The 72089-nt window shown below is 47.5% G+C and overlaps 1 protein-coding gene across 1 annotated transcript; it reads left to right on the top strand.

Annotated features, from left to right (window-relative positions):
• The first annotated feature begins 32339 nt into the window (after nt 1-32339).
• On the top strand, nt 32340-46059 carry LOC146179072 (uncharacterized). Its single transcript, XM_084580104.1, has 22 exons — nt 32340-32655; nt 32715-32920; nt 33264-33472; nt 33534-33550; nt 33711-33841; nt 34526-34585; nt 35114-35200; nt 35394-35410; nt 36048-36064; nt 36165-36517; nt 36618-36697; nt 36798-36856; nt 37551-37798; nt 38835-39023; nt 40107-40229; nt 40306-40361; nt 40585-40631; nt 40714-41087; nt 41297-41428; nt 42738-42914; nt 44539-44823; nt 45154-46059. Exons 1-22 carry the CDS (start codon nt 32340-32342, stop codon nt 46057-46059), a joined length of 4089 nt encoding a protein of 1362 aa, XP_084436230.1.
• The last annotated feature ends 26030 nt before the right edge of the window (nt 46060-72089 follow it).

Below are 72089 nucleotides of genomic sequence, written 5' to 3'. Positions count from 1 at the left end.
TTCTTGTATCAACATATGCGTTCTCGGCAGCCAAAGCATATGACACGCGTGTGTCAGGTAAAAGTAATAAGAAATGATAGCATACGTTTTAGACCAATTTTCTTTCATTAATTGTGTCCACACGGCCCCTATGTTTAGGTATAACGTGTTAACGTATTCTGTTAAACCGTTGTAGGATTTTTTACCTGCGAATTGAAATAAAGACAAATTACTGGCTTATTTTACTGTCCTTGCGGACACGAACTTAACATCCGGGGTATTCCGCAGCTGTCTGATCAAATTATGACGACAGATTTTATAGTTCGATGCACCGCGTTGCTCTCTTCATTGAACACGTGCCCTGGCGCAACAAAGTAGCTCGTGCTACGCGGGCCGTACAAGCAGAAGCAGTGTCTACGCGCATTTCCCGAAATAGCGGCGTGTTGCAAACCCATCGGCTGAAACCTGAAGCGCGACGCATTTTCTGCTGTTATCAAACAAGCTGTGCAAGCTTGTTTGACAACGCCGTTAAATGGTCGAGGGCTGATTTTCCGGCCGTCACTAATGACTACTCGTGCCTAGTAAAAACGTTGCGCGCGTGGTGAGGGGCTTCGGCCGCACGTGTTCACAGTTTGTCTTGCTTGCTGGCACTCTCTCAGCTGAAGCTTAAAGCTTGTCGGTGCCGCGTATATCGGCGGCGTAACTGCTTTTAATGTATGAGGATTACAGGCCCCCATGTCAGAAAACTCTCCGTGGTCTAAGTCCGCAGAAGAGGGATTAAATAAAAGGAGACGAAAGGAATATAAGTAGGCGTACCGCAAGATTAGCACTAACTTCTTTTGTGTTGGGAAGTCAGCTCACGTTGCATTTACCGCTAAGGCAGTACAGAAAATGCCGTTGGAGTAGAACAGAGAGAGAGAGAAAGCACTTTATTTGCACCCGTCAGGAAGTATGGATGATCGGGTGAGACGGAGATATGGTTTAACGTAGTGGCGACGGTGCATGCATAATAACGGCCATGTGGCGCCAGAAAGAATAACCAATATTGGGAAGGGGGGGGTGGCAGCATCGCCATTCTGCGTGCGCGGGACGACAACCAAAAGCATGTAACTACAAATGGCAAAACAAAAATCAAATATTGTGAGAAGATTTATGTGGCGACTATACAGGGACAACGAGTCATACTCGTGCTTTTATCTTTGAATTTACCCATCGCCACAGGCACATTTTTGTGCACGAAAGCTTAGCTTCATGGAGTCGAACAGTAGTCCTCAGTATTGAGTGTTCGTTGACCTTTGAGCTTATGGCGATTTGGCACGGGTTTCCAACTCGGTTTCGCTACTGACAACAGATGGTGAGATTTGAATGAGCCGTGCGAAGAAACTACAGAAAATTTTCTGATGTTACGACAGAATTTCTATGCGATTTTTGACGGCAGACCTGTTGTGACAACAGAACATGCTATAGTAACATCAGAGATTTCTATAGTTACAACAGAAAAGTGCTACAGAACTACAGACAACAGAAATTAACTACAGAAAAACTACAGAACTACAGAAAAGCAGTACAGAACTAAAGAAACCTGATGGTTACGACAGAACTGCAGGATATTTTGTCGTATTTTTGACGCAGTTCTGTAGTTTTTTTCGACTGGACTAGGATCCTTGGACACCCAAGTAGTCTATTGGCCACTTGAAAAGTGTGGCCTGGTATGTATTTCATTGACGAAACAAGGGCAGTCCACGCAAATCAATTATCTTTAAGAAAACGACGAGAAGATTTACCTCGCCAGTAATTTTCTGATGCACCCTGCTCCGTATCATCCTCGTAAGCTCTTATTAAGCCCTTTTAGAGTGTTAGACAGACAAGAGCTCTACTGCGTCCATTTTCGAGAATAATTATTCCAACCAGTGGTAGCTAATAAGTTCCACAGATACGTGGTGTCACTTACTCGTTCGCCTCATGTTGTTTCATCTCGCGCTTTGGTTCAAACGTCTTCGTCTTCATCGTCGAGCCCAGGCACGTCAGCGCAATGTTAACGCTACAGCCGATCCCGCCTCCTATACACCTGTCACAAACGCTCGCGCTGCGCAGTCGTCTTCATCAATTTCCTACTGAAAAACTCTCTGGTGCTGTGCATTGAGCATCGCGGTCGTCATAAAGCTCCACCGCTCCTTCATTTAACCTAGGTGAATACGCCATGAACAATCACCATCTTGCTACATGCATATCAACGACGGGTCTAGACAGCATTTTTAAACAGTTTATGCCAACATGTCATTTATCGGGTCATGAAAGTGCTGCTAAATCAGTTTGCGCCAATATGCAAACCAAGAAATTGTGTCATCAATATGCAAACAGATTGATATCTTTTTTTTTTCAAAATGTTCAGTTGCAGAACCATATTTTTATTCCAGAAAACCTTGTCCGCCAAAATGTGCTTGCTGACCTCAACGAAATGATGTCAAATGCCTCTTTAGAAGCCAAGTGTCGGGATATTTTGACGAGCGTTTCCTGACGGCGAATGACACAGCGATTAACAGTTCCGGCATTTAGCTTCGTTCCCCTCGACGGAAGGCTGCGGTGTATTCTGTGCGTGTGAGTGGTGGCGAAAAGAATAATGTAATGTGTTCTGGTAGACTGCAAATAGCTCTCGTGAAGACACAATATTCCACTCTGTATAAAGGTAGTATTCATATGGTATAAATATTCGATTGCGATAATGAGAAGACTCCCCACACTACCGTCAGCAGTCCGGCCTTGGCCTACGTAGTCAGCGTCACTGGCAGGCGTCGTCATCATTAGCTTAACTACACCGCCGCAGGGCAGGCTTTCCCATATTCCTGTATTTAACCTGGTCCTGTTCTAGCTGTATCCCCGCCACCTCTGTGAACTGCTTTGTCCTTCTGCACTGCCACCTACTGCTCTGTCCTTCCCTTGGAATCCGACTAGTACCGTAACCGACCATCGCCTATCGTTTCTTCGCACTACAGGTCCTACACACGCCATTTTCTTCTTCTTGGACAACAGGCTGTAGAAAATTCCGGATTCCTCCTCTACGACGTCTCTCATCGCCTGAATCACTTTGGGAAGTTAAAACTTACAAACCAACCAAACCAACCATCATAACGTTCTGAGAAGAATGTCATTAACTCTATATATTTCTCGGACTCGCAGAGCGCACTTAATTATTTATTGTTGCAGTTACCATTTTCCGTTCCATACTTCTCTGCGCGCTGTAATCAACTGACGCATATTAGAACGCGCTTATCGACCCATCACTCAGAAGTAAATTGTGCTTTGTATATTCCCATTTAGAGTGTATTGTTCTCAATCATTGCGGTCACGGAACAATCGTTGGATAATTGTCAATCATGTATATAAATGAATGAAATCGGCCGTGTTCACACCTTCGCACTGCTAGATATTATCTCGTCTGTTGTGGTGGGATATGCGAGAAGATTAAATACGTTTTTTTCTTTTGCAGCGAAAAAAAGACACTAGAGGAGACCAACGCATCTGAACCAATTATCGAGCGATAGCGTTGTTTATATAAGATACAACGATGGTTTTAGTGCTTATTTTATTGATTTCCATCACGCTTTAACATATAACGAGCACAGCCTAAACAAAGCTGTAGTAAACTGGCATGGTTCCTACGTTCATTTTTAAAATTGTAGGTTGGTTTAGAAAAAAACGAAATGGTGTAGTATTTGTTAAACATCTGAGTAAAGAGAGAGAGAGAAGTGTTTCTTGTTGGAAATTGGAGGAAAGAGTGATTCGGCGCGTCACATGAACCACTCCGTAAAGAAAGAGAGGAAGTACGAATTATAAGATCGAGGGAAATTCAAATTAGAGGCGTTCAGCGCTGCTGAACTAAATGTCCGGTGAAATCATTCGCAACGGGCGAATGCGTATTCTCTGTCCGGCAATAAAATATTGTATTGGATTCAGGCTGCTAAAATTCCTACAAGGTCATTCTTTCGACTCGTACGTCATCTGATATTGACATGATGAGTTGATGTCAACTGTCCCCGTTTCATAATGTGTGTCTGGCGGATTCGCTGTCGAAAGATAAGGTTAATCTATCGCAAGAGTAGCGGACACCTGCGATACATTAGGGCCAGAGCAGCTAGAAGTAGTACGTCTCATGCACATCTCAGAAAGCGAGGAGGAGTACTTAGGGTCAAACCACCAAGGCTATTTTAGCAGCGTACCTTACTCAAGCCAGGACTTTCGCAGACAGTGCAGAGACAAAAATGGAGTGCACAAACAGAAATGGAGTAGAGCTTTAAAAACTAATTGGGTTTGGGTGCCAAGCAAAACGCTGCTGGTGCAGAAAGCGTGTTCCATGCGAGACTGCTACGAAAATTGCTGTGACGTACACATATGAAGTTTATAGCTCAAACATATGCTTTCTGATGCGTAGAAAACCAGCCTTTCTGCCCGAAGCATCAAGGTAATCTCGTTTGTCTATCCCCGCTTTTCGAAGAACGTTCTTTCCTAAACCATGCGGGAAGCAGAATTTCCTCACAAATCGAATTGTTCCAAGGTGAAGCGATTCGCGGAGCACCACAAATGGATATTTTTTTATTCACTTCTGATGGGCAGAAAATGTGCCCGGAGTTCAATGCGGCTTGGGAAGTAGAGAACGAAAAAAATATTTTTCATCATTCAGGAGTGACGGTGGAGCGACAAGTGCCGGTGCTTAGATTCTTACGTTGGGTTTTCGCTGAGCGGTGTCTTATTATTCAGCAGCCTTTCCACTAACCATAAATCGTACCTCCAGTTGAACACACAGCCTAGAATAACATATGCCAGAAACCGACGTTCTGCTTGGGGTCCGCTGGAAGATTTTTACGATATAATTGCTTTTTATCATGGAGTATGAAAAATGAAGTAATTGGAAAAATCATTTGCTATGTTAAACGAAGACACCTTTGGAGGCGATTTGTTTGCACATTGTAGATGGGTTATCCTTCAGTAAAGCATACTTGGCGGTTATTTTAATCTCTCCGATCCGTGTACACTGAAATCGGTATGCAGTGCCTAATGTCTCGAAGATGCACATGGGCCCCTAAAACATGTATTTGATGGCTGTTGAACATATCAGGCATCTTGCTGTAAAAGGGCAAACTAATTCAATAGATAGCAGTTGAATTCCCAATATGTGGTTTCCCTTTGTGTTCGTGATAGAAACCTCCAAATGCAAGAGATGGGGATAACTTCAAATGATCCCGTCTCATGTCCATGTGCAGTGGTAGGCTTGGAGAAAGTAGAAAACTGGGCTTGGTTACCTACAGACGTGTCTTTCAGCTCTGAATAGAGAGATAATAGAACTTGAATAGAGAGAGAATCAACTCCGCGTGTGTCAGCCTACTTAGAAAATAAGAATAATGTCAATATTTTAAAGCTGAAATATACTGTAAGCGTTAAAAAAAAAACTAAATGAGAACTTCTTGCTGCATTCCCATTAACATGTAACACCAAAGTCACAAGGTCAAAAGACCTTGCGAAACCTCAGAACTGAGAAATAACCTTAAGTCGCTCACTTGGACTTAAGACAAATTTTAAAGGTTTTCATCATCATCATCATCATCATCACCAGCCTAACAATACCCACTGCAGGGCGAAGGCCTCTCCCATATTTCTCCACTTAACCCGGTTCTGTGCTAGCTGCATCCACTTGACCCCTGCGAACTTCTTAATCTCATCCGCCCACCTAACTTTCTGCCGCCCCCTGCTATGCTTTCCTTCCCTTGTAATCCAATTTGTTACCCTCAGCGACCATCGGTTATCCTCTCTTCGCACTACATGTCCTGCCCATGTCCACTTCTTCTTCTTAATTTCTACTAGAATGTCGGTAACTTGAGTTATTTCTCTGACCCACTCTGCACGCTTTCTATCTAATAATGTTACCCCTACCATTTTTCGTTCCATAGCCCTCTGGGTTGTCCTCAACTTAAGTAGCACTCTCTTGGTTAGCCTCCACGTTTCAGCCCCATAGGTGAGTACAGGCAAGATGCAACTGTTGTATACCTTCCGCTTGAGCGATACCGGTAAGCTGCTAGTCATAATCTGCGACTGTTTGCCAAATGCGCTCCATCCCAATCTTATTCTTCTTGTTATTTCCTTTTCATGGTCCGGATCTGCGGTTACTACCTGTCCTAAGTAGACGTATTCGCCTACTATTTCCAGTATTTCGCTACCTAATGTAAAATGCTGTTCCTTCCCGAGGCTGTTGAACATTACCTTAGTCTTCTGCATATTGATTTTCAAGCCTACCTTTCTACTTTTCCTGTCTAGGTCATCAATCATTATTTGCAGTTCATCCCCCGAGTTGCTTAGCAAGGCAATGTCATCAGCAAATCGCAGATTACTGAGGTATTCTCCATCTACACTTATCCCTAACTGCTCCCATTCCAAGTCTCTGAATACTTCCTCTAAACAAGCTGTGAATAGTACTGGGGAGATTGTGTCTCCTTGCCTAACACCTATCTTTATGGGAATTTTGTTACTTGCTTTATGCATAACTATGGTTGCTGTGCAGCCACTATATATATCTTCCAGCACTTTCACGTACGGCTCGTCTACCCCCTGATTTCGCAATGCCTGCATCACCGCCGAGGTTTCAACTGAGTCAAATGCTTTTTCGTAGTCAATGAATGCTATGTATAAGGGCTGGTTATATTCCGAGCATTTTTCTATCACCTGATTGATGGTATGGATATGATCGATAGCAGAGTACCGTTTCCGAAACCCTGCTTGATCCTTTGCTTGATTGCAGTCTAAGGTTGTCCTGATTTTATTAGTGATTACCTTAGTAAATACCTTATACGTAACAGACAGTAAGCTGATTGGTCTGTAATTTTTAAGGTCCTTAGAGTCCCCTTTCTTGTGAATGAGGATAATGTTTGATTTTCCATGGTTCCGGTACCGTCGATGACACCAGGCACTGCGTATACAGGGTGGCCAGTTTTTCTAGCACGATATCACCCCCGTCCTTCAGCAAATCTGTAGTTATCTGATCCTCTCCAGCTGATTTCCCCCTTTTCATAGTTTCTAGTGCTTTCTTGACCTCGTCCTTCGTCACTGGTGGAACGTCTGACTGTTTTTCCCTACCGCCAATCTCATTACGGTCTTGACTACTTTGGCTACTGTAGAGATCTGTATAGAACTCCTCGACTACTTTGACTATATGAAAGGAGCCATCACTTTTTTTAGTGATGACGTTGCCCGCCTTGTCCCTTATCGCATATATCTGGTTTTTGCCGATGCCAATTTCTTCTTTACCGCTTTAAGGCTTCCCCCGTTCTTTACAGCATGCTCAATTTTCGCCATGTTATACTTTCTTATATCGGCCACCTTGCGCTTATTGATTAGCTTTGATATCTCGGCCAATTCGATCTGGTCTGTTGGATTGGAAGCTTTCATACTCTGGCGTTTCTTAATCAAATCTTTCGTCTCCTTAGACAGCTTACCGGTTCCTCTCTAACTATCCTACCGCCTACTTCTACCGCGCACTCAGTAATGATATCTCTGAAATTATTGTTCCTTGCCTCTAGAGTAATGTCGCCATCCTCAGTTAGAGCTGAATACCTATTCTGTAGCGAGATCCTGAAGTCTTCTGCCCTCCCCCTCACCGCTAATTCGTTGATGGGTTTCTTTCTTACTAATCTGTTTCGTTCCTTCTTCAGATTTAGGCTAATGCGGGACCTCACCATCCTGTGGTCCTCTAAGGTTTTACAGCGGGGAATAGAGGCACACTCCCAATAGTTCTACAGTATAGGTACCTCTACGTAAGTGACCAGAAATGCAGTAGTAATATGACGCCACTGAAGTATTCTCGGAAGTTGCGAAGCGGCAACGTGCATGTCGGGCTGCCACGAAAGAAACGTTAAAAGCATGGTGACTTCGAATGCTGACGTAATGGGCTACTCAGGTGTCTTGAGCGTCCAAATAATTTTTGCGTTTTGCCAAGATCAACATGCCTCAATAAATAATCAGCTATGTATTCTCTTGGAAGGATACTGATTCTGCGACAAAGGTATTAGCTGCAACCATAGAATTTCGTACTCTTCCCTAGAAGGAAAGCTGTGCTGCCGTCTAAGGGAGTTTACATGGAGTTTCCAGACGGCCAGTTCAGCCACCATTGGCGCTCAAAGCATCATGGGCCGGAGAGCTACCGAGTGCAGAACTACAACTTTTGGCCAAAACTAATGCAAATATAAGCGTTGTTCTACAGTAAGTAACGTCCTAAGATTGAATATTGTGACTATAAATTGCAAAAAGAGAGAGAAATAGCACGTCAGTGTGAGATTTATCCATTATAAGCAATGGCTCTTTATCCTATTGGCTTAGTTTTGAGCAGCACAAATACCAATATTTCGCACTTAATAGGCAAACTTTGAAAAAAAAAACATTATGAAAATATTTATGGTTGTGCAATTACTAAAGAACGTTTTCAGTGGCATTTCGGGAAACAGAAACCATTTATTGGCGACGTCTGCTTTTGTGCCTTTGCTACTATGGCTTTCGCGGTCTATGTACGCACCTTCAAATGATGATGATGACGAAAAAGAAACATTGCAGTAACGCCACTCCAAGTACCCGAGAAAAACCGACTGTCCCGCAACAAGAGGCACACCGGCCCATGATTCCTAGCGCGCCCATGGTGGCTGAAGTGCAGCGCCCTCAGCTTTCCCTCTAGTTTGTGTAAGGAGCTCTATGGCTGCAAGAATGTCACAGCGTCTAAACTACCCATGACACTTAATTATTTTTGCATGCCCTGAAATAGAATTCATTTTTCTTGTAGCGGTCATGTAACTTCCTGATTCGAGCCAGCTGCGAAATTATAAGTGTTTCGTCCAAATTATTTGCAAGTAAGCAATGTTTGGTTTCTTACCTTCTTCGTTGAGCCCCTTAATTCTTGATGTTGGCGCGGATCAATGCAAAATTTCCATGTATCTTATGTTTACGACGTCGAAAGTTTTAAATGCCTACTTTTTGATCGCATTTTGGGGCATACTGGATTTTTATTGCGGGGATACATGTAATGCTATTAAGTTATAAGAAAAAAAGAACTGCGAACATAGTTCGTGGACCCAAGTTGCGCTACTTTCGATAAATTGACAGCAGATTTGTCATTGCAACGGAGTCGATGGTGGTCTCGGGAAGCGGAAACGAGGCTTCCGCATGCATAAGTCGAGGAAAATGTGCACAGGCGATCGATGGGTCGATCCGATTGCAATTCCTGAGCATGGCTTGTTGCCACTTAATGTGCCGCCACACCAACTCTCTCCTACAGTTTACTTCTGTCCTTTTTTATTACGCGTTTTTTTTTTAAGCGTGTGGGGTGTAGAGCGATGCAAAGCTTGCGTCCCGCGTGGTCCCCGCACATGCATCAGCAGTGGCACAGTTCCATCCAGTCCACTGTCATCTTGGCGGCTTCTGCCGCCCATTCCCATGGAAGGTTTAGCCGTCTCCACGTGAAAGCATTTTTCTCCTGTTGGCTTGTGCGGCTCACTGCAGACCTTGTCTCAGAGAGGTCAAATTTGGCGAACTGAAAATTTTGTTGCCTGACAGTTTACTTTTCTTCTTTAGTTTCTTTCAGTGCACTTCGACAGTCACATTATGCTTGTGAAATATATATTTTTTTAAACGTGGCTTCAAAGTTTGACTCAGTAAAACGGGAAAGAGTATGTAAAGTAAGATGGATAAAACACCGAAATAAATATTTTGTAAATGTTTGTTTCCCGCGCTCCTCTAAATGTTTAGAAGGAAAGGACGACGCACTTTGTGAGGAAGCTGTGGTCCCTGAGATATATTCAGATCTTTTCGTTTTCAAAACAATGCCGCCGAGAAAACAAATCGTTTTACCAGTATTACATATAAAAAAGCGGCAATTAAATAAGAAAGATGCTCAAAACTGCTAAGAGTCTCGCATTTTCCCCACCTGAATCAATTTTCATGAATACATATATTAAAACAGCCAGTAAGGCGCAGGCCTAAACGCAAGCTCTCATCATAAGGTCTTGAATAAGGTTTAGGTGCGACAACAGTTCAATCAGCATTAATTTTTTCTTCACTATATTTCTATCATCACCAAGATGTTGAAGAATTGTATAGGTAATATACGCGATACCTGCATCGCAATGCGTTTTTACTGTGTGTTCGTATCTCCCCTCCTCATTGCCACAGGCAGCGCCCTTTGAACAGCAGCTTATGTTTGCAGAACTGCGAAGCTTTGCTAATAAGGAAGCTTAGCTGTTCCCCATGACTTATACTGTTATGCACTTCCTGTCCTCTCTTTCACGGTTTGTAAAAAGAGAGGCTTATTATACTTACGCACTTACAACTCGCGCTGAAAAGTTTGATCTTTGTTTTTTTTAAGGTCATCTGTTGTATTGCCGCTACTTCCAACATAACTGAGGCGATCATAATTTCTTTTCTCCTTTCAAGGTCAAAGATTGTATTTTTAACGGAAATTACGTGTTTTACTCCGACGCATAAATATTCGCTGAAATATTATGGCACTAACTCGCACAAATATAAACCATGCAACAATGTTCTGCTAGCTCGAGACCTTTAATCAAGTACAGTAATCGTGGCAGACAAAAGGAGCTACCATACTCAAATAACCTCATAATTATGGCAGACAAAGGACGGGAAAATAGCCGCTCGGTATGATACAATATAAAGGAGCAAAGAGTCTACGAGTCCAAGGCAAACATTGAGGATATTTTTTTATGTTTTGTTGTTGATATTGACAAAAATGCGTTTTATGATGATTTTCGGGAGAAAGGATATGAAAATGCAAAGCGAAAGAAAAAACAAAGCGTCGTGTGTGGGAGTCGATCCCAGGACCTACGAATATCGCGTCCAGTGCTCTGTCAACTGAGCTACAACGATGGCTGTCCAAGCTTCCGCTTTCTTAGGTATTCATGTTGACTGTAACCTAAGCCTGTGAGCATTCACCAGCGTCACCCTCATCCATAGTGGCGGATGTGGAACATCCTGTTATACCACGAGCGTCACGTAGCACGAGATCATGAGGGAGGGCGGCAGCAGTGCGAGACTTCTTACGCTACCTTCTTCGACCTGAAGACTGCCAGAATCGAGACCCCCGCAAGATATTAAGCGAAGCAATAAAAGGGAATTGATGGGCTCGTTATGATACAAATTAAAGGAGCGAACAGTCTACGAGTCTAAGGTAGGCTTGGGTTACCTTTTTATGTTTTGTTGCTGATAATGACAAGAGTGAGTTTAGGAAGAAAGAATGGTAACTTCAAAGCGGGAGGAAACAACGCGTCGTTTTCGGGAGTGGAATCCACAACATCGGAATATCGCGTCCAGTGCTTTTGCAATTGAGCTAAAATGACGACGGTCCTGTCTTCCGCTTTCTTGGGTATTTATGTTGACTATAACCGAAGCCTTTGAGCATTCACCTGCGCCATCCTCATGCTCACAGGCTTCGGTGCGAGAGCCATGCGAGGGTCCCAGTTCTTGTAGTCTCGAGGTCGACAAAAGGTTGCGTAAGAGGGCTCTCGCACAACTGCCGCCGTCCCTAATGATCACGTGCTTCGTGACACTCGCGGTATAACAGGATGTTCAACATCCACCACTCTGGATGAGGGTGACGCTGGTGAACGCTCACAGGTTGCGGTTACAGTCAACAGAAATACCCAGAAAAGCGGAAGGTTGGACAGCCGTCGTTGTACCTCAGTTGGGAGAGCACTGGATGCGATATTCGGAGGTTGTGTGTTCGAATCCCACCAACAGCGGGTTGTTTTTTCTTCCGCTTTCAAATAATATTCTTTCTCTCTAAAATCGTTATAAAACTCATTCTTGTCAATTTCAAAAACAAAGCGTAAAACAAATATCCCCACCGTTTGCCTTGGAGTTGTAGACGCAGAATAACTGCTTGAGGGGCGAGTTGGAGCAGCATAGTACCAAGAAATGCGGCTCAACAAACACAATCACGCGAAAAGAAAGCACAACACGGACGCACACTAACTGTAGCATGAAACTGAAAGCGCAATTCCTCTTCACGACTCAGCCACAACAACCTCATTCACACTCGAGTACATCTGACTGCCAAGCAGTCAGCAGCACAATCATCCCAATAAAGCACGACAAAATTCCACAAATTCCACCACATAGACACACACTAGAAAAAACCACCATCTCATCTGCGGCTACCACATATAACATTCACGTTTACTCCTCTTCATGTAGGTCAACCTTCCGAAACATCCTCTGTAAGACAAGTCCATCTAAAAGCACTTGTATTAACCCTTACGTAGCCACAAAATCTCTCTTGCCTGGGCCACTAGACGCCATATCTCCTTTAACTTTATTCCCCAACCAACGCAGGGTGTAATGCGTAACATAAAACAGAAATCACAACTTGCCTCCATAACTCTACGTGACCAACCGACGGCTTGGCAACCACCACTAAGCTCACTCACTTCTTCAGGAACCAGTCTCTACGTAAACAGAAATAAATACACCTTGCTCGTTATGTCGAAGAAGCGATGTGAGCATTGAGAACATGTTCTTTAGCATTGGTATGATCAAAACACATAACAGGGCTTACAGTACAAGAAAGATATCTCAGAATAACAGCTTGAGGGGCGGTAATAAACTAGAATTATTCCATCAACTCAGAAGGATTCCTCAAAAAAAAAAGAAATTTCTTTCTTGCGTAAGGAGAGTGAGGCTTCACTAACATATGTGTTAGCCTTCTTCTGAATTCAAAACGCCTCTAAACATTCGCGGGTAATTTTGTCCTGACTATTCCCTAAAATCCTAAGCCTACTAAACAACTGGCTCACACATTCACTTCTGACAATGTAGGTTTTGACTCTTTCCCATTCTCTATGGACTTCTGATGTTCCCCTATTTTATCAATAATACACCTTCCAGTCTGGCCTGTATATACTTTTTCCACACGTCAGTGGAATCTCATAAACCACAACCACCACACAGCCTATAAAACTCTTCACATGCCTCTTATCACATTGTTCTTTTTTTTTCCTCCCTATCCTTGCACGCAAACCACCCCGTGTTTTGTGCGCAGAAAACACAACCGACACAACTGCCACCTTCTTCAGGCAATGCTACACACTATGACTACAAGGAATTACTTGTGAGCGTTTATTTCCCAACTTAGCTGCAACCCTTCTTTTACATTTGATTTTGTGAAGAAGAGGGTGTGCCACCACACAAATTACCGTACCCGGGATTGCGGCTACTTGAAGCCTTTGTATTTATCTATTAAAGCTATCCTTAAAGAAATGTTCACTTGACTTTAACAGGGCTACTCCAAACAAAGAGAAGCAATCGCTGTTTTAACAGTTTTTAAATGGGCTCACTCATATAAAAGTAGGCATTTTTTAGCCCGGGGAAAATACTTCCAACACACCTCGCAATCACAAATTTTTTTGTTTACATCTAGGAACTGCAGCTTGTTGTTCACAGGTAGCTCATGGGTAAAATGAATTCCTTTCCCTTGTAGCCTAAAAATAGAAAGGACACGTTCCACACTTTGCATCAATGCAGAGCTCTTATCCAAAATCACTAAGAAATCATTAACATACCTAAAAATTTTAATACCTGGACCATTAAGGTGCACAAATTGCTCTGTCAATTGAAGATAAAAAGATGTTGCATAGGACTGAGGACACGCATGACCCAATAAAATTTCCCCTTCTCTTCACATACATAATTGTCCCAAAAGACTCAACTTAAGGTAAAACTCAAGTAGGAAAAGAAAATTGTCAACATTAACCCCAGCAGAGTTCTGAAAAGCAACAATACCATTACATTCAATACATTCCCGCACCGATTCAAACAGTTATATATGCGGCACCGAATAGAACAAATCCTCTACATTAAAAAAGTACCCAATATTAGTTTCTTCTTTTAAAAAAGGAATCACTTCAAATAAATTCTTGGTAGCAAATCTTTCAAATTTTTGAGATGATGCCAGCTGATCTGCTGTTGCCACGAATCACATTAACTCACATCTATTACTTCTATTTTCTATTTCATCTTTCTTTTTTAGGCTACAAGGGCTACGACTTGCTTTTACCCATGAACTACCTGTGGATAACAAGCCGCAGTTCCTAGATGTAAATATAAAAATTGTTGATGGCGAGGTGATTATTCTTTTAAATTCTATAATAACGAGCCAATCGTTTCCCCTTAAATTACCTGCTAAATAGCTTGCGAAGGTCTCGGCTCTGGCAGTCATGAGGTTGAAAAGTGTAAAAAAGTAAGAGGTCCAAGAAGGGTCATTTGTGTTGGGTCATGCGTTGCCCGAATCGTATACAACATCTTTTCATCTTCAGTTGACAGAGCAATTTGTGCATCCCTTGATGGCCCAGGTAAATAAAATTTTTAGGTATGTTGATGACTTCTTAATGATTTTGGATAAAGGCTCTGCCTTGATGCAAACTGTGGGAATTATCCTTTCTATTTTTAGGCTACAAGGGAAAGGATTTGCTTTTACCTATGAGCTACATATGGACAACAAGCTGCAGTTCCTAGATGTAAGTGTAAAACCTTGGGATGGCAAGGCGTGTTGGAAGTATTTTCCCCGGGACAAAAAAGAGTTACTTTCATTTGGGTGAGCCCATTCAAAAACTGTTAAAAGAGCGATTGCTTCTCTTTGTTTGGAGTCAGCTCTGTTAAAGTCAAGTGAATATTTGGTTGAGTATAGCTTTAATAGCCAAATACAAAGAATTCGATAGCCGGACTCCCGGGTATGGTAATTTGTGGGGAGGCAGATACTCTTTAGAAAATGAAAGCCAAAAGAAGTGTTGCTACTAAGTTGTGAAATAAAAGCCCACAAGTAACTCTTTATATTCATAGACTGGTGCATTGCCTGAACAAGGTGGCAGGCAGGTATGATGTGCAGGTTGTGTTTTCCCCTACAAAAAACCTGAGATGGTTTGTGTGCAAAAATAGCCAGGATAAAGAAAGCACATTGTGATAAGAGGCATGTAAAGGCTGTGTTTTGCATGTCTGCCAATCATTCTTCAAGCTTTTGTTATTTTGTTGTGTCGAAGGGATTGTTAGCCTCTCAGGCCCATACCATATAGTGAAAACACTTCTGCCCGCAAACATACATTCATCAGAGAAGGATTCTGGGTGGATATCGTGAAGTTTTAATGCATTGTTAAACGACATGGGTTGTAATTGTCTTAAATTACACTGTTATGCTGGCGGTGGTCGGTCGGTTCCAGGAGGCCGGAGGGGGACCTCGAGGTAGAAAAGGTCGGGCGGCGACCTGTGCACGCTCATTTATCTCTACTTCCTGATTGCCTGGTACCCAGGTAATCTCTTTAGGAATAGCGTATACGCCAGACTGTTTCAGGATCTGGCAGGCTAACGGCGTGATGCTGCCCGCATAAAACTTTGAGACTTATTGCGAGAATCCGTCGTCACATTTTACAATTATAAAGTTTCCCCGCGTCGAACAGTTAATCCATTCAACGTGTGCCTCTGATGCACCGCCGATATTTATAGTAGCTTCAAGGTGGAAAATTCAGCACACTGAGACACCAGACAGAGAAGGAGGAGGAAACGCAGCAAACGCTTCCTCGCAAATGATGTTTTAATGCACCCCACTCCTGAGTAGTAATCTTTGCACGCGGGAGATTGCTTTCACGTGAATGTGATGTGTGCAGGCGGCTATTTTATTTGTTTTCACGTTTTCTTCAGTACGTTTTCATTTACGAGTCCCCGCTTGCGGTGTTTTTTTCTTGTTCTGTCTGGTGTCTCAGTGTGCGCTGTTTTCCACCATATATCTTCACTAAATATCCAAAACATCTTTCCAACTTCAGTGTCTCATGTTCATTTTGGCCCTCGCATTCCTCTTTGCTTGAAGATGTTCTGGGTATACATTTTTAGGGAGCGGCACTGTCCGAAACTTGCCCCTTCCCACCTTCGGAACTTCGAGTCTTGCTTCCGCTTGGCAAAGAGAGCTGATTTTAATGTCTTCCAACGCGTTAGGCCCATTTTTATTCCAAACAATCTGGTATATATGACTAGAAAGGCACCATCGTTACAGAATTTTGGGGGATGAAAATATTGTGTTTAATGCGATATCGTGCCATTTCTTGAGACCAAACATAAGCGGCCTCTTAATTTTTATCATAGCCGGTACAACTATTGTATATACTGCCCAATTAATTAAGCCTACGTATATTTCTAAGGAATAGACAGTTTTCCACACAAGACTGAGAAGGACGTCTGGCTCCATTTAGCAAAGCTAGGATTGTCGTTTTTGAACCCTGCAGTGGGTTTCTGTGTATCTGCGGACTTGTCTAATGGATTAAAGATTACATATGAAGGAGTGACCAAAGAAAATAGTTGCACTAAATGTTTCTTTTGAGAAGCGTGGTAAGGAAACAATGGACAGCGATATAAAATGGACATATGGGACAGAATTTTCTGTCCTATAAGCTAAAAAGAGATCCTATGCTACTCAAAGGCTTTCTAGGAATGATTTTATTATAATGCAGACTGTTTTACGATATGCACTGTTCTTGTTTTTAAAGAGTTATCGTGATTTTTTCTTCTAATTTGCACATGTTAGAAATCGGACATAGGAAGGACATCACATCGGAATGTCATGTCCTTTTTAAGAAATAGTCGCAAATGTTTTAAATACTTGTGTTATCTACTCGGTAAAAATCTTCACGATATATAACCGATGAATACAGTAAGCAATCAGCATACAGTCTCACGTTGAATCTGAGGCCGAGATTATAACTTATGAATCGGAAGATCAAGTATGGTTCGAGCATGTAAAACTATACGGGACTCTAGAAACAAAACACCGACGCAAGCGAAGAATTAAGCCCTATTTATCGCCTAGTTCTGGCACCCTCTTAATGTTACAGCCTGTCAGGTAGGGTATCAGGCACACCCGGATAATGAGTTTTGGAAAAGAAGGTGCTGACAGACAACGTCAAAGGTCTTCTTAAAATGTGTTGAAATGATGTATATTTGAAAATGTATGCTTTTATCGGACGCAACATGATAAAGAACTTTGCGTCCGCGTTATGAATATACACAGTTATTTCCAGAGGAGAACCTTTTTCGACAACCGTGTAGCTCTGAAAGTATAACTGTCTGAAAGATGCACATAAACTTATAAGATATTTGTTATAGTGTTTTGTAACAGACAGTGGTCACATGCAATTCAGCAATTCTAATCTTTCGATCATCGTTTTTGTGAACGGGTTTGAAATAAGCATTTACAATCTATCTGAAGCTTCCCACTGAGCATGTACTGGTTACGTAAAGTGATTAACAAACGACTGAAGAAATCAAAGCAGCGTATCAGTAGGCTGTGACGAATGACCATGAGTCTGGTCAAAATAAAGTGATTAATAAAGGACTGAAATCCTCATATTAGCGCTTAGGTAGACGGTCGGAAATACTCCGGAGTCTGGTTTCCAATGCTCATTTAGATTATGCAGCAGTGGTCTCAAACTTTGTTCAGTTGCAGATATATTGGGCACTGCAAGTATGTTGTTACTGTGAGGCGTGACTCTGTCTGAACTACTTGCCGGTAACTCTAAATTAAAATATGCAAGAAAGAACTCAGCTCGCGCTGTACGACTTGGCAGTAATTTCTGGCTGGTATTGATTTATTTGTAGTTATTCGTATAAACATCATGTTGCCAAGGATGGGGCAGTGGGCCCATCCTGAACCCCTGTCTGCTGGAATTGATACATAGTGATCATGGTGTATATTTTTTCCTAAACTATATGGCGTGTTTTTGGCGCTTTTTAGTTTTCTTCACAAAACACTTTGCAGACGCTTGGTGTTCACCTTTTAGATATGTCTTATAGCATTGACAACTCCCTCTTTGTTTAGCACTGGAAATCGTCTTTCGCGTACGTCCAACTTATCACAAGCTTAATGATTTTTGCCTTGAGCACTGGCTATAATATTTCACGTTCACGCAGAGTCGCTAGTACAGTTTATAAGATACCGTACTCTGCCAGACCAACCGACAGCTTGCTGTAACCAAGCCGCAGGAATGTGTCTCTATAGTCCAAGGGCAGCGGGTCTGGTTCAAATTTCAAGGAGCCAGGTTTAGATTCACATCTTCGAAGAGCTATTCAAAATGAAACATTCTGCCTACTTAGCGACGCTGTATGGTTCTTAATTTCATGAAATTGGCCGATTAATCAATCTCGGCTATGTTACCAAGCAACTACAACCCGCCAGGAGCATTCTCAAGGTTTTTCCTCATGACATGGATGGCGCGAACGCTGTCTTTCATGGGCTATTTTCAGTACCTGAATAGTATTATTGACGAATGCGTACCTTTTAAACTAGCATTCCGTTGACAAAAAACTAGCAGTGGATCCCTTCTACCTTTTAGCTATTTTACTTTAGCAACAAGAAACCTACGCGTCTATACTGCTATCTCTTATGTGTTTCAAATATGAAAGAGACGTCTCACACTTTTGTAGTGCAACAATACGTCTTAAAAAGCCAGACTAGTTGACCATGAGCTCAAAAATGAAGCAGATTTTTGCATATTTCATTGTCCTGGTTCTTCACATTTGCTCATCGTTCTTAGAAGAACACCGTGGCAATTCAGCTGTTTTGTTGCATTTTAGCGTGAATATATTTGGGCAAATGGTTGGTTTAATAGGCGTCGTGCTTCTACGTCCTAAGCACAAAACATGCCTTGAGGTCGCATTTTTAAACGTTTCTGACAGCAAATCATCATCATCATCATCCTCAGCCTGACTATACCCACTGCAGGGCCAAGGCCTCTCCCATATTTCTCCAATTCACCCGGTCCTGTGCTAGCTGTATCCACTTGACCGCTGCGAATTTTTTGGACCTCATCCGCCCACCTATTTTTCTGCCGCCTCCGGCTAGGCTTTCCTTCCCTTGGAATCCAGTTTGTTGCCCTAAGCGACCATCGTTTGTCCTTTCTTCGCGCTACATGTCCTGCCCATGCCAATTTCTTCTTCTTGATTTCCATCAGAATGTCAGTGACGTGTTATTTCTCTGACCAACTCTGCACGTTTCCTATCTCTTAACGTTATCCCTACCACTTTTCTTTCCATAGCCCTCTGCGTTGTCCTCAACTTAAGTAGAAGCCTCTTTGTTGGCTTCTGCGTTTCAGCCCCGTACATAAGTACAGGCAAGATGCAACTGTTGTGTACTTTCCTCTTGAGCGATACCTGTAAGCTGCTAGTCATAATATGGCAGTTCTTGCCAAATGCGCTCCATCCCAGTCCTATTCTCCTTGTTATTTCCCTTTCATGGTCCGATCTGCTGTTACTACCTGTCCGAAATAGATATATTCGCCTACTACGTCTAGTACTTCGCTATACCTAACTTAAACTGCTGTTTCTTCCCTAGGATTTTAAACATTACCTTAGACTTCTGCATATTAATTATCAAGCCTACTTGTTTTACTTTTCTGTCTAAGTCATCAATCATTCCTTGCAATTCATTTCCCGAGTTACTTAGCAATGCAATGTCATCGGCAAATCCGAGATTACTGAGGTATTCTCATTCTACTCTTATCCCTAGCTTCTCCCATTCCAAGTCTCTGAATACTTCCTCTAAGCAAGCAGTGAATAGTACTGGGGAGATCGTGTCTCCTTGCCTAGCACCTTTCCTTATAGGAATTTTGTTACTTTAATTAATTAAGGAACAGCGCAAAGGACGGGACACAGAGACAGAAGAAAGTAGCAACACAAGGCGCTGACTATCAACTCTGAGAGTTGATAGTCAGCGCCTTGTGTTTGTGCTTTCTTGTGTCTCTGTGTTCTGTCCTTTGCGCTGTTCTTAAATTATGCAAAACCAACTAGCCCGCCAACTCGCTCTTATTTGTTGCTTTCTTTATGCAGAACTACGGTAGCTGTGCACCCCCTATACATATCTTCCAGCACTTTTAAGTTTCAAGTACGGCTCGTCTACACCCTGATTTCGCAATGCCTGTATGACCGCCGAGGTTTCTACTGAGTCATATGCTTTTTCGTAATCAATGAATGCTATGTAGAAGGTTTGGTTATATTCCGAGAAGGTTTCTATCACCTGGTTGATGGTATGGATATCACCCAGGTGATAGAAAAATGCTCATTTTCATTTTTATTTTTTTGCAAATATACCTCATATCTTTGGGCAGGCTAATACGAATGCTTGTACTGAAAACAGCTTTTTACCGACTGGTATTAAGTAGAATTAGAATTAGGTATTGAATTGGCAGAATTAGGTATTGAATGGCAGTATTTACCCTAATATTGCGTTTAAACAAGTACACGACTGGCTGCAAACGATGCACAATGGCAATGTATGAAAGCCAATGAAACGAAAATGGTGAAAGCTAAAGCGCCCATGCATGCATGGCTGCATGGCTGCAAGCGATGCACAATGGCAATGTATGAAAGCCAATGAAACGAAAATGGTGAACGAAGTGTGCTGATTCTGTGTATGTACAAACAAGCGTCATTTCCTTTGCGCGAAAGAATAATTTCCTCGAGATTGCAAAGGTTGCAAAGCATAGTCGAGACGCAAAGTAAGAATTTAATGGGCAATATATAATCGCAGCCTTATATTGTGAGATATGAAAAGAGCTGTCGATCCAGAAGCAGAATGTAGTTAACCTGACTGAGAGTGAAACATATAAGGTATAAGCCGAGAGTCAAGCCTTATCCAATCATCGTTCCAGTTTTCAATTCTCACTTAAGGCGCATATTTCGAAGCATATACCAAGGAGCGAGGCACCGATCTTACTGTGGTCTCTATGCGGCAACACGGGACCAATTTAGGTTTAAACATCACTGACCAGAGTGACAATTTGGTATTATCTTTGTGTTTTGACGCATGAATCCATTGAAATTGTTGACCGATGGCATGAACATTCGAGCATCACAAACAAGCGCAGTTTCCTGTTGCTGCACCAACAGCAAAAGGAGATTGGGATATGCAGCGTGTTTCATCTGAAAGCACAGATCAGAATTAGGTATTGAATGGCAGTATTTACACAAATATTGCGTTTAAACAAGTAACAATGCCAGCAATTATACATTCATTATAACTGCGGCGGAATGAAGCAAATTTGTGTTCCTGTAACGAACGTCTTTTAGCAACAAAATAAAAACACTTCCAAACACGACGCGTGCACGTGTTTCCCACCAGTGTCTCTCATAGCCTGGGTCGCTTTAGGACTCAAAACCCCTCCAACAAACAAACAAAAACGTGATCCCCTACACTCTGGTTTATATGTATAATGCACTTTTGCTTCTCTGGAGCTGCATTTGTTTAGATCCTTCACTTTATTGATTTTTTTTAACTTGTTATTCTTCTGTGCGGAAAGTAGCCAGAACTAGGCCTACAGCGACGTTTTCTAGTACAGTGAAAGCTGCAAGCAAAATGCAAATGTTGAGAGCTTCCACAAGTTCTATATTCTCTTAACCTTGAGAGTACAAAACATAAGTTCGAAAGCCATCTCGAAGGCTCGTGTTTGTCACTAATTAAAGTGGTAGAATATGCACTTTGAGCAAGGATGAGTCAAGCGCACAACATGTTGAAGATACTCAGTACAGATTTTTCTTTCAATACCCAGGAAAATTCTTCGGTCCAGTGTGCGCACACTGTTTATATGGCACGGTGGAAATATTTATAATAAACAATAGAACAAACTCGAATAAATGAATAAAATATTTATTCAATCTTTTCACTCTTCACGTGAGTGCACATAAATACGTAGTGAACGTGAAGGCTGCGAAACCCAAGGGCCGACTTTGCATTTTTTTTCCTTTCGTACGCTGCATTATAACTATAAATGGAATCGTCTGAATTAAATTGTGCGGCAGCTTCTGTTCTTCATGACGTGGAAGACGTTTGCATGATTATTGTAATAATTGCATGCGCAATGGTGTCAATCAGGAAGAAGAAGAAGGCATATAACTCGGCAGTTGGTAGAGGCGAAAGACAACAGAGAGTTGCTAGAACAGAAGGTTCGTTCGAACGTTGTGACGGCGGCACATTAAATCCAGGTGTCCGCAGAAAACTTCGCTGCAATACTCATAGCTTTTGCTCTATCAGTAGGTTCAGGCCATGCTTACACACCCTAAACTTTTTCAGTTTCTTTTTGTTAACCAACGTTTTTAAGAGCGCTTTGAAACAGATTGTGTTGGACTTGAAGAACACCTACCTTTAAGACTGGTAATCTTTTTTTTTTGTAGGAACGTTGCGCCGTTTGGTGCTTCTTTCTTTTCTAGTCTTCACTACTGCAACACAATGACCAGTCTCGAATTCCCGCACTCAGCACAATAATAAAGAAAGCTATAAATGAACAACTCATCTTAGTATGAAATAGCACTGAACAAGAATAGAGACGGATCATCAGTTCGCAAGTCGAGCCAACTTTTCGACAAGTGGACTTGTCTTCTTCTGGGCAGTGCGCTCATCACTGGCAGGGGTTTAAATACACTATTGTTTCCGAAGAAAAGCTAGGGTGAGGGAGGGAGGAGGGTCGAAGAGGGTAATCTGATAGCCATCCGATCTATCAAACTGACTGCACTGCAGTGTTTGCAAGCCACCAGAGACAAATGAGGAAGGCCCCTAACCAAACATAGGCTTCTGCTGGAGAGAATGTCTTCAAATTTAAAGCCTTCCAAATGGCTATGCTTCCCTCCGGCTAGCGGCCGATGTCACTGTCGGTGTCGGTGTGTTCCTTACGACATTAAAACTACAGGCTTTGTTTGCGCAGGTAGTAGGGGACCGGTGAAATGGCCGCACGAAGAATGGGTGTGCGGTGGCCTGACGTCAAGAAGTCATGCGACTTCGCCGATTGGCAAACATTGACAACTCAGGTTTCGCAAGTGAGATAAGAGGATGAGATCACAATCCAGCCGTTCAGGGTCCTTGAATTGGGATTTAGGAATGCTATCGATTGGTCACGTATATTTTGTGCGGCTTGTTTAAAGTGGTGATTTATGTTTACGTCCGGGGGTCTTTCACATAATGGGCATCTTACGACTTTCCGACTGTATGCTTATATCTATGTGCGGGCCAACAGAAGCACAAAGAGCACTACTGCTTACGCGAGTGTGAACTGAATCGGCACAAGCCGGGGTTCCTTAAGGAGAGCCAGAAGATGGGAGCCATTAACGTTGTCTTGTCATACTTTTCGAAGACACTGTAAAGTGTTTCTGCAATTTATGTTTCAATGTGCGACTCCTGATGCAAACTGCTTGCATTAGGCATAGTATTTATACGCGGGGAAATAAAACTACACGCACAACACCTAATCCGTTCTTATTCTCTTGAGCTTACACAAGCTTCGTAAACAGTCGAGCCAGCTTCTCCTGTGGTGACAAAGGTAGACTTGTTCGAAATTTTTCTTACTGTCCTTGGAATGTCTGTATGAACTTTCAGTTTCGCTGCTGCTGTTTATATTAAAATGTTATGGGTGACACCTCAGCTCTATCCTACAGAGTGCAATGTTTAGGATTTCCCGTTGGCCAACTCTCCTTGCGCATTCTTGTTCGCCTCCTTTGACTTTTCTGTTCACTTATTCTCAAATTTTTATGATTATGGAGTTCTGAACGGTTTGCAGGGAATATCCGCACGAAATGGCACTTTGATAAATATTAGTTTTCACTGAAAATAGAACCAATATCCCTCTTATTCTCAGACAGGCGCTCAAGCTACTCCGCCACGCCCGGCTTTTGTGACACCGATCGTAATCCTCTTTTCTAGATTGAGGAAGCTAGTATCGATGATGAAGACGCTGCAGTTAGTTATAACTATAGTGATGGTAATAGAGATGATAATGACGATGCATAAAGTTGATAATGATGATAGTAACCATAGTGATCGTAACGTAACCCGGTGAACGGTTTCCGCGTGGTCATGGGACGTGTCAACTACCACGGACTATATCCATGACCCTGGTTTTCGTTCCATGCCCAGCTTTTCGGGACAGGGGTTTTTAGTTCGGAAAACTGGCACCACGCGGCGTATCACCGTGGCCTTGTGGTAGAGCATCCGCCTTGTGTTCGGGAGGTACCAGGTTCGATCCCTGGTGCCGCCGGGTACCCACCGGCTTTTTAATGAGTACAAGCTTTTCCTCGGCCTGGTGCTCGGCTCTTTCGGGCCACGCTCCTTTCCCTTTTCTTCTGCCCTTCCCTCTCTTGCAACGGCGAGAGCTGCCGGGCTCAGCAGTGGGGCTTTTTTACGGTTGCTCCGCAGACGGGAGGGTGGGGAGAATAGAAAGCTCTTCACCACACACTTATTTTTTCTTTTTTTTTCGCGCCCCCTTCTTGGAAGCTGGACCACCAACCACCACAAGGGAGGAGGGGGGAAGGGGGAAACAAAGCTCACGCGCGGGCCCCAGTCATTCGCTTTCTCGCCACTCGCTTCGTCGCGCGGTTGCTCTCCGCAGCAGTCTCCGCTGTCCAAGCGGAGCAGCGAGGAAGTCAAGTCAGCAAGAAGGCTGGCGCAACGCTGACCACGTCAGCGCTTGCATGGAGCGCTGTATGTACAGTCCAAGCCATAAGGAGCATGCCTCAGTGATAAAAAAGCTCTCGCCACGCGTAATGTAGCGAATATTTGGAGGTACCTAATTGCATATATTAGCACATGCCGCTTATGCATACACAACTAAATTTCGTTTCAACAGGAATTAAACAAAAACAATAACAATTACTGTTCCGAAAATTATTGACATTAAATTACAATTACTTCGGGTATGCAGCGCCTCGAGGATGCCATCTAACCACCGCGTTCGCTGCCTACCCGTTCTCCGGTGACCCTCAACCTTTCCCAACATCAATTCTTTCTCCAGCGACTCCTCTCTTCTCATCAGATGACCAAAGTAGCTGAGCTTTAACTTTAGAATTTGGCCCTCCATTGAGCAGTCAGGGTTTATGGTCGACAATATCGACTGATTTGATCTGCTGGCAGTCCAAGGAGCTCTCAAGAGTCTCCACCAGCACCACAATTCAAACGCGTCAATTCTTCGGCTGTCAGCCTTCTTCACAGTCCAACTCTCGCATCCATACATCACAACTGGAAATACCATAGTCCAACTCTCGCATCCATACATCACAACTGGAAATACCATAGCACGAGTTATACGGATCTTGGTTGGCAGTCTAATGTCTCTGCTCTTTATTAGGCGGTCAAGGCTAGCTATAGCTCTCTTTCCCAGAAGCCGGCGTCTCCTAATTTCATGGCTGCAGTCTCCTTCCGGGGCAATCTTGGAGTCCAAGAAGAGAAAATCTGTCACAGCTTCCACTTCTTGTCCCTTGATCCTCCAAGACTCGATAGGGAAAGATGCCATGATCTTTGTCTTTTTAATGTTCAGTTTAAGCCCAAACTTCTCACTCTCTCCTTCTACGCTCATCAGAAGCCTCTTGAGTTCCACTTCAATTTCTGCTATTAAAGTGGTATCATTCGCATATCTAAGGTTGTTGGTACGTTTTCAAGCAATCTTCACTCCAGCTGAACACTCATCCAGACCGGACTTCCTCCTGATGCACTCAGCATATAGGTTAAATAGGCAGGGCGACAGTATGCAGCCTTGTCTCACTCCTTTCTCAATTCTCAATCGGAAACCAATCAGTAAGACCATGCCCAGTTCTGACTGCGGCCTCTTGCCCTTCATATGGGTTCGTGAGGAGACAGATGAGGTGAATTGGAACTCCCATCTCTTCGAGCGCGTGCCACAATCTGCTGTAATCTACGCAGTCAAACGCTTTCGCATAATCAATAGAGCAGAAGTAGATGGGTTTCTGGAACTTTCTTGCTTTTTCCATGATCCAGCTTTATTACCACTTTATTTAAGAAAAACCCAGTAGAGGCTCGTAAGACGTGCGTGAGGTTTGGAAAACCGCTGTAGGATATTTTCCGTAACCGCAACGAGCTTCCGAATCCATACTGCGCCGCAATATTAAAAATGTATTGCCAATTCAATAATGCCGCTCGATGTCCCGAGAATGCGTCTAATTTCACGCAGTCGGCGCGAAATTCAGAGCTCACTGTTTCGGATTCCGCGGCTTGCATGCGTTTTCTTTCTTGTTTTTTATAATAAGTTCTCCAATGACGTTACATTATTTATTTCGCATTGATGAACTCACCCCCCCCCCCCTCTGCCCACACACACACCCCTTGTTTTCATTTTTGCCGGCAGTGGCTGTTGGCTCCCCTTGTATGCATCTCATTGCGAGCCCCTCATTGTGCATTAATTTTCATCGGCGCGCCATTGCATACACACCAATCGCATCTGTCTGGACCTCCATCTCGAACCTAACCGTCATGGCACTTTTTGTTGGGATGCCATATGAGCAGTTGGTTCTCGTAAAATTTTCCTGCCCTTTATCGTATATTCGACGCTGCTTTCATTTTATGCAGGGATAAGAAACCTAGTGACGTTGTTTGATGATTGGCATCAAAGACACCGAGAGGGCTGAATTTCATACGATAGTATCGGTTTGCGCCTATGAAACATGTCCCTCTCCTTCATGCGCTAGACAATCTCTCAAAACTCGTAGCTCAGGCAAGCGCTTCAGTCGAGCCTAGCATACGATGACCAGAATCACCCCTGCAGAATCGCAGCTGTAGGAGAGGCACCTGGCAGCGAAGCTCATCGCCGTCGCTCCGGGACCTCCACGCGCTAAGTTCCTCGCTGTTACGAGCGTATTCCGCGAAAATGCCATAGCGTCAAGTGAATGACAGATACACGAAAAGCTGTAGGGGTTGCGCCCGGCATAGCATTGTTTGATAAAGACCCCCCCCTCCTCCTTGGATTTCTGTTCAGTAGCTGGGGTGCAAATTTGGCCACAATTTTTTGCCTTTGCGAAGGGCGAGTGTTCGAGCCGCAGTGCATTAAAGGGAGGAAATGTGGTTACTATGTCGGAGAAGAGTACCCGTGTTCCCTGAATCGAAACGTGGCTATATGTAATTGTTCTCCACCGAGGTGTAATACGGCTCCTTCATTAACTATTCACTTGTAGTGTGTCATAACGTGATATGCTAGATTAGTTTATTAGGAATAGTGCTTAACGAGTGCAGGGTAAAACGAAAGGGCCTGAGCACTGCAGTTATGCGCCGTCGTCGACTTTATGCGGTCTTACATGTGAACCATATTAAGCATGTTGTTTCGTTCTCGGCACTGCTTCTACGCTCTGTTTTATATTCGGTACGAAGAGAGTGAAAAAAGGCAACCATAGATGAGCCCGCGATACAAAAGCACGCTGCTATCAGCTGATTATATTTCGTCTGTTGCTGTTTTTTGCTAACTAACTACCCCAGCACAATGTTTTATTGCAACCCTGTTTTGGCTTTTTCATTTCCACGTGATTAGCGTAAACCGAATGTTTTCGCTATCACGTTTTCGCTCGAGAGCGGCTTCGCAGCAGTTCCCCTCATTGCAGGCAGAGAACAGTATTATAACGTTTTTCTGATTATGTAAGCCTACAGTCATGTAGTTAGGGACAGGTTTTAAGAATACCACCGGCGAGCTTTCCTTATATGCTGGCTTTGTTTCGGTGTTAACCGCCCCAAAGCGAATCAGGCTATGGAAGACGCCGTAGTGGAGAGCTCTGGGAATTCCGACCACCTGAAGTGCTCACGGGAACAGATATCGCACAGCACTCCGGGGCTTTCCTTTCCACCTTCAGCGAAAGCGTCCGCCTGAATGACCTGAGGTTATCTTACATCAGTCGTTACTCCCGAGCCGATTGGCAGGTCTTCACGCTTTTCGAAAGTTCTGCCAATGGCAGTACCTTGTCCCGGTTAGATTACTGCAGACTCCGTTGCGGAATTACTATTACGAACTGCAGCAGCGACGACACATCGTTAAAAAGAGCATACCTAATGAATTACGATTTTAAACATCGGTTACGGATTCACATTATCAACTTCCTTTGGCAGCATCTTTCTTCTGGATCGTTCCTTCTCTCAAGTACTGTATATAGTGTACTATATAGCATTTCTACGATTAGCGTTTGCTCAATGGAATGAATGCGATGCAGCAGGTACACAGAAAACGCTAACGGAGAGAGCAACGTTGCGGACAGAGGGGATTCATTTCAGAAGCAGGCGGACATTCACATTTGGAAACTGTCCTGGTGTGACAAATGAAGGCACGATGCCGCTTCTCCACTCTCTTCCGCATTCTGCACTGTCGCCGCACTGCGTCTTCCATATTCATTGCCGCTATACCGTATACGTACAAAACCAGCACCAGCAGCAACAGGCATCCACCCTTCGGATGCCCGGGGGACAGCGAGAGGAGATGCTGTGCCTAAAAGGCACACCACCTCGCCTTGTCCACCACACACGGCGGCCGAGTGTACAGCCGGAACTTACAAAGATCCGGAACGACACCAGTAAGAATCTCAGTCCCCGCAACACAGCGATCGAAGGCAGAAGCGCTGCAGGCGCTGGGATTCGAACCAGCGTCTTCGCGTGTGCGAGCTCAGCACGTTACCCACTCGGCTACCGTGTGGCACGGCTTCTAGGTGACACTTGCAATAGGTGTTGCGTGCGGGATGAAGCGGTCATACCGGAGCATGCGCCGTGTCTACTTGCTGCGTTTTACGTGATAGTGCGAGCGTGAAGCATATCTCGCGATATCGAGTGCAGCCTCTGCAGCGTGCGCGTTTGATATCGAAGACTCCCGCTGTAACTTTCGTGCCTGGTCATGCATGATTACCTTATCACTTCATTTTATGCTTTGTTGTCCAGACGGCGGATATAGGAAAGGTGCAAACAAGGAGAACGTGCCTATATTTCAATGATGGGCGTGCATGTTGGTACTTTCATAGTGAAGTTCGTAGTGATGGCATTACCGTAAAGAGAAGGCAAGTAGATCGGTTGAATTTTTATTCTGCTGACACAATATCGATATCATAGCATGTATGTACATTTTTTCTCGGCATCGATATGCGATGTATGAGAGACCCGATGAGGAGGTTGAAGTAAGGGTTGAGTACAGTATATATGGGTTGGAAGTGTTCACATGAAGCGAAACTGAAAACGACTGCTTATGTATAAGCGAAGTTCGGCAAGTACGGGCACGTGGAAATGAAACATAGTACGGTACGACTGCATTGAGATGTGCGGGTTGTCGGGGGAACGTAGTGCGCTTGCAATACGCTTGTAACACAAGCGTAAGGGAAAATGTACGGGAAGCACATTTCGGGGGCCTTGGAGCTGCATTTCAAGAGAATGCTCCGGAAAAATATCTTCTCATATTCATGAGGACTGGCAGCGGCTTGTGCTGCAGTCGGCTAAGGGCCAGGACATCGCCATGTCGCATGCACTTCACGTTGACCTTTACGATCGGTCCGGAACCCCTCGCACACGCACCGATAGGTCGCCCAATTGGAAGCGAAATTAACCTTGGGACCTGAACACTGCTTTGGTTGTAACTTGTAATGAACTAAACCTGGTTCCAATCGCCACAGTCTTTGTTCATATGGAGAGTTATCGCTCTCCCCCAAACCTCAACCTATCAATACATTTCCACACTTTCCTATATTGTCGCAATGTCGCATCCACCTCGCATTGTCCTTTTCTATCGGCCCGCAAAAACTCGCACATGCGTACTATTCATGCTGACGTGGCGCAAAACCCTTCTTTGTTCGAGATGTTTGGTTTGGTTAAACGTGTTTGACATCCCAAAGCGATTCCGGACGCCGGAGCGAAAAGCTGCGAAAATTTCCATGATCTAGAGTTCTTTAACGCGCACTGACATCCCACAGCACACCTGCGCCTTGCTTTCCGCTTCCATCGAAAAGCAGCCACCGCGATCCCACATCCTTGCGCACAGTGGTCAAACGCCCTACCCTCTGAACCACCGCGAAATAGATCTGTTTTTTTAGTTACATCATGAAAACTCTCTCTACACCACTGTCCACGACAGTATATCGATAGCATTGCCACCTGAACATACCACAAGCCTTACCTTTTGCAGAGAATCAGAATGCCTCTACTCCTATACCGAATTTCGCGGAGTTCGCATGCCCAGTATAGGAGTCCGTTACCCATGCAATAGCCAGCTCAGTCACAACAACGAGTTCTGCGTGTGAATGGTATACTGTAAGAGAAAACAAATAGCACAGCCTACCTTATTGCGTTAGCACATCAATACGCGTGAGCTGATAGAGCCTCGAACGCTCTTCTGCGCCTTTCTGTGTTTTTGGCTATACTGCGAGATACTGCACTTGCGACAGAGAGGTGATGCTGCTCGTCTTATTGAAAGCTATAACCGCGACTTCGCTGTCATGCGGGCATCACACCGTGGACTTTCGAGTGCGCCACATGTTAGCAGCAGACGTAGCTTCTGAAGTCACGCATTTGTTCGGTAGTTTAGAGCGCCTTTCTCCTCCGCTTGGCGACTGCGCGTTGCGGGGAAAAGGAACACTTGAGTGGGAGAGGGCCCCACGCTTTACTCTGATTTCTTTCTGGGCCATGTTATTATAGCTAACTGCGAAGTAGTCGCTAGGGGAGGGTAAAGTACGGCATGAACGCTTTTGGGGGCGGATCTCTCGCGGAGTAGATTGCAATAAACTTCTCGCCTACAACGGTGTTTCGATTGGGGTATACCTTACTTTTCTGTTACGGCTTCATTTCCTCTCTATTTACCCCGGAAGACTCGTTTAAACGTTGGGAGATGCGGCTTGACTCTGCAACGACTATACCTACAGCTTGAAGAGCTTAAAGTTCGGGTACCTTAGTCTACATACAGTTCACTTGTCCGAACTGGACCGTAGTAATCATTCTGCGGTTGGCCGTTGTCTGGAGAAAAGAATGCCTCCGATAAACGCACCTTTTCTTTTTTAGAGCGATAAGCTCACCATGTCCGCACAAACTTCGGCGTACTTCTACCTGGTCAAAAGTTCATATCAATCCAAGGAAGCCCGTCCATTAGACACTGTTAAGGCTGAAGTACCCTACGTCTATATAACATAAAATGTCCTCCATGACGGAAGTCTACATCCTCTGTCCGTGTTTCCTTGAAGGCGCCGGCATGCCCATTCTACATATTTGTCAGCGTTCAAGCCTGCTTACATGCATACTCCTGTATCAGCAAGGATGCCTACGTGCGTGGCGTTTTACCTATGTATGTCTACGTATTCTTAAAACTGCAAATCTGCCTTCACTACACAAAATTCGTACAGAATGTCCTAACCCGAGAATGCCCTATCTTTACAACCTGCAGCGTGCATGATGTCTGCATTTATATCATTGTGCATTGTTCTGCTGTCGAAGAGCTGAACTCTGCCTTGCCCTACCTGCCTGTTCGGTCTAGATGTCCATCAGAGGGTAAGCCTGCCGTGTCTTCTTCCCTTGAAAGTTCCAGCTAGCTCTATCTCCAAGCATGCTTGTCTCCAGGTCCAATTTCCTGTGCCAAACTGCCCTGCCTCTACATTTCTTGGCATGTCTACCTGGCGCACGTATTTTACAGGGAGAAAGCTTGCCTTTTCTAGAAATCCATAAGTACCAAAGCCTGCTTCATACATATTTCGGAAGTGCCAAATACTGCTAACGGCATTTCACACGGCAAATAAAATACTGAAAAAGTCTGATCAGGATATATGACGAAAACGATATGACACTTCTTGTTCTTATTCTTGTAGCTGCTGCTGCTGCAGCTGCTGGTGGTATTGTTGCTGCTGTTGCTGTTGCTGCTGGTGCTATCGTTTTCGTTGTTGCTGCTGCCGCTGCTGCTGTTGTTGTTGCTGCTGCTGCTGCTGCTATTGTTGTTGCTGCTGCTGCTGCTATTGTTGTTTTCCTGCTGTGCTGCTGCTATTGTTGCTGTTGCTGCTAATGCTGCTGCTGCTGTTGCAGCTGGTGTCACAACTGCTGCAGCTGCTGCTGCTGCCATGGTTGCAGCTGATCTCACAGCTGCCGCTGCTGCTGCTGCGACACAGCTGTCGCAGCGGCTGCTGCTGCTCCTGCTGCTGCTGCTACTGCTGCTGGTGCTGCTGCTGCTGCTGCTGCTGACACGGTTGCAGCTGCTTCTGCAGCTGCTGCTGCTGACACGGTTGCAGCTGCTTGTGCAGCTGCTGCTGTTGCTGCCACGGTTGCAGCTGCTTGTGCAGCTGCTGCTGTTGCTGCCACGGTTGCAGCTGCTGTTACAGCTGCTGCTGCTGCCATGGTTGTAGCTGCGGTTGCATCTGCTGCTTCTGCCATGGTTGCAGTTTCTGTTGAAGCCATGGTTGCAGCTGCTGTCACAGTTGCTGCTGCTGCCATAGCTGCAGCTGCTGTTGCAGCAGCTGCTGCTGTTGACATAGTTCCAGCTGCTGTCGAAGATGCTGTCGCAGCAGCCGCTGCTGCTGCTGCTGCCATGGTTGTAGCTGCTGTCGAAGCTGCCGCTGCTGCTCCCACGGTTGCAGCCGCCGTTGCAGCTGCTGTTACAGCTGCTGCTGCTGCTGCTGCCACGGTTGCAGCCGCCGTTGCAGCTGGTGTCACAGCGGCTGCTGCTGCCACGGTTGCAGCCTCTGTTGCAGCTGGTGTAACAGCTGCTGCTGCTGCCACGGTTGCAGCCTTTGTTGCAGCTGGTGTCACACCTGCTGTTGTAACTGCTGCTGCTGCTGACACCGTTGCAGCTGCTGTTACCTCTGCTGCTGTTACAGCTGCTGCTGCTACTGCCACGGTTGCAGGTGCTTTACCGCAGCTGCTGCCACGGTTGCAGCCGCTGCTGCAGCTGCTACTGCTGCAGCTGCTGCTGCTGCCACATCTGCCGCCGCTGTCACAACTGCTGCTACTGCCGCTGTCACAACTGCTGCTACTGGAGCTGCTGTCTCAGCTCCTGCTGCTGCAATAGTACCCGCTGTTTCTGCTGTCATGGTTGCAGCTGCAGTTCCTGCCGCTCTCACAGCTACTGCTGCTGCTTCCATGGTTGCAGCTGCTGTTGCAGCTGCTGCTGTCACAGCCGCTGCTGCTGCTGCCACGGTTGCAGCCGCTGTTACAGCAGCGGCAACAGCAGTAGCTGCTGCTGCTTGCACGGTTGCAGCCACTGTTGCAGCAGCGGGAACAGCATCTGCTGCTGCTGCCACTGCTTCCACGGTTGCAGCCGCTGTTACAGAAACCGGAACAGCAGCAGCTGCTGCAGCAGCTGCTGCCACGGCTGCAGCCGCTGTTGCAGCAGCGGTAACCCCAGCTGCTGCAGCTGCTGCTGCTAGTTCCACGGTTGAAGCCGCTGTTAGAGCAGCGGCAACAGCAGCTGCTGCTGCTGCTGCTACTGCTGCTGCTGCTTCCACTGTTGCAGCCGCTGTTACAGCAGCGGCAACAGCAGTTGCTGCTGCTGCTACTGCTGCTGCTGCTTCCACTGTTGCAGCCGCTGTTACAGCAGCGGCAACAGCAGTTGCTGCTGCTGCTACTGCTGCTGCTGCTTCCACTGTTACAGCCGCTGTTACAGCAGCGGCAACAGCAGCTCCTGCTGCTGCTTCCACAGTTGCAGCCGCTGTTACAGCAGCGGCAACAGCAGCTGCTGCTGCTACTGCTGCTGCTACTGCTGCTGCTGCTTCCACTGTTGCAGCCGCTGTTACAGCAGCGGCAACAGCAGCTGCTGCTGCTGCTACTGCTGCTGCTGCTTCCACTGTTGCAGCCGCTGTTGCAGCAGCAGCATATGCTGCTGCTTCCGCGGTTGCAGCCGCTGTTGCAGCAGCGGCAACTGCATATGCTGCTGCTCCTGCTGCTGCTTCCGCGGTTGCAGCCGCTGTTCCAGCAGCGGCAACTGCATATGCTGCTGCTGCTGCTGCTGCTGCTTCCGCGGTTGCAGCCGCTGTTGCAGCAGCGGCAACTGCATATGCTGCTGCTGCTGCTTCCGCGGTTGCAGCAGCGGCAACTGCATATGCTGCTGCTGCTGCTGCTGCTGCTGCTTCCGCGGTTGCAGCCGCTGTTGCAGCAGCGGCAACTGCATATGCTGCTGCTGCTTCCGCGGTTGCAGCCGCTGTTGCAGCAGCGGTAACTGCATATGCTGCTGCTGCTGCTGCTTCCGCGGTTGCAGCCGCTGTTGCAGCAGCGGCAACTGCATATGCTGCTGCTGCTGCTGCTGCTTCCGCGGTTGCAGCCGCTGTTGCAGCAGCGGCAACTGCATATGCTGCTGCTGCTGCTGCTGCTGCTGCTGCTGCTGCTGCTGCTGCTGCTGCTGCTGCTGCTGCTGCTGCTGCTGCTGCTGCTGCTGCTGCTGCTGCTGCTGCTGCTGCTGCTGCTGCTGCTGCTGCTGCTGCTTCCGCGGTTGCAGCCGCTATTGCAGCAGCGGCAACTGCATATGCTGCTGCTGCTGCTTCCGCGGTTGCAGCCGCTGTTGCAGCAGCGGCAACTGCATATGCTGCTGCTGCTGCTGCTGCTTCCGCGGTTGCAGCCGCTGTTGCAGCAGCGGCAACTGCATATGCTGCTGCTGCTGCTGCTTCCGCGGTTTCAGCCGCACTTGCAGCAGCGGCAACTGCATATGCTGCTGCTGCTGCTTCAGCGGTTGCAGCCGCTGTTGCAGCAGTGGCAACTGCATATGCTGCTGCTGTTGCTGCTGCTTCCGCGGTTGCAGCCGCTGTTGCAGCAGCGGCAACTGCATATGCTGCTGCTGCTGCTTCCGCGGTTGCAGCCGCTGTTGCAGCAGCGGCAAGTGCATATGCTGCTGCTGCTGCTGCTGCTGCTGCTGCCTCCGCGGTTGCAGCAGCTGTTGCAGCAGCGGCAACTGCATATGCTGCTGCTGCTGCTGCTGCTTCCGCGGTTGCAGCCGCTGTTGCAGCAGCGGCAACTTCATATGCTGCTGCTGCTGCTGCTGCTTCCGCGGTTGCAGCCGCTGTTGCAGCAGCGGCAACTTGATATGCTGCTGCTGCTGCTGCTGCTTCCGCGGTTGCAGCCGCTGTTGCAGCAGCGGCAACTGCATATGCTGCTGCTGCTGCTTCCGCGGTTGCAGCCGCTGTTGCAGCAGCGGCAACTGCATATGCTGCTGCTGCTGCTTCCGCGGTTCCAGCCGCTGTTGCAGCAGCGGCAACTGCATATGCTGCTGCTGCTGCTTCCGCGGTTGCAGCCGCTGTTGCAGCAGCGGCAACTGCATATGCTGCTGCTGCTGCTTCCGCGGTTGCAGCCGCTGTTACAGCAGCGGTAACTGCATATGCTGCTGCTGCTGCTGCTGCTGCTTCCGCGGTTGCAGCCGCTGTTACAGCAGCGGCAACTGCATATGCTGCTGCTGCTGCTGCTTCCGCGATTGCAGCCGCTGTTGCAGCAGCGGCAACTGCATATGCTGCTGCTGCTGCTTCCGCGGTTGCAGCCGCTGTTGCAGCAGCGGCAACTGCATATGCTGCTGCTGCTGCTGCTGCTTCCGCGGTTGCAGCCGCTGTTGCAGCAGCGGCAACTGCGTATGCTGCTGCTGCTGCTGCTTCCGCGGTTGCAGCCGCTGTTGCATCAGCGGCAACTGCATATGCTGCTGCTGCTGCTGCTGCTGCTGCTGCTGCTGCTGCTGCTGCTGCTTCCGCGGTTGCAGCCGCTGTTGCATCAGCGACAGCTGCATATGCTGCTGCTGCTGCTTCCGCGGTTGCAGCCGCTGTTGCAGCAGCGGCAACTGCATATGCTGCTGCTGCTGCTTCCGCGGTTGCAGCCTCTGTTGCAGCAGCGGCAACTGCATATGCTGCTGCTGCTGCTGCTGCTGCTGCTGCTTCCGCGGTTGCAGCCGCTGTTGCAGCAGCGGCAACTGCATATGCTGCTGCTGCTTCCGCGGTTGCAGCCGCTGTTGCAGCAGCGGCAACTGCATATGCTGCTGCTGCTGCTGCTGCTGCTGCTGCTGCTGCTTCCGCGGTTGCAGCCGCTGTTGCAGCAGCGGCAACTGCATATGCTGCTGCTGCTGCTGCTGCTTCCGCGGTTGCAGCCGCTGTTGCAGCAGCGGCAACTGCATATGCTGCTGCTGCTGCTTCCGCGGTTGCAGCCGCTGTTGCAGCAGCGGCAACTGCATATGCTGCTGTTGCTGCTGCTGCTGCTTCCGCGGTTGCAGCCGCTGTTGCAGCAGCGGCAACTGCATATGCTGCTGCTGCTGCTGCTTCCGCGGTTGCAGCCGCTGTTGCATCAGCGGCAACTGCATATGCTGCTGCTGCTGCTTCCGCGGTTGCAGCCGCTGTTGCAGCAGCGGCAACTGCATATGCTGCTGCTGCTGCTGCTTCCGCGGTTGCAGCCGCTGTTGCAGCAGCGGCTGCTGCATATGCTGCTCGTGCTTCCTCGGATGCAGCCGCTGTTGTAGCAGCGGTAACAGCAGCAGCAGCAGCAGCTGCTGCTTCCACGGTTGCAGCCGCTGTTCCAGAAACCGGAACAGCAGAAGCTGCTGCTGCAGCTACTGCCACGGCTGCAGCCGCTGCTGCAGCTGCTGCTGCTTCCACGGTTGAAGCCGCTGTTGCAGCAGCGGGAACCCCAGCAGCTGCTGCTGGTGCTGGTTCCACGGTTGAAGCCGCTGTTACAGCAGCGGCAACTGCAGCTGCTGCTGCTGCTTCCACGGTTGCAGCCGCTCTTGCAGCCGCTGTTGCAACAGCGGCAACAGCAGCTACTGCTGCTGCTGCTTCCGCGGTTGCAGCCGCTTTTGCAGCAGCAGCAGCAGCTGCTGCTGTCACATCTGCTGCTGCCGCTCTTCTAGAAACGGGAACAGCAGAAGCTGCTGCTGCTTCCACGGTTGAAGCCGCTGTTACAGCAGCGGGAACAGGAGCTGCTGCTTCTGTTGCAGCTCCCGCTGCTGCTGCAGATTCCGCGGTTGCAGCCGCTGTTGCAGCAGCGGTAGTAGCAGCTGCTGCTGCTGCCGCTCCTTCCTGCGTTTCAGCCGCTGCTGCTGCTGCTGCTGCTGGTGGTTCCGCGGTTGCAGCCGCTATTGTAGCAGCGGTAACTGCAGCTGCTGCTGCTGCTTCCGCGGTTGCAGCCGCTGTTGCAGCAGCGGTAACAGCAGCTGCTGCTTCCGCGGTTGCAGCCGCTGTTGCATCAGCGGTAACAGCTGCTGCTGCTGCTTCCGCGGTTGCAGCCGCTGTTACGCCAGCGGTAACGGCAGATGCTGCTGCTGCTGCTGCTGCTTCCGCGGTTGCAGCCGCTGTTGCAGCAGCGGTAGTACCAGCTGCTGCTGCTGCCGCTGCTGCTGCTCCTTCCTCGGTTTCAGCCGCTGTTGCAGCAGCGGTAACAGCAGCAGCTGCTGCTGCTGCTGGTTCCGCGGTTGCAGCCGCTGTTGTAGCAGCGGTAACTGCAGCTGCTGCTTCCGTGGTTGCAGCCGCTGTTCATGCAGCGGTAACACCAGCTGCTGCAGCTGCTGCTGCTGCTGCTTCCGCGGTTGCAGCCGCTGTTCCTGCAGCGGTAACACCAGCTGCTGCAGCTGCTGCTGCTGCTGCTTCCACGGTTGCAACCGGTGTCACAGCAGCGGTAACAGCAGCAGCTGCTGCTGCTGCTGCTTCCGCGGTTGCAGCCGCTGTTGCAGCAGCGGTAACCGCAGCTGCTGCTGCTGCTTCCGCGGTTGAAGCCGCTGTTGCAGCAGCGGGAACCCCAGCAGCTGCTGCTGGTGCTGGTTCCACGGTTGAAGCCGCTGTTACAGCAGCGGCAACAGCAGCTGCTGCTGCTGCCACTGCTACTACTGCTGCCTCCACTGTTCCAGCCGCTGTTCCAGCCGCGGTAACAGCAGCTGCAGCTAATGCAGCTGCTTCTGCTTCCACGGTTGCAGCCGCTCTTGCAGCAGCAGCAGCAGCTGCAGATTCCGCGGTTGCAGCCGCTGTTGCAACTGCGGCAACAGCAGCTACTGCTGCTGCTGCTTCCGCGGTTGCAGCCACTATCGCAGCAGCAGCAGCAGCAGCTGCTGCTGTCACATCTGCTGCTGCCGCTGCTCTAGAAACCGTAACAGCAGAAGCTGCTGCTGCTTCCACGGTTGAAGCCGCTGTTACAGCAGCGGCAACAGCAGCTGCTGCTTGTGTTGCAGCTTCCGCTGCTGCTGCAGATTCCGCGGTTGCAGCCGCTGTTGCAGCAGCGGTAGTAGCAGCTGCTGCTGCTGCCGCTCCTTCCTGCGTTTCAGCCGCTGCTGCTGCTGCTGCTGCTGGTGGTTCCGCGGTTGCAGCCGCTATTGTAGCAGCGGTAACTGCAGCTGCTGCTGCTGCTTCCGCGGTTGCAGCCGCTGTTGCAGCAGCGGTAACAGCAGCTGCTGCTTCCGCGGTTGCAGCCGCTGTTGCATCAGCGGTAACAGCTGCTGCTGCTGCTTCCGCGGTTGCAGCCGCTGTTACGCCAGCGGAAACGGCAGATGCTGCTGCTGCTGCTGCTTCCGCGGTTGCAGCCGCTGTTGCAGCAGCGGTAGTACCAGCTGCTGCTGCTGCCGCTTCTGCTGCTCCTTCCTCGGTTTCAGCCGCTGTTGCAGCAGCGGTAACAGCAGCAGCTGCTGCTGCTGCTGGTTCCGCGGTTGCAGCCGCTGTTGTAGCAGCGGTAACTGCAGCTGCTGCTTCCGTGGTTGCAGCCGCTGTTCATGCAGCGGTAACACCAGCTGCTGCAGCTGCTGCTGCTGCTGCTTCCGCGGTTGCAGCCGCTGTTCCTGCAGCGGTAACACCAGCTGCTGCAGCTGCTGCTGCTGCTGCTTCCACGGTTGCGACCGGTGTCACAGCAGCGGTAACAGCAGCAGCTGCTGCTGCTGCTGCTTCCGCGGTTGCAGCCGCTGTTGCAGCAGCGGTAACCGCAGCTGCTGCTGCTGCTTCCGCGGTTGCAGCCGCTGTTGCAGCAGCAGCAACAGAAGCCTGCTGCTTCTGCAGCTTCTGCTGCTGCTGCGGATTGCGCGGTTGCAGCCGCTGTTGAATCAGCGGTAACAGCAGCTGCTGGTGCTGCTGCTGCTGCTGCTTCCGAGGTGCCAGCCGCTGTTGCAGCAGCGGTAACAGCAGCTGCTGCTTCCGCGTTTGCAGCCGCTGTAGCAGCTGCGGTAACAACAGCTACTGCTGCTGCTGCTGCTTCGGTGGTTACAGCTGCTGTTGCAGCAGCGGTAACAGCAGCTGCTGCTGCTGCTGCTTCCGCGGTTGCAGCCGCTGTTACGCTAGCGGTAACGGTACATGCTGCTGCTGCTGCTTCCACGGTTGCAGCCGCTGTTCCAGCAGCGGTAACAGCAGCTGCCGCTTCCGCGGTTGCAGCCGCTTTTCCAGCTGCGGAAAGAACAGCAGCTGCTGCTGTTTCCGCGGTTGCGGCCGCTGTTGCTGCTTCCACGATAGCAGCTGCTGTTGCAGCAGGGGGAACAGCAGCTGCTGCGGTTTCCGCGGTTGCAGCCGCTGTTGCAGCAGCTGCTGCTTCCGCGGGTGCAGCCGCTGTTGCAGCAGCAGTAAGAACAGCTGCTGCTGCTGCTGCTGCTTTATCAGCGGGAACAGCAGCAGCTGCTGCTGCTGTTATTTCCGCGGTTGCAGCCGCTGTTCCAGCAGCTGCTGCTGTTGCTGCTGCCGCCGCTTCCGCGGTTGCAGCCGCTGTAGCAGCTGCGGTAACAGCCGCTGGTGCTGCCGCTGCTGCTGCTGCTGCTGCTGCTGCTGCTGCTGCTGTTGCAGCAGCGGGAACAGCAGCTGCTGCTGCTGCTGCTGCTTCCGCGGTTGCGGCCGCTGTTCAACCAGCGGTAACAACAGCTGCTGCTGCTTCCGCGATTGCAGCCGCGGTTGCAGCAGCGATAACAGCAGCTGCTGCTTCCGCGGTCGCAGCCGCAGCTGCTGCTGCTGCCGCTTGCACGGTTGCAGCCGCTGTTGCAGCAGCGGTAACAACAGCTGCTGCTGCTGCTGCTGCTGCTGCTGCTGCTGCTGCTGCTGCTGCTGCTGCTGCTGCTGCTGCTGCTGCTGCTGCTGCTGCTGCTGCTGCTGCTGCTGCTGCTGCTGCTGCTGCTGCTGCTGCTTCCACGATTGCACCTGCTGTTGCAGCAGGGGGAACAGCTGTTCCTGCTGCTGCTGCTGCTTCCGCGGTTGCAGCCGCTGTTGCAGCAGCGGTAACATCAGCTGCTGCTTCCGCGGTTACAGCCGCTGTTCTAGCAGCGGTAATAGCAGCAGCTGCTGCTGCTGCTGCTGTTTCCGCGGTTGCAGCCGCTGTTCCAGCAGCTGCTGCTGCTGCTTCCGCGGTTGCAGCCGCTGTTGCAGCAGCGGGAACAGCAGCTGCTGCTGCTGCTGCTTCCACTGCTGCAGCCGCTGTTGCAGCAGCGGTAAAAACAGCTGCTGCTTCCGCGGTTGCAGCCGCTGTTGCAGCAGCGGCAACAGCAGCTGCTGTTGCTGCTGCTGCTGCTTCCGCGGTTGCAGCCGCTGTTGCAGCAGCGGCGACAGCAGCCGCTGCTGCTGCTGCTGCTGCTGCCGCGGTTGCAGCCGCTGCCACAGTTCCAGCTTCTGTTACAGCTGCTGCTGCCACGGTCACAGCTGCTGTGAGAGCTGCTGCTATGGTTGCAGCTGCTGTCACAGCTGCTGCTGCTGCTGCGACGGCTGCAGCTGCTGTTGCAGCCGTTGTTGCTGCTGCAGCCATGGCAGCAGCAGCTGCTGCCGTGGCTGCTGCTGCTACGGTTGCAGCTGCTGTCACAGCTGCTGCTGCTGCTACAACGGTTGCTGCTGCTGCCATCGTTGCTGCTGCTGCTGCGGCCATGGTTGCAGCCGCTACTGCTGCCGTGGTTGCAGCTGCTGCTGCTGCTGCCATGGTTGTAGGTGCTGTTGCTGCTGCTATCACAGCTGCTGCTGCTGCTGCGGCCATGGTTTTAGCCGCTACTGCTGCCGTGGTTGCAGCTGCTGCTGCTGCTGCCACGGTTGTAGGTGCTGTTGCAGATGCTGTCACAGCTGCTGCTGCCATGGTTGCAGCTGCTGTCACAGCTGCTGCTATGGTGGCAGATGCTGCTGCGATGTTTGCAGCTGCTGCCGTGATTGTTGCGGGTGTTACAGCTGCTGCTGCTGCTGCTGCCATTGTCGCAGCTGTTGGAGCTGCTGTTCGAGCTGCTGCTGCTTCTGCCGTTGCTGCCATGGTTGCAGCTGCAGAAGCTGCGGCTGCAGCTGCAGAAGCTGCGGCTGCTATCATTGCAGCTGCTGCAGCTTCTGCCTTCGTTGCAGCTGTTGCATCTGCCGCCATCGTTGCAGCTGCTGCTACAATAGCAGCATCAGCAGCAGTAATAACAACAATAGCAGCAATGCGAACAGTAGCAACGATAATAACCATACCACCAGCAGGATTGACACAAATAGCATCAACAACAACCATTGCAACAGTACCACCACCGGCAGCAGCAGCAGGAACAAAAATAACACCACCACCAGCAGCAGCGGTAGTACGACCAGCGGCAGCAGCAATAACATTAATAGCAGCAGCAGCAGCAGCAGCAGCAGCAGCAGCAGCAGCAGCAGCAGCAGCAGCAGCAGCAGCAGCAGCAGCAGCAGCAGCAGCAGCAGCAGCAGCAGCAGCAGCAGCAGCAGCAGCAGCAGCAGCAGCAGCAGCAGCAGCAGCAGCAGCAGCAGCAGCAGCAGCAGCAGCAGCAGCAGCAACGACAATGCGACCATCAGCATCAGCAGCATTAGCAGTAGCAACCGCAGCAACAACAACAGCGACTGCAGCAGCAGCAACAGCAACAAGAATATGATGATCAGCAGCAACAGAAAGAACAGTACCACGACCAGAAGCAGCAGCAGCAGCACCAACAACAACAACAATAGCAGCAGCAGCCGCAATAATAGCAATACCATCAGCAGCAGCAACAACCACAATAACAGCATCAACAACAACAAATACCAGCAGCAGCAGAAGGAGAAACAGAACCAGCCGCAACAGTAGCAAGAACAGCGATACAACCGCCGGCTGCAGCAGCGAGAACAATACCAGCAGCAGAAGGAAGAACGGTACGAAAACCAGCGACAGTAGCAGCAGCAATAGGAACAAGAATAGCAGCAGCAAGAACAATACCAGCAGCAGCAACAACAGCAATACCACCAGCGGCGACAGCAACGATAGAAGCAGCAACAAGAACAATAGCAGCAGCAATACGAACAATAGCATCAGCAGCAACAACTGCAATACCAGCAGCAGTAGCAATACGAACAATAATACCACCGGCAGCAACAGCAATACGACCACCAGCGGCAGAAGCAACAACAATAGTAGCAGCACCAGCAGCAAGAACCGTATCACCACCACCAGCAGCGGCAGAAGGAACAACGATACCACGAAGAGCAGTAGCGACAACAGCAGTACCACCACCAGCAGCAGCAGAGAATAACAGCAATAGCAGCAGTAGCAGTAACAACAATACCACCACCAGCAGCAACAGCAGCAACAATATCACCACCAGCAGCAGCGACAGCAACAATAGTACTACCAGCAAACGCAGAAGTACTACCAGCAGCAGCAGCAGCAGCAGCCACAACAATACCACAACAGCAGCAGCAACAACAATATCAGTAGCGGCAGCAGCCACAGCAATGCCGCCACCACCACCACCACCCGCAGCAGCAACAGCAGCAACATCAACAGTACTACCAGCAGCTGCAATAATACCACCAGCAGCAGGAACTGCAACAACAATAGCACCAGTGGCAGCAGCAACAATAGCAATACCACATGCAGCAGCAGCAGGAACAATACCACCAGTGGCAGCAGTAATAGCAGTACAAGCGACAATAACAGCAGTAGAAGCGACCATAATAGCAGTAGAAGCGACAGTAATAGCAGCAGCAACAGCAACCTGATAACAGCAGCGGCAACACCAATACCACCACCAGCAGCAGCAGCAGCAGCAGCAGCAGCAGCAGCAGCAGCAGCAGCAGCAGCAGCAGCAGCAGCAGCAGCAGCAGCAGCAGCAGCAGCAGCAGCAGCAGCAGCAGCAGCAGCAGCAGCAGCAGCAGCAGCAGCAGCAGCAGCAGCAGCAGCAGCAGCAGCAGCAGCAGCAGCAGCAGCTGCAGCGGCGGCAGCAGCGGCGGCAGCAGCGGCGGCAGCAGCGGCGGCAGCAGCAGCGGCAGCAGCGGCGGCAGCAGCGGCAGCAGCGGCGGCAGCAGCGGCGGCAGCAGCGGCAGCGGCAGCGGAGGAAGCGGCAGCGGCGGAAGCGGCAGTGGCAGCGGCGGCAGAGAACACCAACAATACTACGAGCAGCAACAGGAAGAACAGAACCAGCAGCAACAGTTCCACCACGAGCAGCAACAGCGGCAGAAACAACGTTACCACCAGCGGCTGCAGCAGCGACAACAGTACCTGCAGCAGCAGGAACAACAGTGCGAACACCAGCGACAGAAGCAGCAGCAGCGACAACACTAATACGAACAGCAGCAACAAAAACAATACCACCAGCGGCAACAGCAACGATAGAAACAGCAATACGAACAATAGCAGTAGCAGAAAGAACAACAAAAATACCAGCAGCAGTAGCAATAACAGCAGTAATACCACCAACGGCGGCGGCAGCAGCAGCAGCAGCAGCAACGTTACCACCACCAACAACAACACCAGCAGCAGCAGCAGCAGCAGCAGCACTAATACAACCAGCGGCAGCAGCAACAACAATAGCAGCAGCAGCAGCAGCAGCAACAACAACAATACCACCAGCAGCCTTAGCCGCAGGAACAATAATACCACTAACAACAGCAGCAGCAGCAGAATTAAATTAAATAAGTTATTTATTTATTTCAAAAATGACATACAAATACGAGCCTGCCCAAGCCAACAATGGGCTTGTGGGGCAGCGCTCGGCAGAATGGAGGAAGCCAGGGAGCGGCACAGTAAGTCAATTGCACAAGATACCACGAAGAGCAGTAACAATAACAGCAATACCACCAGCAGCAGCAGAGAACAACAGCAATAGTAGCATTAGCAGGCTCGTATTTGTATGTAATTTTTTGAAATAAATAAATAATTTATATATATATATATATATAAACAGTACCACCACCGGCAGCAGTAGCAACAACAACACCAGCAGCAGCAGCAATAGCAACAATACCACCACGAGCAGCAGCGACAGCGACAATACCAGCAGCAGAAAAAACGATACCGGCAGCAGCAGAAAGAACAGTACCACCACCAGCAATAATACAATCAGCAGCAGAAACAACAACAATAGCAGCAGCAGCAGGAATAACAGTACCACCGCCACCAGCAGCAACCATAATGGCTGCAGTAGCAGCATCAACAACAGCAATAGCAGCAGTAGCAGCAGCAGTAACAATAGCAGCAGTAGCAGCAGCAGTAACAATAGCAGCAGTAGCAGCAGCAGTAACAACAATAGCAGCAGTAGCAGCAGCAGTAACAACAATAGCAGCAGCAGCAGCAGCAGCAGCAGCAGTAGCAGCAGCAGTAACAATAGGAGCAGCAGCAGCATCAACAACAGCAATAGCAGCAGTAGCAGCAGCAGTAACAATAGCAGCAGTAGCAGCAGCAGTAACAATAGCAGCAGTAGCAGCAGCAGTAACAATAGCAGCAGTAGCAGCAGCAGTAACAATAGGAGCAGCAGCAGCAGTAGCAGCAGCAGTAACAATAGGAGCAGCAGCAGTAACAATAGGAGCAGCAGCAGTAACAATAGGAGCAGCAGCAGCAGCAGCAGCAGCAGCAGCAGCAGCAGCAGCAGCAGCAGCAGCAGCAGCAGCAGCAGCAGCAGCAGCAGCAGCAGCAGCAGCAGCAGCAGCAGCAGCAGCAGCAGCAGCAGCAGCAGCAGCAGCAGCAGCAGCAGCAGCAGCAGCAGCAGCAGCAGCAGCAGCAGCAGCAGCAGCAGCAGCAGCAGCAGCAGCAGCAGCAGCAGCAGCAGCAGCAGCAGCAGCAGCAGCAGCAGCAGCAGCAGCAGCAGCAGCAGCAGCAGCAGCAGCAGCAGCAGCAGCAGCAGCAGCAGCAGCAGCAGCAGCAGCAGCAGCAGCAGCAGCAGCAGCAGCAGCAGCAGCAGCAGCAGCAGCAGCAGCAGCAGCAGCAGCAGCAGCAGCAGCAGCAGCAGCAGCAGCAGCAGCAGCAGCAGCAGCAGCAGCAGCAGCAGCAGCAGCAGCAGCAGCAGCAGCAGCAGCAGCAGCAGCAGCAGCAGCAGCAGCAGCAGCAGCAGCAGCAGCAGCAGCAGCAGCAGCAGCAGCAGCAGCAGCAGCAGCAGCAGCAGCAGCAGCAGCAGCAGCAGCAGCAGCAGCAGCAGCAGCAGCAGCAGCAGCAGCAGCAGCAGCAGCAGCAGCAGCAGCAGCAGCAGCAGCAGCAGCAGCAGCAGCAGCAGCAGCAGCAGCAGCAGCAGCAGCAGCAGCAGCAGCAGCAGCAGCAGCAGCAGCAGCAGCAGCAGCAGCAGCAGCAGCAGCAGCAGCAGCAGCAGCAGCAGCAGCAGCAGCAGCAGCAGCAGCAGCAGCAGCAGCAGCAGCAGCAGCAGCAGCAGCAGCAGCAGCAGCAGCAGCAGCAGCAGCAGCAGCAGCAGCAGCAGCAGCAGCAGCAGCAGCAGCAGCAGCAGCAGCAGCAGCAGCAGCAGCAGCAGCAGCAGCAGCAGCAGCAGCAGCAGCAGCAGCAGCAGCAGCAGCAGCAGCAGCAGCAGCAGCAGCAGCAGCAGCAGCAGCAGCAGCAGCAGCAGCAGCAGCAGCAGCAGCAGCAGCAGCAGCAGCAGCAGCAGCAGCAGCAGCAGCAGCAGCAGCAGCAGCAGCAGCAGCAGCAGCAGCAGCAGCAGCAGCAGCAGCAGCAGCAGCAGCAGCAGCAGCAGCAGCAGCAGCAGCAGCAGCAGCAGCAGCAGCAGCAGCAGCAGCAGCAGCAGCAGCAGCAGCAGCAGCAGCAGCAGCAGCAGCAGCAGCAGCAGCAGCAGCAGCAGCAGCAGCAGCAGCAGCAGCAGCAGCAGCAGCAGCAGCAGCAGCAGCAGCAGCAGCAGCAGCAGCAGCAGCAGCAGCAGCAGCAGCAGCAGCAGCAGCAGCAGCAGCAGCAGCAGCAGCAGCAGCAGCAGCAGCAGCAGCAGCAGCAGCAGCAGCAGCAGCAGCAGCAGCAGCAGCAGCAGCAGCAGCAGCAGCAGCAGCAGCAGCAGCAGCAGCAGCAGCAGCAGCAGCAGCAGCAGCAGCAGCAGCAGCAGCAGCAGCAGCAGCAGCAGCAGCAGCAGCAGCAGCAGCAGCAGCAGCAGCAGCAGCAGCAGCAGCAGCAGCAGCAGCAAGCAACAACAATAGCAGCAGTAGCAGCAGCAGCAGCAGCAGCAGCAGCAAGCAACAACAATAGCAGCAGTAGCAGCAGCAGCAGCAGCAGCAGCAGCAGCAGCAGCAGCAGCAGCAGCAACAACAGCAATATCAGCAGGGATTGCGGGCCGATCGTAAAGGTCAACACGAGGTACATGCGACATGGAAATGTCTTGGGCCTTAGCCGACTGCAGCACAAGCCGCTGCCAGTCGGCATCAATAGGACAAGATGTCTTTCCAAAGCGTTCTCTTTAAACGCAGCTGCAAAGCCCCCGAAGTGTGCTTCCTGTAGATTTTCAATTACACTTGTGTTACAAGCGGCTAAAAAACTAACGAAAGGTAACACCATCCTGCAGCTGCGAAGAGAAGCCTTCTAAGTTCGCGAAAGGTCATCCTCTTACACTCATGAGAGAGCAATGGAGGCATTCCACTTCCTAGCACACGTACACTTTCATGAGAGGGGCTGTTTCGTCTTCAGCGGTGTTTTCCCAGTGCAAGTTCTCGATTACTGACGCCGGGTACTCCACCAGAGGTGTTGAACACCCTGCTAGTACTAGTCCCTACTTCCGTAGCCAGAATGGCCTCCTATTAAAGAAATTATTGTATAAAGCGGGAGAAACCTGTTAATTAGATTTCCTGAGAACAGTTTACTTTACTTCATTACAAGTCGCCACCATTTCATGGGGACTGCTATGCCCCACCTACTCTTGCGCCCAATTTTTTGTACTGCTGGCTCAATAAGGAAAGTTCTCTACGATGATGCTGGTTGTGTGCATTTGGCGAATTTGGCTGGTCACGGGACAGTACTTTTGAAGGAATGTAAAGAGGGCGGCGGAAGTCGTAACGTGATGGAGACAGCGCAGCTAGAAGTTTTTCGAGATGCACTTTTGCATCGACACGTTTTCTCTGAAGTTCATAATTAGATAATTAGGTAATTAGTATATACTAATTAACTACAGTGAACAAAATATAGGAGATTAGCATATGCGACTCTGCAAATCTGAATTTTTCCACTGGAATATGCCGAACTGTATTTTGAAAAACTTGGTCGAAGTTAGGCGGGACAGCCGGTATAAATCGCGCGTGCCTAATTGAGAGAGGGATAAAAAAGACATGAAAAAGTTGCAAGGCTTACAACGCAGCGATCAAACGAGTAATGACGGTATGGATTTCGCGTGTACGTTTCTGAAGTGATGCCGGCGAATTCTAATCTTCCCGCCGAGGTGTCCCGGTGGTTAAGACGCTCGACGACTGTGCAGAAATATGCGGGATCGAGTCGCGGCCTAGGCGGCCACTTTCGATGGCGGATAAGTGAAGGCGCACGTGTGCTGTGCGATATCACTGCGTGTTAACAAGCCCCGGGTGGTCATTTTTTTGAAGTCCTCCAGTAAGGAGTCCCTGATAGCATGACTCGCTTTGGGACGACAGACCAAACCACGGTGTGAAATACGGGTGTGCAACCTTGTACTTCGTCGCCGTAACCTCAGCCTTTTTATGTTTCACAGATACCTGCATAGATAAATCCACTTTTGCTTACACACCCTGCGTTCCCCCGACAACCTGCACGTCTCAATGAACTCGTACCATGCTATGTTCCATCTGCACGTGCCCGTACTTGTCGAACTTCACTTATACATTAGCAGTCGATTTCAATTTCGCTTGATCTAAACACTTCCAACCCCTATTTATTGTACTCATCCCTTACTTCAACTTCCTCATTGGGTCTTTCATACATGGCATATCGATGCCAAGAAAAAATCTACATACATGCTATGATATCAATCTTCTGTCAGCAGAATAAGAATTCAACCGATCTACTCCCTCACTCTTTACGTTACCGTCATGAAAATCAAACTTCACTATAAAATTACGAAACTGCCCACATAGCATTGAAATATAGGCACGTTCTCCTTGTTTGCACCTTTCTTATATCCGCCGTCTGGACAACGAAGCACGGAATTAAGTGACAAGGTAATCATGCATGACCAGGCACGAAAGTTACAGCGGTTGCATTCCATAAGCGCGCAGGCTACAGAGGCTGCACTCGATATCGCGAGATATGCCTCACTCTCGCACTATCACGTAAAAGGCAGCAAGTAGACACGGCGCATGCTCCGGTATGACCGCTTCATCCCGCACGCAACACCTATTGCAAGTGTCACCTAGAAGCCGTGCCACACGGTAGCCGAGTGGGTAACGTGCTGAGCTCGCACACGCGAAGACGCTGGTTCGAATCCCAGCGCCTGCAGCGCTTCTGCCTTCGATCGCTGTGTTGCGGGGACTGAGATTCCTACTGGTGTCGTTCCGGATCTTTGTAAGTTCCGGCTGTACACTCGGCCGCCGTGTGTGGTGGACAAGGCGAGGTGGTGTGCCTTTTAGGCACAGCATCTCCTCTCGCTGTCCCCCGGGCATCCGAAGGGTGGATGATGCCTGTTGCTGCTGGTGCTGGTTTTGTACGCATACAGTACAGCGGCAATGAATATAGAAGACGCAGTGCGGTGATTGTGCGAAATACGGAACAGAGTTTAGAAGCGGCATCGTGCCTTAGTGTGTCACACCAGGACAGTTTGTACACGTGTATGTCCACCTGCTTTTGAAGTTAATCAGCTCTGTCCTCTCTCTGCTAGCGTTTTCTGTGTACCTGCTGTAGCGCGTTCACTGCATTTAGGAAACGCTGATTGCAGAAATGCTTCGAACTACAGTTATGTACAGTACTTAAGAGAAGGAACGATTCCGAAGAACGATGCTGCCGAACGAAGTTCAGAATATGAAATGGAGGTGAGGAAGGGGGGTCTCGTATATCCGGGTCTCGTATCGTGCCTGCGAAGAGGTTAACTGCTGCGAAGCCGCTCTCGAGCTGTAGCCGATAGCAAAAATGTTTGGTTACGCTACTCCCTATGAAATGAGAGGGCTGCAATCAAACACGATGCTGGGCTAGTTAGTTAATCACATTCAGTAAGAAGATAGCGCAAAAAAACAACCAGACAAATTAAAATCAGCTGATATCAGCGTTCGTTTGTGTCGCGTGCTTATCTATGGCTGACGTTTTTCGCAGTCTTCGTACCGACTATAAAACAAATGTTTTCTTGTAGCCTAAATCAACTCGCTATTAAGCAGCCTAACACATGCATTATTCTTTTTGACGATTTCAGTTTCCCGACTCTTCACTGGTAGAACCTAACCACAACAGGAAAAGCAGAATTACCAACCTTCATTGATGTTTGTCTAAAATTGAATCTTACCCAGTTAATAAGAACCCACACGCGTAACATGTGAATCTTCTAAATTCTTGGATCTCGTACTAACAAATCAACCTGACAGTTTGTTATCGCTAATACTTGTCTGGGCGAAATTACCGACCACAAAATTCTTCACGCGGCATTGACTTTCTCACAGGAATCACGCGAAATATACAGTAGAACAATCCGTCTTTACGACAAAGGCAACTACAGAGAAATTAACCATCAATTGCGCGTTCTTTTTATTCAAAACTTTCAAACAGGCTTCAATGATCGATCAGTTGAAGACAACTGACAGGCCTTCAAACCAAAATTACTGAATTACCGTATAGGTATATTACCACCGTCACATTCCGTGCCAATCGGAATAAGCTATGGTTTGCGAAGTCACCGAAAACGCTAAAACAAAAAAGCTACTTTTTCGCGCAGCCAAACGAAAGCACATACGCGTTGAATAAGTACTAGGCGGCCGACGATATCTATTTGAAGTCGATTCTTAACGCCAAATGTACATGTTTTCCTGCTGACCTGCCAAAGAATCTTTATCAGGTCAGTGACCTAAGAAAAAATAAAAAAATAAAAAGCACTTGAGAGTTTGCATTGGAGTAATGCGAAAGCAAGGATGTTGCTGTTGCTTGCTTCTAGTTGCTTAAATAATTTACGCGTTTATCCAATTCAGTTTGTGGTACTTTCAAATCGCGCACCAAACCTTCCCTATGCTCTTTTTTGGCTCTACTTCTGGTAGCGTGACGCCACTTTAATTCATTTCTTGTTTACCCATTTTAGTCTTCGGTACTTTAAAATTGCGCTCCAACTCCTTCCTATGCCCTTTTTAGGCTCTACTTCCGGTTGCGTGACGTCACATCCTTGACATCACATCATTTAACTTCTTGTTTAAAAATTTTAATATTCGATACTTTCAAATTACGTGCCAATCTCTTTCTATGCTCTATTTCGGCTCTACTTCCGGTTGCTTGACGTCACATTCTTGACATCACCCAATTGACTGGCTTAATTAACTACGCTTTGGTACTTGCAAATTGCGCGCCAATTTCTTCCTATGCCCTTTTTTGGCTCGACTTCAGGTTGCGTGACGTCACATCCTTGACATCCTCTTAATTGACTGATTTATTTAAATAATTAAGATAAGGCAAAGGAAAAAGGCTATGATTTTCTTTGGTATGTGAACGGAAAGTTTTGTTTCGAAAGACCAGCGATCCTGTTGAAGACGTTGAAGACGAATTACTTGAAGCATACACTTTAGTCACCCCAGATTATAAAATTATTTCAGTTTCTACACAAAGTGCTCTGTTCTCTGTGTGTTATCGCCCTCCTAACGGTAATATTGCACACTTTTCATAGTTTTATGACATGTTCCTAGCTTTTGTTGTTCAGTATTCAATCAAAAAGCCTTAATAGCTTGCGGTGAATTCATTTGACATGAGTGATCTCAACCCATCTGCTAGAGACTTGAATATGACGGTTATGTCTAATGGTTTTGCTAACCTGATCAATAAACCAAAAAAAGTCACAAGTGAAGGCCATTAAGTTCTCGACTGAATTATTACTAACTGTATGCAGGAATGCCTTTTCTGGTGTTTATCTTGCTGTGTTAGTGATCTTCTTCCGTTGTTTGCTTGCATTGAGAGGCTAGTACAATAGGAAGTAAGTCCGCATCAATCACGTACCAAGCTTTTACAGAAGCATCGTTGAAATCATTTAGTTATGCGCTCATGAAAGTAGATTTGAGTAAGATAGCTGAACTTCATGACTCAAATGTTGCCTATAATACGTTTGCCGATTGCTTCAAACAGATATATCACGACTGCTTTCCTCTTGTAACACGTGGTAAAAGCCACAGAATCTGCAAGCCATGGGTAACGCCAGAGCTTCGTGGAGAAATACAAAAGACAAGCTGTATAGAAACTTTTTGAGCAGCCGGAAGGTTGAGAACCTTGCGTTATTTAAGAAGTATAGGAGAAAACTGACTAAAAACTGCGGTCTGCACGAACAGCCTACCACGTGTCACTTCTAGAAGTTAAGAATGCTCGACATGGGTGTACTATGGTCGAGATTAAATACACTTCTGCAGCGGGACAGTTTACGCATTGCATTAACAAAATTAAATATTGATGGAAAGGAAGTTTCTGGCGTTGAACTGGCTAATGCATTCAATACATTTTAACGAACTTGGCTACCCGTGCTACCCGATCTGACGCTTGCAAGTATGTTCGAATTCAGAATGACGAAACAATTTTTCTACACCCAGTCACGGAAGGTGAAGTAGTGTCGGTGATAACAAATCTTAACTATAGCAGTAGCTGTTACATTGATGATATCTAAATACGGCTGGCAAAGCATGTAGTTGATATAATTGTTCCCATACTTGCTCATATCTTTAACAAGTGTTTAGAAACAGCAGTATTTCCGGTAAAAATGCAATTACCAAAAGTTGTTCTCGACAAAAAAAGGGAGATCGCAACTCCCTCATGAACTACAGACAGATCTCTGTTTTACCAGTGCTTTCGAAAGCCTTTGAAAAAATACTCCATCTAAAAATGTCAAATTTCATCGATATATTTTTGCTAACACCATTTCTGTTTGGGTTCTGCAAAAGCAAATCAACTGAATTTGCATTACTTCAACAAAAGGAATAAATAATAAAACAACTTAAAAACAAAGATATTTTCATATTTTTATTGGCGTGTTTGTGGACTTCTCAAAGGCTTTTGACCTGGTAAATCATAAAACATTACTAAATATATTACACTGCTATGGTATCCGAGGAAAAGCGCTCTCACTGTTAAGTTCCTATTTGTCTTTCAGACAGCAAGGGGCTTTCATAAATGTATACGGTCTGAACCGAAGCTGCTTTTAGACAGCAAGTGGCATTCATAAATGTATACGGTCTGAACCGAAGCTGCTTTTCTGCGGTGTCCCCCAAGGCTGTACGCTAGGACCTCTACTCTTCATCATCACCATCATCATCAGCCTGATTATACCCACTGCAGGGCGAAGGCCTCTCCCATATTTCTCCACTTAACCCGGTTCTGTGCTAGCTGCATCCACTTGACCCCTGCGAACTTCTTATTCTCATCCGCCCACCTAACTTTCTGTCGCCTCCTGCTACGCTTTCCTTCCCTTGGAATCCAGTTTGTTACCCTCTTCAATATTTACCTAAACGCTTTTGTCAACATTAGCGATAATACGAAGCTTTTAATCTATGCTGATGATACGAGCGTATATTTTTTTTTTCAGGTGACAATGTTCATGAACTTAACAATGTAATGCTAAAATGAAAGCTCTTGAGGTCTGCTGTGCAGTTAACCTGATGCAAATAAACGAGGGTAAGACCAAAGCTGTCATATTTAGGCCGAAAAACAGTTATCCCATCGCACGCACGATAATATTCTATTAAACTCGCGGTCTGTAGAAATAGTTGAGCAGTTTAAATTCCTCGGGATTATACTATCTGCCAATCATGGAATTATCATGTCAATTATATCTTTAAAAAAAAGCTCAAATCACTGGTGCTATAGGCCGTCTAAAATACATACTTCCCACAACAACTAAAATGCTGGTATAAAATTAAACATTCAACTCGCATTTAAACTACTCCCAGTTTGAGGTACTACAACGTTCACTAACCAAGAGCGTAATCATTTAATGCAAAAACGATATCTCCGAAATACATATAATTTACCGTTCCGACATCCAAGTGTTCTTTTCTTTTGTCGTTCCAGAATGATTAAAGCACATTATCTTTATAAATATCGCCTCAGTGTTACTTTTAAAACAGAAGTCAGGAATCATGTAACAAATCATAAGAATTTAGTAGAAATAAGGAAAAAAAGAATCAGTCTATCCAACAAGACGTGGCGAAAAATGGACAGTGCCAACAGCTTGTTAAATCTTGGTAGGAGATGCCTTCAATATAGTGTTCCATCTCCTCTAAATAGGTACATCCACATTAACCTCGATTTGTTTTCTTTTTCACATCGAAAACTACATAATTTGTTTTTGAATAACGTGATTTACCTTTCATTATGTATACATATTGCTGTTCCGTGTATTCTCTGGGGATGATTTCGTGATGTGCTTGTTTTTAAATTTGTGTAAGCTCTTGAGTTGCCTCCCTGCCAATCATTAGGATTGTAGACTCGTCAAGCTGCCCAAGGGTAGCTTTTTTCTTCGATTCTTCCATCTGTAGTGTTAGATGGGAAATAAACTTTGATATGATTTGATTTGATTTTAGTACTTGACACATTCAAATGTGGCGCCAAGCGATTGGCAAATGAGACCATTTTCGCCTTACTTATACCTTTTGTCTTGAATAATTATCTAAATAACTTATTGGCATAATTATTTTTTGGACACAACATTCAGTCAGTCAGTTCAGGCGTTCAGTCGTGTCCGACTCTTCGTGACCCTATGGACCATGTCACGCCACGCTTTCCGGTCTCTCACTATCTTCTTAACATCACATAGCTTCATCTGCAATGCCTCGAGAATGCCATCTAACCATCGCGTTCGCTGCCTACCCCTTCTCCGGCGACCCTCAACCTTTCCCAACATCAAATCTTTCTCCAGCGACTCCTCTCTTCTCATCAGATGACCAAAGTAGCTTAGCTTTAACTTTAGAATTTGACCCTCCAATGAGCAGTCAGGGTTTATGGTCGACAATATCGACTGATTTGATCTTCTGGCAGTCCAAGGAACTCTTAAGAGTCTTGGCCAGCACCACAAATCAAACGCGTCAATTCTTCGGCGGTCAGCCTTTTTCACAGTCCAACTCTCGCATCCATACATCACAACTGGAAAGACCACAGCACGGGTTATACGGATCTTGGTTGGCTTGCTTTTTACTAGGCGGTCAAGGCTAACCATTGCTCTCTTTCCCAGAAGCAGGCGTCTCCTAATTTCATGGCTGCAGTCTCCTTCCGAGGTAATCTTGGCGACCAAGAACAGAAAATCTGTCACAGCTTCCACTTCTTGTCCATTGATGCTCCAGGACTTGATAGGGCAAGACGCCATGATCTTCGTCTTTTTAATGTTCAGTTTAAGCCCAAACTTCTCACTCTCTTCTTGTACGCGCATCAGAAGTCTCTTGAGTTCCACTTCACTTTCTGCCATTAAAGTGGTATCATCCGCATATCTAAGGTTGTTGATACGTTTTTCAGCAATCTTCACTCCAGCTGAAGACTCGTCCAGACCGGCCTTCCTCATGATGCACTATATAGGTTAAATAGGCAGGGCGACAGTATGCAGCCTTGCCTCACCCCTTTCTCAATTGGAAACCCATCAGTAAGACGATGCCCAGTTCTGACTGTGGCCTCTTGCCCTTCATAAAGGTTCCTGAGGAGACAGATGAGGTGAATTGGAACTCCCATCTCTTGGAGAGCTTGCCATAATCTGCTGTGATCTACGCAGTCAAACGCTTTCGCATAATCAATAAAGCAGAAGTAAATGGGTTTCTGGAACTCTCTTGCTTTTTCCATGGTCCAGCGAAGGTTGACAATTTGGTCTCTAGTTCCTCTGCCCTTGCGAAACCCAGCTTGCACGTCCGGAAGCTCCCGATCCACATACTGCTGCAGCCTACCTTGCAGGATTTTTAACACCACCTTGCTAGCATGCGAAATAAGCGCGATCGTGCGGTAGTTGGAACAATCTTTGGCACTGCCTTTCTTTGGAATGGGGATGTAAACTGACCTCCTCCAATCCTGTGGCCACTGCAGGGTTGTCCAAATCTTTTGACATAATGTATGCAGTGTGTTAACAGCGTCGTGGTTGAGGTTTTGAAGCAACTCAGCTGGAATACCATCAATTCCGCTAGCTTTGTTCTTAGCAAGGCTGGCTAAGGCCCATTCAACTTCACTCTTCAGGATGCCCGGCTCGAGATCAGTAATCACAACCGTCCTAACAACATTATGTCACCCTTTATCAATTGGCACCACTCATTAACCTCTAACAGTTCTCAATTACAACGGCTGTGGACAACTTTTAAATGTTTGCCTGTAAATAAATACCTAATTACCTTATTGGCCTAATTATTTTTTCGGCAAAAACAGTGAGTCACGCTCTATCGATTGACTGCTCATTAACCTCTACCACGTCTCAAGTACAACTACTGCGGACACGATTTTGCTGACGCGGTCTGCAGACGCGGTCTGCGGACAGAAATCTGTGAACATAGCGTAGTAATGCGTTCGCACTAATAACCAGAGAATGTTCTGGTAACTACTTAATCCTCATTATTCGCCAATAAACACACTTACCAATACACTTGAAGAAGAGGCAAGTGTCATCGAGTGTGCCGATATGTTCAAAATTGCATTCTCATCAGCCTCCACAAAAGATACCGATCTGCCACCATCTGTCACCACAGCTAACCCTTGGCCATTTATGATTTTTATTACATTTTCTGCGCATGGAATATCTTGTGTGCTAGAAACTATTACGCCATCATCTTCTGCAGGCACTGATGAAATCACCACCAAACTGTTAAAAAATACTCGGCATGTTTCCGCACCTTGCTCCCGCCCACGCGGGCAACTCTGAAACCGATGGGGCCGACCAACTTGCCTGAAGATTAAAAACCCGGGTGGTCGGTCTCACGCATCCAGACGCACTCGCTGAAGCCCGCTAGACTTTCGCCGAAATTATCAATTTTCACAAAAATACACGACGCCTTTTCTCGCCTCCCTACCCAGACATCGACTGAGCACAAGTCACCCTGCTCTGCAGATTACAGACGCACTCAATTCTTCGTCACTCCAGGCTATCACTAATTACCAACGGGGAATACGACCCCGCATGTCGAAATTGCACGAACGGAGACCCGCCACTCAGGCGCATATGTTCTGGGGATGCGGAAATAACCCGTCCCCGAAAGCCCTCCTGCCAGCCCCCTCCGCGGAAAGTTGGGACCAACTCCTCACCAAGCCAGGCAAGAACACACAACTTGCGCCTATTTCGTGGGCCCAGGATGTCGCCCCCACCTGGGGGCCACACAGGACTCACCTGCCCTAATTCACGACACCTGGAAAAAATGAAGTTGTTTCTCTCTCTCTCCCAGGATAAAGATCAGAATTCTGTATAAACTGTGACTCGAGAGGGACCCTCGAACCCATCCTCTGGGACTACCCCTTTTCTCCCGGGAGGGTACTAAACCTGACACCGCAACTCCGGGAGACCATTCTATGCCGCTCGGACCCTGGGCTCCAGATAGCCCTTGCCACCGGCTAACAACGTCTCTCGGCCTGCGTCTGAGGCGGGGCGCCCCACCATCCATCCCAAGCGATGGAGGGCAGCAGTTCCTTCATCTGCCGGTGTAAATAACAAGTTCTACTCTCTCTCTATGTTATGTCTGAAGAGCAAAGAAGGAAGAAGAAGAAGGCGGTAGCTGGCAGCTGACATGGCCGAGTATTAACTGTACGTAGGGCTTTCTGACAAAGCGTTTGGCAGGAGTTGCCAACTCGGACCTCTCCTTTCATATGGGAGGGTGATATCACAAACAGCCTGCTAAAACCCTTGCATTCACGTTATCCCTAGGCCACGCAGGCCCGTTCATACGGCTCGGTTAGAGCGGGACTTTATATGTTGACTGGAAGCTTATGCTATCGCGTCATCGCGAAGGTTGGAGTGAAAACAGAAAGAGGTGCCGTAGTGGAGGGCTTCGGACCACCGCGCGATAGAGGCTTTCACCTCATGGCACTTTAGTGGTCAAAAGTGCCCTCTATGGCATAAATAAAGCTGAAACCATAGAGTAAACTACAATGTACAAAATCCGTGTCTTTGCTTTCAAGACGAACCTAAGCGTAGCCATGCAAATAGCCCTCGCGTAACTCCAGGTTTAACCACAAGCTAACCCACAGCTAACTTTTTTATTCCGCGAATTTTCCAATTTTGACCCTTTCACAGAGTTTGAAAACGTTAAAAGCCTTCATTTCGTTTGGTGTTTGGAGAAGGAAGGTGTAGTATCTATCTCACATGTCGGCGGACGCCTATACTTACCATAAACAGCACGCAGTTGGAGGTGCATATGTCACCGGTTCGAACCCCTATCGCAAACTACGGCTTCCAACTTGGCTAGCAAATGATGGATACTAAATGGGGGGCATGAGACTACTCTAAACGCTGCATAACGAACAGTTGCATCGTATTTCAATCTATATTCATGTGCATATTTCTCTGGACGTATTTTTCTTAATTCAGGGTTACGACTAGAGCAACGGAGACCGTGACGCCTTTTCGAACGAATGAGCTGGCTACGTCTCGAGCCAAATATTACGTAGATAGTGTAGAGAAACGGTGAAAAAACAACCCCAAAAGTAAAAATTTTCCTTTTCTGGCCTTGAGAGGTACAAAGCTGCTCATCACTCAATGAAATTCGATAATGTAAGATTTCAAATCAGAGACTCACCCATCGTAGATATCAAGCAGTTTTTATGAACTTCAGTTTATAAACACTCCTCCCACATATCATTGGGAATTGCTGCAGGCCTAGATCAGGAAGAGACTCTAGAACATCCCACTCCGTAATGAATGCGGGGAAGTTCATTCTGCCCAAATGTTGGACTCTTCGAGGTCAGGAGGCGCTGAGGGCTGAGGAGGCGCTTTCAAGCGCCTCCTCAGCCTAGGGACCTTGATGAAAAGCACTATCAGACAGCTCGTCGTCGATGAATTATCGCTCTCAGACACTAAAGTAGGGCACTTATGCCAAGGCTGTCGTGTCTGTAGGTCATCGTACCTCGTGGATCACATTTCAGTTCAGTTCAGGCGTTCAGTCGTGTCCGACTCTTCGTGACCCTATGGACCATGTCACGCCACGCTTTCCGGTCTCTCACTATCTTCTTAACATCACATAGCTTCATCTGCAATGCCTCGAGAATGCCATCTAACCATCGCGTTCGCTGCCTACCCCTTCTCCGGCGACCCTCAACCTTTCCCAACATCAAATCTTTCTCCAGCGACTCCTCTCTTCTCATCAGATGACCAAAGTAGCTGAGCTTTAACTTTAGAATTTGACCCTCCAATGAGCAGTCAGGGTTTATTGTCGACAATATCGACTGATTTGATCTTCTGGCAGTCCTTGCTACTCCTTAAAACTAGTGGTCGCACTTGCTACTGTTCGGCTTACCGAGAGTCATCGCCAAAATGTCGACATTTTCACACAGTAATTGGTTGCCATTTCGCCCCATACCACACCCTTCCCCTCCTCCCTCCTCCCCCCTCTCCCATAGTGCTGCAACCGATGCAGTCTGCACCCCGCGCATACCCCTAGTGGCGCTACTGGTTCGCAACAGACTTTGTGGTGCAGCCTCTCGCCATGGCAACGATCTTCGTTATGTCCTCTAAACTAGCGCCCGATGGCCACTCAAGCTCTGCATACGCTCCCATTATCAAAGAAATCCGGCGATGAACTAGAGAATGTGATCCTGAAAACTTGAGATTTGTCAAGCAGGAATTTGAAGTCATTTCTCAATCAATCAGCAACCGGCATCAGATTTGAAAACGCCTTCGTGATATCCCAGTTCAGAATAACTACAAAATATTCGAAGTAACGCCACTTTACCCAAAAGCCTCCCCTAATCAAACGAAAGTAACTGACTTCATAAAATTCGTTAATTTACATAAGGCAGAAATTGAACCCAGAACCACAGGATTGCGAAACAACCACGCTACTGACAAGTCTCTTGGTCTTGTTGATCCCAGATGATTACAAGTGGGCATACTCAATGCGCTAAGGTGTCAGTATAGTTTTGATAGCGATAGCGAAAAAGCAAAAAGTTGTAAAGGCACTGTTGGACCACTAAAGTGTGATGAGGCGAAAGCCATTATAGCGCGGTGGATCGTAGCTTTCCACTACGGCACATCTATCTGCCTCTCTTCTTTCACTCCCAGATTCCTCCCTTCGTTTACCGCGTGGTACATGTGTCCGCGGAGAATTGAGACAAATAAAGCGCTTTTTCTACCCTGTAAATTGATATCAAAAGCCGCTGAAGCATTCTGTACTAACGCCTCCTAGGCATCTGGGTCTGCTTCTGTTAGCTGTGTGGGGCAGCGTTCGAGGAAGCGGCATATGAAAGTCGCCGCCCGTACGCCTGGATCAGACGCCCGGTGGGGTCAGCTTCGTTTATACATGAATCACCTGGTGACATCCTGACATGTCGTGACGGTACATCGCGCGCCCCATGCAAACACAACCAGCATTTCATTGAACGCAACAAAGTTCACTGCCGTTCTACAATTCGTTTACAGGAAAGGAAAGGCGCAGTATCTGTCACTCGCGGAAGCCCGCTAACGCACGAAGAGTTTACGAAGGCGAGCATAAGCTCATATTCCGCTTGATTAAGAGCGTAAGTGCGTGGTGAATTCCAAATGTGTGCCTTGAGCTTGCTCTCCATCCTCAACTCTCGCGGTGTGGGTTAAAAGCATTTACACCTGCGGCACGCTCATCATTGCCATCAGGCCGGTGCATTCCCAATCTAAAGCGGTCTCGTTCTTGACCAACGAGATTCATGCAGTCGCAAAGTGGCGGATGCCTATGATGCTTTCCGAGAACTGAACGAGAAAAATAATAGTGAAAAGAGAAAAAGTAAATGTTTCTAGTGCGGGGCTGTAAGTAATGCTCGAGCGACACAGGAAAGCCAAACTGAGGGCTGCCGGCCTATCTTTGTCCGCCAAGTGGATGTCGGCCATCCACGTGGAGATTTTGGTGTGGCGCCCAGGGACCGCTTCAGCGGGAAGCTTTCTTCCATTCTGTTCATTATTTCTTACAGCATGCCCTGCGACACTCCCTTATACGGTGGTTTCCGCGTGTAATTTGTCAGGGCTGTCTTCCCTGACAATTATCAAGACGCAACCCAAGCCATTTTCAAGCGTAAGCAACATAAGTTGAAAGCAAATACCTTCATAATACAGCTTGCCAGAGTGCTGCTATTACTTAGTGAGCTCTACCAGTCACCAATGCCGAAGAATTGACGCGTTTGAATTGTGGTGCTGGCGAAGACTCTTGAGAGTTCCTTGGACTGCCAGAAGATCAAATCAGTCGATATTGTCGACCATAAACCCTGACTGCTCATTGGAGGGTCAAATTCTAAAGTTAAAGCTCAGCTACTTTGGTCATCTGATGAGAAGAGAGGAGTCGCTGGAGAAAGATTTGATGTTGGGAAAGGTTGAGGGTCGCCGGAGAAGGGGTAGGCAGCGAACGCGATGGTTAGATGGCATTCTCGAGGCATTGCAGATGAAGCTATGTGATGTTAAGAAGATAGTGAGAGACCGGAAAGCGTGGCGTGACATGGTCCATAGGGTCACGAAGAGTCGGACACGACTGAACACCTGAACTGAACTGAACCAGTCTAGATATCATTACGTCTTAAACGATGCTACATACAGTCTACCTCAGGGGTCTTTTCTGGCATCTTTATTGTTAATAATACATAGCCACACTATTGTTCATAAAGTTTCATGCAAAATCCGCTTGTACGCACAGGACTGCACAGATGTGCTTCAAACGCATAGAGCGTTTGCGCCTTACAGTATACTATCTAGATAGCTTCCACCAATTGACGCGTCATGGGGAAATGGATGCTCAGTTGAAATATATGCAAATGTACTCGATTGACTAGAAAACGTATATCAAGAAGCTCGGCATACGATTTAAATTTCAATCCTTTGGAAGAAGCTTCTGAATCTAAATTACGGGGCATGTGTACTAAAATAGGACGTTTCATGAAAAACTCACGTCGAATATTGAAGCTTACAGAATATTGAATTTCTCTATTTCGAATTTCTCGGCAAAAATTCCACAAAGCCTGAGATGCAAAAGAGTTGCTGCACCTCCCACTTTTTACACCAATTCTTAATTCTGTCAGCACAGTGTAGGATCCACGTATCGTTATATTATCAGACTCTTAGAATGCACACAGAACCGTGTAGCCGCTTTTTTGTTAATGACTACAATTGTTCAAAACAACGTATCAGCAGTGATGGAATATTTTGGGTTTGAATTGTATAGTACTGCTATTATAGTAGGCGGCTCTGCTCTGTTTTGATAAAACTTTGATTGATAAAGCCGTGTAGGCTACTACTAGCACTACTAAGAAACTCCCAGCCAAACTCCTGAAACGCTTTACTTAGAATTGTATAGAACAAAGCGGGTTACACGGTGTACGGTTATGAGATATCTGATAATGTAGCCGTACGTAAATTCCGCCCGGCGCTGACATATTCAAGAATCGAATATGAGTGAGGTACAGCAGATATTTTACATTTCAGGATGTTTCACACCGCCTCGATGGAGTTGCACAAGTGGTCATTGAACAACAAAAGGCTGTACCGACAAATGACTTCGTCATTTCGGGGGGGGGGGGGGGGGGATGTGTCGGGGACAAAAACGGAGAAAGGCCAGAATGGAAGGGCGTGTCAGGAGACTGCGGTTTCTTGCTCCTGATCGCCGGCCAAGCTGGCCACTCGCGGGCGTGTGTGCTTGCGCGCGTGTGTGTGTGTATATGTGCGCGCCGAGGTGCTCTTCAGCGGCTTGTCGCCCCTCGGCGCGTCCCACTCCACTGGCGCCGTCGAAGACACAGCCGGGGCCATAATTCACGGAACTCGGCGGGCCTGCACCACATGTCGGTAGAAGAGGTTCTTCGAATCCCAGCGGGCCCAGCGATTGGCTGAACCGCGTCCATGCCGGGCCTGGACATGTGTACACGCTTGCAACCTAACCAGACGCGGACGCCCGCCTGCCCTGAAATTCGAGCCTACGAGGGGGCGGCGAGCCGGCACCGAGAACGCGAGGAGGATTCCTCTGTTATTGACACCGCCGAACGAGCCGCTACTGCCAGACTCCAAGGGCCTACGCAAGCGGGACCCCCCCCCCTCCCCATAAAGAAAAAGGGAAACAAGAGAGGGCCTGGAGAGAGAAACACGGCCAACCTTCCTCGGCCAGTTGCTTGCAAGACGCCAAGCGAATCGGTCGTCAGTTTGAATTTCTGTAAAGTTTCTTCCATGTACCCATTAAATCAGTCTGGTAAGTTTCACCGGAGTTTTGTTCTGTGACCAAATTATCCCAGCGCATACACGACGACAACAACGATTACGACACCCTCATTGCCTTCACCCAAAGATGCTTCTCCAAACACCCGGTATCTCTGCTTTCAGCATCACTGACTGCGCAAAATCTTCTTATAAACTTTATTTTGGCTTCTGATCATGTGTGAAAATCTGAGTGTACTAAGGTGGCGCTTTGAGCTAGTTGGTATTACACAACGAAAATATACGGCCCTGCGTGGAGAGACTTGGCACACTGTGTGTCTCTGCGCTCTTCTTTGCCGGGGAGGGGGGGCATCACTTTTCAACCTCCTGAAGACTCCTTTTACGAATCTCACAGCTACAGTTCAACCCTTTTATAAGGTACGTGCACTGGGGAGCAGTTTTTATCTCCAGTATACAATCCTATTCTCTAACCAGACCTTATTTCGACCTAGGCATCCTGCGGGTAAGATGCGCAAAAAGGAAATGGTGCTGGCGAAGACTCTTGAAAGTTCCTTGGACTGCCAGAAGATCAAATCAGTCAATATTGTCGACCATAAACCCTGACTGCTCATTGGAGGGTCAAATTCTAAAGTTAAAGCTCAGCTACTTTGGTCATCTGATGAGAAGAGAGGAGTCGCTGGAGAAAGATTTGATGTTGGGAAAGGTTGAGGGTCGCCGAGAAGGGGTAGGCAGCGAACGCGATGGTTAGATGGCATCCTCGAGGCACTGCAGATGAAGTTATGTGATGTTAGGAAGATAGTGAGAGACCGGAAAGCGTGGCGTGACATGGTCAATAGGGTCACGAAGAGTCGGACACGACTGAACGACTGAACTGAACTGATATCCTTTGCCATAAGCAGTATTATCGCTTTCATTTACATACTGCATTTTCTTGATGGACCACCACACACTTAACACACTTTCCAACTATCTTATATTATTTGCGAACTGCGTTTGCAGCGATTGCGAAGTGCCATCGTGATGTGACGTGGCACCGCAACTAGCGACTCCCAACTCCGGAAAAAGTTGTGTTTCTGGTAACACTACATGAACTCAAGTAACCACGATATTGTGAATGTAGCCAGCTTACCACCAAGGTGCTAGAAGGAGCCATAACTATAAAACATCGCCAGCAAAAATATCACTCGGAAAGTTTAGCATTTTTGTTAAACGGATAGCATCGGCTCTGAGTAACAAACTTGTGAATGTCCCTACTGAATGTCCTGTGTATACAATGGTGCGCGGATGCAAATTGAAGCACAATGAGTGGCTGGTAATGATCGAGATACATACAAAGGGAGCCAACAGTCCCTACTGACACAAAGGAAAAGAGGTGCGTTTGTGTTTGGGGGGGGAGGGGTTGGGGGATGGAAGTATTTGAGTTCATGAATGAGGTCTGAGTAAGCTCTAAATTTCACGTTCGAAGTACAAATTAGACGAATTCTTGGGAAATCGAAATTTATTCATCTGTGTACCGTCGTATAGGCTCCATATATGCTCTGATGGCGTCCTACACTCACGCGCTCCACTCAAGGCAGAAGTTCTTACGCCAAAAATATTCGTATATTGCTATAGAATCGCAAACTTGTCTTACACCCCAATCCATATTTAACTCTGCTTAGTGCGCGTCAGTACGTCAAGAGATAGGAAACATGCAGAGTGAGCCAGAGACATAACTCAAGTTACTGACATTCTAGAAGAAATCATGAAGACGAAATCGGCATGGGCGGGAGGGGTTTAGGTAAAAACGTCCCCGAAAAACTCGTCTCTGGAAGAAATGGTCGCTGAAAAAGCAGCAACTATAAAAAGACGTCCCCAAGGCAAAAACTGGAACTAAAAACGATTTCTTCAGGAACTCACATGAACAAAAAGTACACATTTTAAGCTATTCTTTCTACTTTGAGTTAAATGTAATTATCATTTGGAACCAGTGTCCTCTGGGCGCCCGAGATGTTTACAAGAACTGCGTAAACGCGTGGTGAAAGATCCATCTAGCTCTTTACACGTTGCGTGGTTCCTAGCTCCCGAGCTCGTTGAGTAATCATTAAGACAGGTCTAATAAACTTGGTAATACTGCCCACTGAGAATGGTACAAGCAGATCGGCGCGTGGTAGTCTCGGGGAACCGCCCAAAGCAGAAGACATCACTAGAATCACCTCCCACACCTTCTGGTGACAAGGTTTAACCGTTTCTCTGATGATGGTGTGGAATAGTGATAAGGGTGATGACCGTGTAAGCAGGGCGAGGATTAACCGGTCGTGCACCATGCCCACCCTAAAGCATCGCTCCAAGCTTTTGGTTGGTAAAACCGGTGGTCAGCTCGCCTTTTCCCAGTAAAAAATCGCAGACCATCGAGGCGCTTTTACCATATTACCGCTGCCATCACTTTTCTCCTTTTCTGTTATTAATGCCCTCCTCAGTTCGATGTTCGCTGTCACCTCAAAGCCGACAAGTGAAACCACTGTAATAAAGTTAACATACATCATGCAGTCATCATTGCAGTTCGCCACGGGGAAATGCAGGACTTCAGCACCCATTCGGGGATATTGTTTCCTACTTTTCAAAAAGAGACATTTTTTCCAGGGACATTTCTTCCGAGGACATTTTTTTCGGGGACATTTTTACCGGATCCCGGGCAGGATATGTAGTGCGTAGAAAGGACAACCGATGATCGCTTAGGGTAACAAATTAGATTTGAACGGAAGGAAAGCCTAGCAGGGGGAGACGAAAAGTTAGGTGGGTGGATGAAGTTAAGAAGCTCGCAGGGGTAAAGTGGATGCGACTAGCAGAGGACCGGGCTAATTGGAGAAATATGGGAGAAGCCTTTTTGCAATGCAGTGGGTATAGTCCGGCCACCATGAGGCCGGCTGATGATGAGGATGAGTACGCTCCATACTCGTCATATTCATTGGCTTCCATTAGCACTTTACAGTGCGAGGACCACTTCATTCCAGAACTTCCAATCCATCGGATTGGAACAAGCTACCCAATAGCTGCATTTAGTCTTTCAACATGATAGAAACATACATGACTGAAGCATGCGGGCCTGGGCAGGCTCTGGTTTTTGAGTAAGCCCGAGCATGTGCAGTGCTTTAAACCTCCCACCACGTGGAACAGGGATGCGAAAACAGTGTGCGGGTGGCATTCTTTGCTTTTTGTTGTTTCTTGCATATAGGTTTGAATTATGTACTTAGAACATTCTGCGCTGCCTTCTCTCCGTGTTATTCCCCTACTAACCTCTTCAGTCCCTTTTATTTACCATTGACCGCACCTCAAGTGTTCACGCAGTAAAACGGCAGCTTCTATAGTCGACAAACGCATTTTTTTTTCGTGTTTGTCCTTGTGTGTAATAGCCATTTCAGAATCTGCAGCGGCTCCTTTGGAGGGATTCAGTGCCCTGAGTGAATTGCCCGCGCATTACTGTCAGTCACCAATTAAGCTCCTGCTCTAAGCAAAGCTTTCCTGGAACATCTTCACTGAAAATGTACTCTGCTTTCCGCTTGTAAAAAGTGAACTTTTGAACCGGTCTTCTTTGGCTTGTCGCGACTGTTACTGAAAAAAAACAGATTCTCCCAATGTTCAGCACTAGATCAATGATGCAGACCAGCCGCCCTCTCCAAACGGTTGACACCCTCTTTCTGCCTGACTGTTCTTTGCTCTTGTGGGACCCCAGTCACCCGCTGAGTGTGAAGAGGGGGACAGAAAGAGAAAGAAATGGGAAGAATGCATTGCTAAAGAGGCTTCGCTGTCTGTATTTTTTGTGCCCGTTGGCTCCCTGCAGGGCTAAGCTTATCGCCGCTGATTCCTTCCCGCTGGCCTGCGCCCCTCGTGTGTCCTACCAAGGAAGAAAGCATTTGCAGCCGAGACAGGCAATAAAACTGAGATCTCCTGATTTAAGCCCAGCTTGTGTCTCGCCTGACGAGTCTGAAACATCGGAAGCCCAAGTAAAAAATATCGGGCCGAAACGTCTGCGCGTGACCTGACGCTACAAAGCTGGTGTACAAACTTCTTCCTTGCAGCTACCTAGAATTCGAGCACGCGGCCAGCTGCAGAAAAAGGTCGCGTCCATTTCACGAAGGCTTCACGAAGGCTATATATATTAAAAAAATAGAGGTGCCTGTCTCCGTAATGTGGGGTTCGGACACGTAGCCCACTGCGGGCAGAGGAATTGCTTTTTTTTCTTGGAAGCGTACTCGCACATTCTGAGATTCCCTGCTCAACACATGGTAAACGGGCTTACCCCTGGGTCTTTGTTTATTCTTTTTTCGGTTTAAAACCCAGCTACGCCAGTCGCAGGCACCAGAACAAAGAGCACCATACTGTCGCCTTTTTCTTCCCTGCATCGCCATTCGTTTTGTGAGTTCTATGTGACTGACGTGGCTGCCTGACTTGGCCGTCCCAATGACATATTGATATATGAAACCAAGCGTCCGGACAAATGCGCGAAGAGAACAAAGGGTGCAGCATTCGTGTGCCTTAAGTATAGGCACGATTTACTGCCCAGTTTTTATGCGTGGAGAGGGGCACTTTATGTACAAACGAAATAGGACATGGGGCTGAATCGTGCTTTTGGGAGTAGCGAACTAGCAGTGTGTATATTTAGGTCCTCTAAAGAAGCACTCTAAGCTATACACGTCTGCCGTCCTTGCTCATAGCGAGCACAAGCGGCGCACTAAATTTGAGACCAAGGAGAAAACTCTCTCCAGTCTGTGGAGTGGATAAATAAATATATACATATATTAGGCTCCAGGACCGCGACACGCACGCACGCACGCACACGCACACGCACACACACACACACACACACACACACACACACACACACACACACACACACACACACACACACACACACACACACACACACACACATTGGGAACAAAAATGGCAAGGTGACATCAAACTACAGCCGTAGCAGCCACTAAACTCTAAGATATTGTAAAGTATGAAGGAATGGACAAACTATTTAATCAAAGATAAACACCCCTGAAAAGCCCATCGTGTCGCCCGGTAGAAACGGCGCTTTGATATTAAATGTTTTGTAATGCTTGCATTAAGACTTCATGCTGGAATGCATTTTTTTTTTCGGCAAATAGTGGGATAGATGAATAGGTTTACTGTCCAGATATTGTTCACTGCAATTTTTTTTTTTGTGCCCAGGTTCTACTTGTGCTGGTGGTATTTTTCATCAATTCATTCCAAAGGAGACAGTTGCGAAATCTCTCGAAAGTATTATGTGGTCGATTCGGCTATTCTTAGACGTGTTTCGTTCGGCAGTAAGGTGCAGTTGGCATCTCACGTATAGCGGAACTTTAGTAGTGGTAATTGCAGCTTTTACGTAAATTTAGAGACGGTGATACAGGCATCAAATATATTGTTTCAGAACAGTTAGGGTCAAGCGTTGGTGCGGAATATGAAAATAATCGGCGATTCGGTGATCTTGCCTGACTAGTTAATCTCAGGGGAAAAACCGGCTAAAATGATTAATAACCTACAGAGGCAAAGACAAGGGTATGCTTGAAAATAATGTGCCGAAGACTAAAGCAATGTTCATATCATCGAAAACAAACAATAACTTGCGATATGTACCAAACCACTAGTTGTGGCATGGGAATACGTATACTTATCATGGGTAGGGGCGGCAGATGCGAACCAGGAAGATAAATACCCAGAAAATAAAATTGCTTTGGAGAAAGCTTAGCAACTACTCTCAAAGTATTCACGGCAGCTCAGCAGTAACCCTCTAGTGAAGCATAGAGGAACTGCATATTACCGATAATCACGTACAAGGCAGGAATGTGAGCGCTGAGAAAAAAGATTAAATTGAGAACATCTCAGACATTCATGAAGCGAAAAATGAATAGTACAATCCTCAAAGAAGAACTGTGCTGACTGGCTTTAGGAAATGTTCGTTTTAATGGTTGTTTAATTGACCTCAAAGATCATTATGGCTTTGGCAGTGCATGCAACACGAAGGCAACATACCCGAGAGTCGTTAAAGAGGACTGGCTATATTTGAACGCCTGGCAAAGGTAGCAGAAGGAGGCAGAAAATTAAGTTTCGGTGAGAGACGAGGATCGAAGCTGGCGGAGATCATGTCTAGGCACCTTGCACAGAACTAGTTTACCTGCCGGCTTATGCGAGCGTCTATACCTTCAGGTGTGGTCGGGCTGATAGCGAAGATGATGAGTTGGGCAGGATATGTGCATTCTTTTAAATGAAAATATTGCATTTATATAGTTCTTCCTCCGCTCTTCCTGCATTGCACGATGTGGCTGACTTTCTCAACATGTGTCGAGGGTTGGAAACAGACCTAATTTGTCTTGCCGAACTCATACATAACCCAGCGTTTGTCATACGTTGAAAGGCTACAATGCACAATGTGCAATGCAAAATGCTTAGTGAAGTTGTTTCCTTTGAACTTTCCAAGATGATTACGGACGGCACGAATATTTTACTTGCGTTCCCGTCATTGGGTAAAGAAGCCAGTCGCCTTGCGGGATGCGTAAGCTGAAATGGTGCCTTTACCTAACCTGTCGAATTTATACATACATACATACATACATACATACATACATACATACATACATACATACATACATACATACATACATACATACATACATACATACATACATACATACATACATACATACATACATACATACATACATACATACATACATACATACATACATACATACATACATACATACATACATACATACATACATACATACATACATACATACATACATACATACATACATACATACATACATACATACATACATACATACATACATACATACATACATACATACATACATACATACATACATACATACATACATACATACATACAGCCCTTTCATATATATATATATATCATAGACATACTTGGTTGCTAGAGGTTACATACAAGTGAAAATTTGCTTCATACTGTTTCCAAGTTTATTTTGAGTCGACGTTCCGGCACCAGCCCTGCTTTTCTCAAGAAAAGCAGGGCTCCTGCCGAAACGTCGACTCCAAACAAACGGAAACAGTATGAAGAGATTGTTCATATATATATATATATATATATATGAAAGGGCTCGCATATGTTGTACCGCGAGCAGGGTCTATATTGCATAACTGCAAGAAGTTGCCTCTAGCATAAATGGAGGGGCTGGCGTGATTCCTGGGGCTTTAAACAGTACAGAAAGCGAACTAATTGTCCTCTGCTGTAGGTTTTCTATGAAATGATAAAGTTAATGCTAAGCGAATTGAAGGTGCTATCTTCTATGGATTGTACACTCAAGCACCCGTTAATTTGAACAGAACTAGAAAAAAACAACATGGTAGGATGAATGTGCCCTCAGGGCCAGCAGCAGAATATAATGCCCAATTTGCATGAGAATACATTCTCTTTGCGTGGCGTAATGTGGTCTATAGGGTCACGAAGAGTCGGACACGACTGAACTGAACTGAACATTCTCTCTAGCTGGCTTATTCGCTGCAGCAACGATAAGTGACGAAAGTTTGTGTATGCAGATCGAAAACTTATAATGCACTTTCGAGATTGTCGAGGAATTTTCGCAGTGGCTCGGATTGGCATTGAACGGCCCCGTACGATCTCTTCTTTTGTATTGCAGAAATAGCTTTTGGTGGTTCCTGCATACTAATGCGAGTGTCATTAAAGATTGATCGATCAATGGGCGAAAAACATTTTCAATTCAGATATAGGGGTCCAATAGACTGTTTGAGGTATTTCTAAATTCTCGCTGAACTCTGTAACCCATGGGAGGGAACGGATTGAAGCGAGGTGACATTGCCGCCGTCTTAAATTTCGCACCGGCACGCGGGATTTCTTTCTACGCAATTGAATTATTTCTTGCTCTGAATCACTCAATAAAATTGTCTGTTGCGTTGACAAACAAATCACTAAGAGATGCTGGAAGGATATGAAAAGACACACGCGCACGCACGCACGCACGCACGCACGCACACACACACACACACACACACACACACACACACACACACACACACACACACACACACACACACACACACACACACACACACACACACACACACACACACACACACACACACACACACACACACACACACACACACACACACACACACACACACACACACACACACACACACACACACACACACACACACACACACACACACACACACACACACTGCACAGACGCACGCAAAGGGAGAGTGGGAGACCGATACAAAACAACCACCGGATGCGAGTGGTGCGGAGGTATACATTACATCCGATTTCACTTGCGTTTCCTGCTCTATTTTAGAGTCGTCAGCCAACTCTTGTTCTTGTTGTTATAGAAGAAACCAAAAGATACACAGAAAAATAAAAGACGCACAGAATGTGTGCTGTCAACGTCCGTGTTTTTTGTGCTCTCGTCCAGCAGTTTATCAGCACTCGTCAGTCAGGACAGTGTTGGTCCTCTTCTGGCGAGAGTTGTTTTAGCCTCCTATGAATACATCGTGTCTTCCCCTGGAAACCCTCCTTGGCAGTCTAGCGGCTAAGTTTCTTGGTCATTGAATTAAATAAGATTGATAAAAATACCTGCCAGATTAGCCGTACTTATTTCCTTGCGGCACCCGTGTACTTTGCGATATCTATCTATGGCTTGCATTTTTGCAAAAATGGTAACCCTCTGTTTATTATTTGGGAAAACAACGGCTTCACATGATCACTTTAATTAGTCGCGTATAGCCATCTCTGCGTTCCATAGTCCCCAAAACTTCCAAATTAAAATTTTCTGCTTCCGATCTACAGCCATAAACCTCCCAAGAACAGGCATTTTCAAGAGTCATACAGATCCATTCTTTGTAATAAAAGCTACAACCAAGATGTAGTTTAGCTAACCTAAGACTGTATGATATTCAGAAATGGTATTCTGAGATTTTGTTGGTTATTTTCGCTGCTTTTTTCAGTAATTTATTGAAGATAAGATGCTGCGGCGTTTAATACAGTTAGGGAAAAAGTAACTTCGTAAGAACATCGGGCGCTTTATAAATCATCGGTAGCATGATAACGTAACAGCTGACGGGAAGCTTGAATGGGCTACCGTGTTTTTCCAAAAGCGGACTCGTCTGCACCCTTGTGCTACTAAGCAAATTCGATATTTGATGTCGTACAGAACGGTATCAGCGAACAAATGTAGGACAATAAGAAGAAAATCTACACGTAATAAATTTCGACTAATAACTGAATATTTATTGAAAACCGGCCTACCTAAGGCGGTAGTCCTGTCGTTTGCGTGCCCTATTTGTCCACGTCCATAGCGCCGACTTCTTTCAGAATCGCAATGTACCATCTAATCTAAACAAGAGTTCTATCCCATCAGAAGCCAGACAACACGCGTGAATTAGTGGCACCAACACTCTCGTTACCTAAAACACCTAAAAGATCCGCAAATATTAGGAACCCGTACCTATGACCAGATATACTTTTTGAGCAGAACAAGAGCGCATATTTATTATCCCTGATTCGTTATTGCTTAGCGACATAGATAGTGAACCTACCCGCATATCACGTCTTTGCCACCAAAAGAGAAATGTCTCCACCGACTCTCTTTTCCTTTCTTTTTAATTTCAATGCCATCTCTTTTCAAAAGCTGCCTCACTGCAGCGTTGCTGCGATCCCAACCGCTGGGGTGCGTTGCGATGGAGGTGAAACGGAGTGGCGTCCGTGTGCTGTGCGATGTCAGTGCACGT

Source organism: Amblyomma maculatum, chromosome 9 (genome assembly GCF_055883805.1).
Source record: "Amblyomma maculatum isolate TAMU_Amacu chromosome 9, ASM5588380v1, whole genome shotgun sequence".
Lineage (NCBI taxonomy): Eukaryota > Metazoa > Arthropoda > Arachnida > Ixodida > Ixodidae > Amblyomma > Amblyomma maculatum.
This window is presented reverse-complemented; position numbering and strand designations above follow the sequence as displayed.

Coding starts and splice junctions, on each gene's coding strand:
- LOC146179072 (XM_084580104.1), top strand. CDS start 32,340: ATGGTTGTAGCTGCTGTCGAAGCTGCCGCTGCTGCTCCCACGGTTGCA. Junction 32,921..33,263: donor CTGCTGTTGCAGCTGCTGCT/GTCACAGCCGCT, acceptor CCACTGTTGCAG/CCGCTGTTACAGCAGCGGCA. Junction 36,518..36,617: donor CAGCCGCTGTTGCAACAGCG/GCAACAGCAGCT, acceptor CCGCTCTTCTAG/AAACGGGAACAGCAGAAGCT.